Here is a 72,089-nt window from a genome sequence, read left to right on the forward strand (position 1 = left end):
ACCAGACGATGAATGTCCTCTCTTGAGGCCTCAGTTTGATGGGCCAATTGACTTTCAAGGGATGTCCTCCTGCCCATGCTCTAGGGAAGTTCCTTCTCCTACTGCAACCGGGTGAGTTTCAGCTACACCCAATTTGTATTTTGGCTTCCTCTCTCTTTTAGCAGTTGCACTAACAAGAGTACTAAGATTAGCTAACACGGTTCTTTTAGATCCTTCCACATGTTGAGGCTAATTTGCTAGAGTTGCCATCTCACTCCCATTCTAGTGTGATTCCCTTTTCTTGAACCTTAATGGATTATGCTTGAGAACCAATGGAAAGCAGGATGAAGGCTTACTCGTAGAAGAGGGCTTTACTAAGACTAAGCTTTACAGGGAGGCGATCTGAGTGGGAAAGTTTAAGCAGGAGGTTGGCTGCATCTTGAGGGGAAACTTGTTTGGCACTTGTGGGTTATGGGCTAGGGAACATGAGTGGGTTCGTAGAGCTCGGGTTAACTGGGACGCAGGTCTAGATGATCTAGTAGGGGAGAAAGAAGACACATCTGCTGCTATGGGATTTCGGGTTTTTGAGATCGGTTCGAACCCAAGAGGAGGGTCAAGGTGCATCACTTCCATCACTTGGCCAGTCTTAAGGTTCCGATCATTAACTGTTTGCATTCCATTCGCTTGTTTCTCAGTTTCCTCCGTCGATGGTGTTGTGATTTTGTCAATCGAGGGAGGAGTCTTCTGTGGAAAGTTTTTTTGTTCTGTTTCTTGGTGACCTTCACCTTAGTTCACCCATCCTCGTGTCTGAGGCCCAGGGCACGAGTTCACATCATGGTTAGTGGATCCACACAAAGGTACCTTTCATACTCTATTGGCTTGAGAATGAACACTCCTCAATTTTGTACCTTGATTGCTGGTTCTGATTGAAAGCTTAGAGGCACCCTAGTTTGATGCGAGCGAAGTGGGTGAGCAAGGTTCGAGTGAAAATGATCAACCTCCACCATGTACCCATCTAGATACTCAACGTCTCTGAAGAAATCAAGAGTCCACAACTCTTGGTGATATATCAGGAAACCTGATCCAGATAGGAACCCTATTCGACATCTCTAGTTTCACAGGGGTACCAGGGATCCATTGATTGGCCATGACGGTTCTTACCGCAACTCTCAGGGCCCCACGCTGAGTAATGAGTTGAAGGTCGTTGTCATTGGAAACCCTTATGAGGAATAGTCCAGAGTAAAACCTAGGTTTTACTTCCAACGACCATAGGGCTTTCAACGCATCAAAAACATACCTGAACTCCAATATTTTGTATCTCTTCCCTGCTGAGAGACATGCGATAGCACAAAAGCGGTAGGGATTGGTTATAGAATCATACCTTCAAGTCGGGATAAGCAAGTATTTGTGTTGCTCCTCAATTGTAATGAGATATGTTGGTCCATTCATCTCCTCTTCCACCACGACGTTTGCCCACAATCAGTGCAACGATGGTCCTGGTCCCAGGGATGAACTTCCATCGGAGGTAAGGACGTGGAAAGGGTCTGGCCGGACACCCGCCTGAGGGGATGAAGCAGAGAGATCCACCGTCATCGAAGCAGAGTTTTGGGGGCTAGGATTTTTCTCCAGAAAAGACTGGCATTTTTTTTTTAGGCTTAACCAGTTCGGATCTTCCAATATCGTCACTACTTTGGCTCACACTACTTCCTATCACAACCCCCAACTATTTCACCATCTCGCTTCCTTTCCCACCCACTACAAATCATTTAAATTCTTCAATCTCTGGATGGACTATGATCGATGTAGAGAAATAGTGGCTGAGGTATGGAAGATCAAGTTTAAGGGATGCACCCTAGAGAGGGTGATTCAAAAATTGAATGAGATTCAATTTCACTTGAAGCTTTGGAACCGCTTCTGTGTTGGGAATGTTGAGCGCAAAGTTCAGGAGATTCATGGTGGCATTGAAGAGAATCACCATGAGATCAATGTTGGCAACATAGAGGCGGCAGACCGGGAACATGAGTTGCGCCACCAACTCATAGGAGCACTTAAGGAAGAAGAATCTTATTGGAAACAGGAATCCAGAATTACCTGGCTGCGAGAAGGAGATGCTAATAGGTGGGTTTTTCATTCATACATGCGAGGGAGAAGGCATACCAATACCATAAACTTGTTGGAACATGAAGGAGAACTTCTTACCTCCTTTGATCAGATCCAAGAAGCAGTTACCAATATAACTTTAACGGTGTTTTGGTCATTCCAGGCAACTAATGTCAATATAACTAGTTTAAAATTAGATAAACCTATATATATAGGGAAAATATTGACTACACTCGGGTTCCAAACTTCCTAACTGAAATTCATAGGGGCAGGTTGTATTGATCAAATCTGACCCCATAGATGCCCTCAAAATGGTCCATTTAGTAGGAAGCAACCCTTGGATCATGTTTTTCTGACATAAAAACATGATCTTTTGAAGGGTAAAAATTTGGTACATTGTAGGCCGTTGATTTCCCTCCTAAAAAAAACCTGTGTACTCATCGGAAAATAATGATCCAAGGGTCAGTCCCTACTCACCCAATATTTTTTTTTAAAAAGAATGTCATTTTTCAATCATGGGTTTAGAAGCCATGAGTGTGGCCAATATGTTCCCGTTCTTACCTTTAGTTGCATATGCAACTGTTAGCTGTTTGCAACCAGATCTTCCTATTAGTATATTTTTTCCTTCATTTCAGCAGCATTTGAGTGGGGCGAAAGGGATGCAATGATCGTAGTCTTATAAAAATAAACATGCTAGTCCTATAGCAAACACACACTTAGAATTTAGAAACTTTTAGTGTGAATGGAAGTTTGGTAACTTGTTAATGCACACCATAAGCTGTGTTTACATATATAGAAGGACAAATATTTGGTTATAACGTTAGCACCAGTATCTAGTAGGCTCTCGGAATTGACATTTTTTTATTGTTTTGTGGATCAAACCCTACAGATATCTTCAAAGAAAACTTATCAAGAAAATGTCTTCGATTGAAACACATCTATGGGTCATTAAATCTTGCACTTACAATTTCAAACTAGATAGTGAAGTATAATGACATGACCAAATATTTTGCATGTGCATGCACTGGCACACAGACATACATATATCTGTTAAATTGTATATATATAGGTATATATACATAGTTATAGGAAAATGGGTCTGTGCTCAACCATTTTGGTGCTAAAGCGGCGTGCTACAGGCTTCTCAGGTGCTGTTTATGTGGTTCCTGCAGCATAAATGTGTTGGGCATGGTCGATTTACTAAGAATCCACACCTGGATCATGTGTTTTCCATGAAAAAAAATGATGTTTGGAGCCTCAAAATTTTACAAAGATTTTGGACCGTTGATTTTTTGAACTGTATAAAAACCTACCCATGTATTGGAATCAAATGTTTCAAGAGCTGATCCCTATAAAATCAAGTATACAGATCACATATGTACATATGTACGGTCAGAATGTAAAAGTAAAATGAAAAAACCTGAAAAACTTATTTAGCACGTGGTTTAGCATATGTAACACCCCAAAATCTAAACCCAAAAAAAACTTAGCAAAAACCTTTAATTAATTTTTCTTCTTCTAAACTTTAATCAGCGGAGAACGATATTTATCATGCAAGGGTTTAAACAACTTTGGAGTGGGTCATAGGTGTAAATCCAAATAAGATCAGAGTATCCATTTACAAAAAAAAACCAAAACTATTTATATTACGTACAAAAATTCTTTTCACAAAATGACAGATGAAAAACTTAACAAATGCTTAGGATCAAAATATATTAAATCCCAAGTCTGGCCCTGGATCCTCTAAAAGTGTTGGTCCCTGTCACTGTCACTGCATCTCGTCATCCACTGTCCAACGTGTCATTCACCTGTATTCCCTTTAAAGGGTCAAACTCATGAAAGCCTGGTAGGTACATACCACTCTACAAAAAATATAACATTAAAATATCTTGAAAGCATACAATTATTTGAAAACAGTAAAACATGTCATATAATTCATGCAATAAATAATGTTTACATCATGATCATTAAAACATATCTTAGTACTGAATCTGTAAGAGTAAAGAAAACTTTGTTTCACTTATTAGTATCCACGTGGGGGAAATCCGACACCGCTGGGGGTGTATTATTCAATGATTGTATTTTTACCCGGATGACTGACTGAAGCTGACCCAAAGTGGGTGGTCAGTGATCGAGAGAAATCCCTGCTAAGGCGTATAAAAAATGTAGGATGCATTCAAGACTATATGCAGTAGTTGGGGATCTATCACCTAGGACACAATTTGATAGCCCCGGTCTCCTAACCTATGAGTGATTGGAGACCAAGAGACACTATTGCTCTCGAAAAGTAACAACTATGGTCACTCGAGGTTGTACCCCTTACCCTCTCCAAGGTAAGTAAAACAATGAATGGGTTATCAAGTTTTTATTTAAGTTAAAGTTTATTCAACAATTCATTGATGCCTACCATACCTATGCATTCCAATGCTCGTTAGCCCAAGTACCCATTTGAGGTACGACAAATCACAAGTTTCTATAACCTATTCATTATGCTAGGGTGTCGAAACCGAACGAGCATCTTGCCTGTGAAGGCGATCTCAACATTAGTTATTGTTTCATGAACAAGAGTGCATTGTGCCTTCAACTGGGTTTTCAACGACCCCTTGCTCCTTCGGAGCAATGCATGCCAGTGCACATCTTATAGTACCAAAACACACATTTCGATACATAATACATAGTCAGTTCCTTGAACCATTGGCTCTAATTCGAGCCACAGGCATTTCATGCATATTATTCATTTGTTCAGTAAGTAACATCATTCATCATTTTCTACATGTAAACCCGTAAGTAAGCACATGTTGGTACATTTCCCAAGTATTGTTATGCCTGCAAGCTATTTTATGTAAAAATTTCATGTATAAGCATGTGTGCAAATTATCATATAGGAAACTAGCATTGAACCTAACATGCATGCGAGTTGTTAAACATGAAAGTATCATAATAAATGCACAAAAGTAGGCATATATGCTTATTTAAAGTATGAAGATTACTCATAAGCATATTTTAATATTAAAATCCTACATAGAGAGGTATAAGAATTTCCTACCTTGAAATCCATGCAATTTATGAGCAAAACCTTCTGAAAATACCCCTAGGTATTTTATTTTTGAGATGTGTTCGTTGGTTTGAACGTAGTAAGGATGATTCGTGACTCGAACCTAGTGCCACATATACAAATGGTAGTGAGCTTAGATGATCATGGCCTTGGTACTCATGTGATACTGGATTCTAATGGTAGAGGTGGCAGAGAGGGCGACGATAGTTGTGGTGAAGTTTTGTACTTTGCGCAACATAACAGTGATCATCCGGCTAAGGAGTCGTGTGAATATTTATGAAACATCTAGAATGAAAATTGCAATAAGTGAGATTTCTTTTATTTCTATCTTTCTGTAAATAGAGTCATAGGACACTAAAAGAACCTTACTAGTGCAAAAGAATCTAGTCAACATGGAGGGAAGAAAAATAATTAGAGTACTTTTTTTATGTTATAATTATCTCTGCACATTTTTGTTTCTGCCAGTTCTAATACAAAATAATATATATATATATATATATATATATATATATATATATATATATATATATATATATTTCTTGCTAAATTAAGAGAACCTTCACATATCATGATCAAGTTGATAAGATTTATGCATAACGGAAATCTAAGAGGAAATGTTGAAGTCACCTCATTAATAGATCAACAACATCATGGTTGATAGACTCAATGGTAAAGTATGAGTACAAAATAAATCATGGTGCCAATATTCACCAACAAGATCTCCAAGCAACCACATCTGTCACTCATTTTAACAATAAAAATGCAAAAGAAAAAGAGGAGAGGTATGGTAATGTTGCATAAAGTAGAGTAAAATATTCTCTTGGGTAGGGCTAACCATAGGCTAGGCTAATCTACTTCAAATACCCTAGAGTCAACCATATGTTAACAAGCTAGCAGCCTCTTTGTTAAAATAAAACCCTTTGTGACTGCTTCTCTTGCTGAAACAACACCCGTCTTTATCCATGAATATCTTTCAATTAAGGTTGGTTGGGGCAAAATTTAAGCATACCAGGCATCTAAACACGATAGTGTCATTTTGCTTTGCAAAATTCCATAAGGATTCACCATAGAAGCTATACGATGAGCTAGAAACAACTCCTTCAGACATGATATAAAGATTGCACGCTTCTAGAAGCATCTCAAATGAGGACCCACATCCTCGAGGCAGCCCATTCACATTGAGTTCAAACAAGCTAACTGACACGACCATTAACCCATAATCAAAATGTCAAATAAATAAATAAAACAGACATCCTTCAGTAACTTTCTGCAAACACATTCACCTATTTGGTTTGTCATCTAGTGAAAGGAATAACCATTCTCATAAACACTAATACCATCATGGTTCCTCTTGGGTTTGTTAACTCAGCCTCGTCACCGAGTCTCCCACCACACAGAACCCCTCTTTTGTTTTTGAAAACTGCAAAAACTAAACTTCACCCTAATAACTTGTCTTATAGAAAACACCAATGTCATTGACACTCTTTGAAAGAATGTGACAAACATTTGGTATGCATTGCCTATCTCACAATGACCACCAACTCCATAGCACCTTGACATAACCATGAATTTTAGCAACCATAATTTTCCAATACACCTAAACGAATGTCACAGATAATGACAATGGAAGGGAACAAAAGAACAAATCACAAAAGACAAACAAAAGGGTTTCATAGAGAGGAATACACAACATATACATAAATTTCCAACCCTTAATCATCAAAATGGAAACTCCTATGTATGGGAGAGAGATACAAACCTCAAAGAGTGTGTCTGTCCTAGATGTCGCCAAAGTGCAGAGTGAAGGGAAGGGTGCGCGCGCACACACACACACACACACACACAGAGAGAGAGAGAGAGGGTGGGGTGGGGTGGGGTGGGGGGGACCTCGTTAATGAAAAATAAAAGGGGAGGAGAGTGTGGTTTTGAATAATTTAAATGAGGGAGGGTGGTACATGAAGTAGGACAACGTAGGGTGGTGATGTTAAGGAGTAGGGGTGCGGCTGAGGGTGATGGGAGATGGGTTGGGTTGGGTTTGGATTCAATTAGATCCAAACCCAACTCATTATGAGTTATGGGATTTAGATTTGGTTTTGGGATTTGGTGAGACCCATTTGGGTCTCATCAAATCCAACCTATTATTTTATATATATATATATATATAATATGTACATTATATAATATATATATATATATATATATATATATATATATATATATATATATATATTATATGATCCAATTGGGTCCCAAATGAGCCCAAATCAATTTTACCTTATTAAGATCCATTTGGGTTTCAAATGGATCCAAATTCTTATTTATCTTAGTAGGATCCATTTGGGTCTCAAATGGATCCAAACTATTTTTAGTTTGGTGAGATTCATTTGGGTCTCCAAATGAATATGAAATCATGTTTACCTTTAAGAGATCTGTTTGGGTCTTCAATGGATCCAAATCTTTAAAAAGACCCATTTGGATCTCAAATGGATTTGAAACTCTCCCATATCAGGTTTAAACCCTAACATGGGTCTAACCTTACCCAAACCCATTTGGGTTGACCTGAATCATTCGAAAATCTAAACCTGGTTACGCAAGATTCAGTGATCCAATGTGCTTATTCAAACAATTCTACGTGTGTTTTTTAGGGTTGATCGTCTTGGATCTCGACTAAGGTCCAGATCCAAATACCTCATATCGAACCTCACAAATCTCAAATTAAATTTGTTAATTAACATTAATTAACTGTAAAGAAGAGTAACTCGTTAATTATTTGAAATTCACCAGTATGGACCAGAATTCAAACATGTAAAATTATCTATATCTAATTACAATATTCGATAAAATTTTCAGATATTACACATTACTCCATAGTTTTATACCTATATAGAGTGTATGCATTTATACATATAAATATGTATATATGTGTTTCTATATTAATGTAATAGGTTATACTCATTAAGAGTATTTTGGTTTTTTCTATTTAAGTAATAGGTTGTGCTCATGAGGGAAACTTTAGTCCTTTTTCTATATTTATTTTTTGTTTTTTGTTTTTGTAATATGGGCATAATGGTAAAATACCATTAGAGTTGTTGGGAGCATCCCAATGGCTCCTTGTGAGCCACTATGTTTATATAACGGGGCTTAAGTCGCTTGTTGTATTACACTTGTCTCAAGCATTTTATGTGAAATATATTTTTTATATGTTGATTCTTTTTCATTAATGGCATTGTGCTTGTGTTCTTGTACTAACCCATAAGTGGTTCTTGATTGTGCACATTCTCGTGTGGTTGTAAGTCCATAAGAGGCATCCACTTGTTCTTTTTCTATTTTATTAAATGGTATCAGAGTTGTGGTGCTCTTGAAGTGAAGAAGCATGGATAACAAGATTGCATGGAGGTGGATCAAGTAATCATGGCTCTCTTGCTTTGGAAAGCTCGCCATCAACCTTCTTCTTCTTCTTCCATCTTCTTCATTTTTCTTATTTTCTATGATGAATAAAGAAATTGTAATGGTTGTTACCATCAAGTTCGATGGGACTAACTACAATGTGTGGGTCACCGCTATAAAAAAATTTATTGGTTGGAAAGAATTTATGGTAATATGTTTAGTTTTTAAATGAAACCTAACATATTCTCACTAAATCTATTGTGGATGAAAATTAGAAGACCAAAGAAGAAACCTTTAAGGGTAATAATAGAGAGAAGACTTTCTTGAAATATAAGAAAACCTTCAAAGAGTGAGAAGTTGGGCACGCCAAAGTTTTATCAATTTTTATAAGAAGCATGTATGAAAAGCCATGAGAATATTCTTGAATTTGAAAGAGCCAATGAAGCATGTGTCATCTTCAGGCTAACTTATGCTAAGTGTTAAATTATATATATATACCCATTAGGGGTATTTTGGTCTTTTTTATGTATTAGGTTGGTCTCAATAGGAGCACTTTAATCTTTTTGTATATTTATTTTTTATTTATTTTTTCTGTCTTTTGTTTTTGTAATGCCATTAGAGTTGTTGGTTGGTTGCCCATTAATGGCATTATGCTTGTGTTCTTTGTATTGACTCATAAGTCCTTGGTTGTACATATTTTGTTTATTTGTAAGCCCATACGAGGCATGTCCTTTTTCTATTTTATTACAATATCTTGGCTCATCCAAATCCAGGAAAACTTTTTAAAACTCCAATTTTATAAGCTATTTCCAAAATATGGTGGTGCTAACTAAGACAAAGAATTACCAAGAAGTACTTTTATTTGATAGGGTCATGGAATTAGGGATGCACAGGAGCCGAGCTTAGGGCGGCTCAGCTCGGCTCGAATAAAAATATAGTTGTTCAAGAACGACTCAACTAGAGCCGAGCATTTTTTATTTAAAAAAAAAAAATTGAACTGCACTGAAAATAGGGGGTCTCCATCAAAGGCTTACCCGTTTGAGCAAAGCCTTTTGATGTGTTAAATTTACAAACATATGTTATAGTCTGGGCATTATATAACTATGCAAACCGAGTTTAATCAGGCTAATCGAATTCAACTGAGCTTGATTGCCTGATCAAACTCGGCTGGTTTATGTGTACCGAGCTTGAGCTTGTGCTCAAGTTGGGCTCGTTTATCTACCCAAACGAGTTTGAACCAAGCTTAAACTAGTCAAGCCCAAGCTATCTCGGCTAATTGTACATCCCTACATGGAATAGGACTCTAGGACAACACTGTAAGGTTTACCATTAAGTCTTGCAGATTAACATGTAAAATCATGGCCTTCAAATGTTTTTCAAGAGCTTCAAAAGTCAATTGTCCACAATGTATCAAACTTGATGACTTGAAAAAGCATGTTTTTGCTTCCAAAAAACAGGATCCAATGTATGATCAGTAGCAAACAGATACAATACATGCATAGGTTCAAATTGCCAGACGCATCTTACACCCACGATTTCCATGTAGTTGGGAGTAAACAGTGCACCCTATCATCATAATATATATGTACACATTTGTATATATTATATATAAATAAGTTTTGGCTTTTATTCGTGTGTTTATGCTTTTTATCATTTTGACTGTGAAGTAAGGATTGTTGCTCTTGCTTAAACTGCTAGAAACACCTAAAACGAGAGAACTGCGAGATTCTTGATCACATAATTTGCAATTTGTTTCCAAATCATAAAAATATTTTATTAATAGATTAGGCACTTCATCCAATTTGGATCTTATGAAAAATCTGATGCTGCCACAGAGCATGAACATAAGTTTGAAAATTCTACAGTGATACGGCTTGACCTTTGATGTGGATAATACACATATTGAGAACATGGTATTTAGTCTTAGCTAGTTATTAAAGAAAATAATGACTGATCACATATGCATAGTGTCTCAAATGTTGATTATCTAATGTTTTACACAAGCACAGAAAATAGATACAAGAAGAAACAGGAACCATACTCCCGTACCAATCAGCATTGTGACAAATCTCGCGAGAAAAAACGAATTTCTTGAGAAAATATTGCGAGAAATTCAGTGAATGATAAAAACTTAGTTTTTTCCGCGAGAAATAGCTAAATATCGCAATATTATCGCGATAAATATAAAATCTCGCGATAATATCGGTATTTTTTTGCGTTTTTTGTTCCAAACAAAAGATGCCACTCGGCCACCCTTCCCTTTCTGCCTCCTCCCTCACTCTGACGGGGAACCCTAGCCTGTTGCAGCTCAGAGGTGTCGGCATGAGGGGTGACTCGCAAGGCAGCAGTGAGTCTCTCTCTCTCTCTCTCTTCTGTTTCAACTTTTTTGGTGGTGGGCTGGAGCAAGGACTTGATTTGGAGCTACTAGTGGTGGAAGTCTGAGCGATGGTGGAGGATGTTTTTTCTTTTTGCTTTTTTGAGATCTAGACGGTGGAGCAAGAGTTGGTGCCTGGTGGTGGTGGTGGTGGTGGGTTTGGTGCAGGGGAAGGTGTTTGGAGTTGGGATTGGTGGAGATGGTGGTGGACTTTATGCCCTCACAAAGGATGCATATGGAACAAGAAGCATGTGAAATTTATGCCTCTGAAATCAATGATCTGTGTGAAGAATCACTATAAAAGAAGCCATTGTCCCAAGATGTATGTGCAACAGATTCAATCGGAATAAATTTTCTCCGCTTTCGGATTTGAGGACTCATGAAAAGCACTGTGGGCATCTCAAATGGCAATGTTCATGTCAGAACTTAAGGTCATGTTGATTTCACTTGGTTAGCACAGGTCGTCAAGGCTGAGACATAAACACCAAGTGATTCGGGGTCCGAATGAACGCCACGCACGTGGGGCTCATATCCCGTATGTAAGCATCACTTAGCGTCGGAGTCAGGTGTGGTTGCAAAGACTTAAGTACCATATCCCGTCATTCTTGTCACGAAACAACGGTTCAAGAAAAGTACAAAAATGTCCTCCGTCCAAAAAAAGAAGGATGATCTTAACTCTTCAAAAAGTCCTAACATTCTGTTTTCGCCCTAAGCAATAAACTCTTATGCTGCCAGCGGATCACCCTTTGACAACACACCATCTACTATAACAGGAGCTCTATTTGACAATACACCCTTTACCGTCGTCTGTTGTCGCTGGAGCACCCTTTGCCATCGTTTGTTATCGTGGGAACACTCTTTATCGTCGATCCCGCCTTGGTTTTTAGTTTGTGTTACAACACATTGCTGCCTTCTCGTTCCTGTCTTGTGTTACAAAATATTTTTGTGTTCGTTCCTACCTTGTGGAGATAACTATAAATTGATCGATTGGTTCGATCATTGATGGACGTCATAGGGGCATTTGTCGGTCATTTCTTTTTACAGTCTTATATGATTATTCGTTTTACAATAGAGATCAGATCAGAGAGTAACAATTTTATAACAGAGATCAAATCAAAGAGTAATAATTTACAGTAGTGATCAAATCAGAGAGTAACGATTTATAGTAGTGGTCAAATCAGAGAGTAGCAATTTACAGTAGAGATCAAATCAGAGAGTAGTGATTTACAGTAGAAATCTGATTAGAGAGTAGCAATTTACAGTAGAGATCAAATCAGAGAGTAGTGATTTACAGTAGAAATCTGATTAGAGAGTAGCGATTTACAGTAGAGATCAGATCTAATTTCTACTATAAATCGCTACCCTCTGATCTGATTTCTACTATAAATCGTTACTTTCTGATCTGATCTCTAATGTAAATCGCTACTCTCTAATCTGATTTCTATTGTAAATCGCTACTCTTTGACCTGAACTCTACTGTAAATTGCTACCCTCTTATCTCATTTCTGTTGTAAATTGCTGCTCTCTGATCTAATCTCTGTTGTAAATCGCTACTCTCTGATCTGATCTCTGTTGTAAATCGTTGCTATCTGTCTACTCAGTTCGATGTTGCCACCATTATCTCTGTTGTAAATCGCTATTATATGTCTACTTAGTTCGGCGCTTGTACTTTGGTATCATGATGAATAATAAATAGTATATCAATTTTTCTATAGTTCAACTATTTCTCATGAGCAGATGACGACAAAGGGTGCTCTGACAGCAATAGACGACGAAAAAGGGTACTTCGGCAGTAGCAGACGATGGCAAATGATGCTCCGACGATAGCATACGACGACAAATGGTGCGTCGTCAAAGAAAGCTCCTATTACAACAGATAGTGTGTTGTCAAAGGGTGATCCAGAACGTTTAGGGCAAAATATTGCGAGGAGCTCCTGTTACAGTAAAGGAGTTTACTTCTTAGGGCGAAAATAGAACATTTGGACTTTAAAGAGTTAAGATCACCCTTATTTTTCTGGATGAAAGACATTTTTGTTCTTTTCTAGAATCATCATTTTATGACAGGAATGACGAGAAAGGGTACTTAAGTCTATGCAATCGCACCGGACTCCGATGCTAACTGATGCCGATACACACGAAGATACGAGCCTCACATGCTTACATATGGGGCGCTCATTCGGACCCCCGAAGACGCACCTGTGTGTTCGAGAGGGGGGAACATATAACCTGCTTCGATAAAGAAATGTTAAATAAATAATAGCTGAGCATGGTCTCTTTTAATTTTTAAAGCATTAGAGCTGTAAGAAAATGGACAACCACAGTGACAAATATCGATGATGATTGATGCTTGATGGTTAATAGTTAATACTTCTAGATATGATTATTTGGAATTTAAGGTAGATTTTATATTTTTTATGTAAAATTTAATTTTATAATTTATTTGTATTTTAAATAATTGATATTTTTTGAGAAATTATTTGTTTTTATACATTTTCCTGATGTTTTTGCCGATAAGAACTCAAGAAAACTAAAAATTTTGAAAATCTCAAGAGAAACTCACAACAGACAAATTACCGTTTTTAACTTTTGTCACTATGCCGATCAGTTTCAATTCCCTTACTCATATGCAGCTGTAAAGCCTCGACTTAATCATAGGATCCTATACCTTATTTGTTCCCAAAAAGCTTGGTTTGATCTGATAATGTGCCTCATTAGGACTGTACAATAAGCTGAGAAACCACCTTATGCACACATCATGTTTAATAAGTGATTCCTGACAAAGAGCAGCTAGGACTGGGTACACTTATAAAGGTAAAACATATAATTTGTGTAGGATATATATCACTTAAAATACTGTACCGTTAATTTGAGGTATTTTCCAAAAAAGCTTACAATTTTTTATTTTCTCCCTATGTCTAAAATCGCAAATAACCAGCTTTAGAACATTCTTTCTACCCTTTGTATGCTCAAAACTCACGATGCAAAATATTGCTTCGTTCATCGGGTGCCGCAAACTCTCACTTAAAATGATGTCCGCACTTTTTTTTTACGGACTTCACAAAACTGGCGTAATAATATTTGTGAACATCTTGTCAAAACAAAAATGAAGAAAGGTTGCATATATTTTATGTGAACTTTGTCAAGTATGTATATATTTTTTGACCTCCTCAAGTCTGCGATATTTTATGTTAACTTTTATGACCTTCTCATGTTCACATACATTACATTTTATGTGGACTTCCTTAAGTTTGCATATATTTTATGGAGACTTTCTCTAGTTCACCTATATTGTCTGTTGTTTGCATGTTTAGGAGGAACAGTCTGGGTTGAAATGTCTTCGAGAAGATAGATTATTCGGTTGTTTCTATTATGCAGAAATGAAAACCCTAGAAAGGTTATCCGTTCTAACTTAAAATATGAAAGTTATAGGCCTATCTTTCAGCTTTCCGAAAAATTGCATATTTTTGATGTCGGGATCATAGAGATACAACTCTGAGATCAAAGACTATTCTACAAAAAACAATCAAGTTCACGTGTGAAGGGTAAAAAGGTCTTTTTAAATTTAGATATTTGTGATTTTGGATATTGAGAGAATATAAAAAATTGTACAATTTTTAGGAAAACTAATCAAATTAATCATACCACATGACAAAGTGTAGGAGTTGATTGTGACATGCAGCTTGTACCCAGGAGGTTGGAAGTTAATTTCTTCAACATTCCCTGGTATTAAGCGAAAACAATGAGCGTGAACTTTCAACTCATTTACCTCCCCTCATCAATGCTAAAGACTTCATGTTGGCCTAAAGCAATTGCAATTACAAAAGCTGTACTTAGTCAATATCTTCTATTCATTCACCGGATAAGTCCATCTTAGCAACAAAGCCTCCTAATGATTGAATATCAAATTGTTATGACACCCAAAGCCCAAATCATATGTAGAACAAGCCATGAATCAACCTTCACTTGGTAAGAGAAAATATTATGACTGGTCCATTTCTAACTTACTAGGAACTGGTCCCATAGCTCGCCAACATTAAAGAAGTCTAGATCTGTTGATGTACATGTTTTTTTTACGCTAAGCAGAAGTCAAGGAATCCCATATCTGAAAATATTCTAGGCGTACATAACCAAAGAACATGTTGTTTGCTCCACTGGCTTTCCTCCAACAACTGCACAAGTCGTGGAGGATTCCTCCAAGTTAAACTGAAAGAATCCATGTTCTTTGCTTACAGCAGAATAGGCAAGGCAAGAACCCATATCAACAGGTTGCTCAAATTTGAATATCAATTTCACTGTGTGCATGAACATCTCTGATGATCATGAAACGTCACTATGTGCAATTAAATGGAGGTTGTAAGACAAGTCCTAGTAACTCTTCAAATTTGCATGTAGAAGAATACTTGGATAATCAAAGGTACAGGAAGAGGGTTTATTGAGAAATATGTATTACTACAGATAAGGAAAATATCCATCAGATATCATTTAAAATAGCAACACATGAATGTTCAAGGAAAAAATTTCAAATTTCTATCAACATTATGCATATAATGATATACAACAAATTTTAAAAAAATTATCAATAAAATAGGTTGATTCCTATTAGAACTAATCACATCAGCTATGATGCTAAAAATAGATACATTTACAAAAATGAAAGGTAATGTTCTATATGAGGAAATTGTCAATCATATGGTTCACAACATCTGCTCCATCTGAATTTATCCAATAGCTCTTGACCTGCATAATTTATTAATTGAAAACAAGAGATAATAAGTAAATTCTGATTCATGTTTCCTTTTAGATAGCCAAGCTGCTACAGCACCAGTTCATGTTCAATCAAACCAAGTCTCCAAAAGCTAAGATAGAGTAATTCTAACAGCCAACCATCATATTTAATCCTGCCATCATGGTTGTCACATAATTTAACAGGAAAAATGGGTGCAAATATATTCAGAATCAACAGATAAGAATAAGTCTTAAAGTTTAAAATTCAACAAGATTTCTGATATAAATAGCTTACAGTAGAGCACTTCAAAATGCAATTAACATGTAAAAAAGCCGGCCAATATCTTAAACAAGATGTTTATAGTGTTTGATAATGCTAAAAAGATTCCTTGGACAAGCTCCAAGGTAAAATTCATAGGGCAAGTATAGCTGTGGGCTGCAAATCGTGAGGTGAACAATACTACTCTCGCTGTTTCCTTGAGTCACCAATAACTCAATGCCTCCAAACAAGGAATTCAATCACTACCACACTAACCACAACTTGCCTGGTACAAGGAAATAAGTTCCTACTATAGAAAAGATTATCAAACTTAGGTTTCCTTATCCTCTCATCTTATGCATCATCATTTTGCCGCCATCACAAAAAAAACAAATTTGAGCAACCACAACCAGGAATGCAAGGAGATCAATTCTAAGTGCCATCAGATTCATGACACCTACAAAGAAAATTAATATAGAACAAAAAAATTCATTTTCCTCACTGGGCACCCCAAGAATTAAGCTTCTAAAGAATCAAATGTAATGAACGAATTAACCCATCAATTACCAAACAAATAAATGAATGAAAAAAGAGAATGGAAGAAAGGAGAGAAAAGGAAGACCAAAGATTTTACATACAGCTTGATAAATTTTGGTTGTTTGTTAGCAGCAAAATCTAGTGATAATTGTGATATTTCATTGGTATTATATTGTTCAATCATTGAATGTGTATAAGCTCATTTAGATTCTCAACCTAGCATCAAGCTATATAACACTGGTGCTCCATTTTTACTCATGTACCTTACCCCCCCCCCCCCTTATACATTAGTTATGTCGGAGAACTTCACAACAATGTCTTGTCCCCATACATACAGACATATACAAGTGACATATATGAAGGGTTCCATGAGGCCACAAAGCACACAATCCTATACCTCAATTCTAACAGGTATGTTGAAGTTTGAATTAAGTGGATATATGACCATCAGAATCATCCTAATACAGATCCTGTTCCAAAGTTCATAGTTTCCCCCTTCCAGGATGCAACCTGTAAACCAGTACTCAATACATCGCCATACTCCACATGATACAACTTAAGAAGACTAATGTTTCTAAGCACCCGATGGTCTGCAACCTGTATGTCATGAGACATGAAACTATGATGAGTCACTTGCACAACCAAACCTCCCCCACTCCCCACCCCTATATCCCTTCCCCTTATGGTAAATAAATTGAGAACTGATAGAATACTAATAAAAGCTGACAGTATGAAATAACCAGGTAATAACGATTACAAATTGCAAAACCATTTTCTGATAAGGATGTGCTATATCAAAATGAAACAAGAACTTGATTAGTGACCAAAACGGTAAAGGACAAATTTGTCCATTTATCATAACAATGAAATGAGCAGAACACTGTATAAGCTTTGTTTACGAAAAAAACACATCATAAAATTCACCAAGCAGAGTCTTAACTCCAACTAAATTTGTGACCTTAGGTTGAATGTCTATAAATAACCAAAACAGGTTCATTCTACCACCTCTACTCATGCACACATGCAGACATAATTGGGCACAAGAAATTCTGTTCCGCAATTTTATTATGCATTGATCCATTGCTTGAGAACAGATTGGTTCATAGGCCGTGATTGGTATGGTGACTATGGTCTAATTTTCATTTCATATAGCCCATATGGAAATAAAGGATTATAAGTGGTTGATAAGATGATGTTGAAGAATGACAAAGACTGATACTCTAGATTGCAATAGTAAAGTTATTGTAATAAGGAATATTCTAACATGTTGATTGTTTGATCTAATTCACATCGAATAGTAAAAGAACCATGACAATCATATATCAGGCTTGGTGCATGATATTATCAGATTGACAAACAGGCATACACAGACACACATGGAGGTAGGAAGCTTATGAATGATGTCTTGCAACACAAAATCTTTAGAAAATGTTGAACAATAAAGACAACAGAACCTAGAGATCATCATTATGTCATACATAATTTTTCTTGTGAAACATACAGACAGTAGCAAACAGTAGTTACAGAATAAATTGGAAGAGAAGGAGAAAAAGGGTTTGCCTGGATTGTAACGTGTGCAATATATCTCTGTCTACTTCGGTGAAAACTTACATCCACGCGTTCCCAAGATACCTGTGTGAGGCCTCTAATCATCTCCTCTACATATTACAAATAAGAAAAAGGTTAATTACTTGCAAGTATGTCCTGAGTACCCAAGAAGCCAAAAGGGATAGATTTTTAGAAGTTATAAAGATCTTGTTTCTCACATAGAAAATCAGCAAAAAATTTTCTGCATACTAGTACATAAAAAAATTGTTCATATATTATATCATGTTAACACTAAAAGACTAAAGCACGCTTTGAACAACTTTCCATTATGCATAAGAGGCAAAAATTATTTAGTGGTCAGAAGACTTTATATCCACTGACTTTTCCATTGGACTTGTATATTCAGTTATTCACATGAGAAATGGTTATACCTGTGCAAAAGTTAAGACTTGGAATGACAAGTACCAATAATTAGATTCTTCTTCAAACATGTTGGCTCATTGCTTATATAAACATAATTATGCACAGTTATAATTTGTTAAGACAAAGTTGGTAAAGGAAGAAAATATTGTGGATCATGCACAATGATGAACAAGATTGTTGACAATTATTACACAAAGGGTCAACCCGTCATTCTACAACTAATTTAGCTCATTAAATGTCGAACTATTTATCCTTTTTACTATAAATGTTATGAGATAGTGTCATTTCTGTGCTATTTTTGTATTTTCTGTGTTTGACTGATAATGTACAGAAAAAACATATATTGATTGTAAAAAGGGTGCTTTTGTCTTTGTACCCATTCTTAAGAGTAACAGAAAAGCAAAGGGCCATGTCATGTCCCCTAATCCTCCTTTTTTATTTCTCATCTCTTCTTCTCTCTCTTCCCTCTTATTCTTTTCTTTCTTTTTTGATTTTTTTTTTCCTGAGATCTTAATGCATGAATGTAGTTGTGGGCCACAAACAAGAAGACCAGAAAGACAATGATAATTCACCCTACACAGTTAAGTGGAAAGTCGGTTGAGATGATTTCTGAAACTCACTTTATATTATTGAATGGACAGAGTACTTTGAGTTGCATTAATCTTTAACAAGGGAAAAACAGAAACAATGGACAGAGTTAGTCAAACAATTTCTGGATGATTGCACCATGACCATATCAGATCATGGTGCTATCATCTTGGAATGGCAATCAGGTTTACATCCATAGTCCTTTCTGCTTTTGAGGCATGGTGGTTGAGGGTACCTAGATTTAAGGAGAAAGTTAAAGCATGATGGAACCCACCTATGGAGGGAAAATGAGCAAGATTCTGCATTTGAAGGAAACTTTTAAGACTGAGGCAACACAGTTGAGTGGATTAGAAGTCAGGGGAAAACCAACTTAAGGACATTGCTCAATGGGAAATGAGTGACTGACTGAATTGCAAGTTAGTCACGAGCGGCTGGGAGATAATAAACACAACCAGCTCAAGGAGTATTAGAATATATTAGAATATGGGCTGGATATGGATCCATTCAATAAAGGATCCATATCCATTCCCGGGTTTTGTATTTTTAATGTAATATGTGTTACTAATACAGGGGCACTTTTGTCCATGTGTAAATTATTGTAACCCTATTAAGGCTAATGAAGTATTAGCGCAGCCTTTGAGAAGAATACTGGCTGCCGATTCCCAACAACATCAGAGCTCTCTCTCTCTCTCTCTCTCTCCCCGTCTTTGATTTCTGCAAGAGTTTTGACATGGTATCAGAGCAGCGGCAGGTCTAGGCATAAAAATCTCTTCATCAGGAACATGAAAAGCACGTCTTCATCTCTTCTTCAGTCAGCCGAGTCCTTCCCATTCAGAGGCTGAGATCCTTCAACCGAGTCCTCCTTATATATCCAAAGGCCGAGATTCTTCAACCGAGTCCTCTTCATCTATCCAAAGGCCGAGATCCTTCAGCGAGTCCTCTTCATCTTCTTCAGATGAACCCAACAGCCCAGTCTGAAGCCCTCATCTCTTCTAAACAGGTCGAGTTTCCTGTTTTCCATTTGTTTTGCTTCATCATCTTCTAATATCTATTTTTCTAGTTTCTGTCATGAAAAATTATTGGTCGAGTTTCTAGTTTTCCATTTTTTTTGCTTCATCATCTTCTAATATCTATTTTTCTAGTTTCTGTCGTGAAAATCTATTCTCTAGTTTCCTGTTACTTTATTATTTAACATTAGAAAAGTCATCTAATATTCTAATATTAGAAAAGTCGAGTTCCCTGGTTTTCCAACCAGGAATTTGCCTGTGGTATCCTCATTCATTTTCGTTCACTTTACCTTCGTTTCCTCATTCATTTTCTGTCAAACTTTCCATACACTCAAAAAAATATAGAGAGAGCTCTTATTTCTCTTGTCGTGACATTGTGCCGATTTATGTCAACTGTGTCAGTTTATGATAAAACAGTCCATTTTCAGCCACTAGTGTTGTTTTCAAAATATTTTTTTTTTTTGTAAAAGTTGTCAACAAGCTTACAAATGGATACTTCAGCCAATTCAGGTCTTTCTTCCAATTTCCTGGGGCAGTTAGTTTCGAAAAAGCTAACTACAAACAACTATCTGACTTGGAAAAGGCAAATTGCTCCTTTTATTCGAAGTCAAGACCTTTCAGGTCACTTGGATGGCTCCACTCCAATGCCCCCAAAATTTATCACAACCGAAGCCAAAGAGGATGGAGGATTGCCGAATATTGTTCGTAATCCTGCATTTGTTTCTTGCATGAAGCGCGATCAGGCCCTTGTTGCATACATCACTTTCACGTTATCACAAGAAGTATTGATTTCCATTCCTGATGATTGCACATCCAAAGTTTTGTGGGGAGGATTTTGCTCAGACCTACTCTCAGATATCGGAGGCCAAAGTGTTGTTTCTCAAACGCAAATTTCAGATGTTAAAAAAAGGGGCAATGAGCATCATTGAATTCTTAAATCAAGTCAAAAGTATTACAGATCAGTTAGCCATGGTTGGATATCCAGTGTCAGATAAAGAAAAGGTGCAGCAGACACTGAATGCTCTGGGATCAGAATATCATGTTCTTGTGATGTCTTTATTGTGCCAACCTACGCTACTCAGTTTTGAGGAATTACGTGTCAAACTCTTTCAGTATAAGATGACTCTGAAAAGCATGTCTGATGCTTCAGTAGGACAATCATTTACGCATGAGGTTCTTGCCACAGGGATAATAGCTGATCGTTCACGAGGAGGACGTGGTAGAAGCAGGGGAACTCCAATCCAGGGTGGACGTGGGTTACTACCTACACCAAATTTCAATGTTAGTTTTTCAAAGAATGTTCCCACATGCTACCAGTGTAACAAACGTGGTCACATCAAAGCCAACTGCTAGTTTAATCCACAAAATCGGAATAGAACGCAAAATAATAGAAATGTTGCTACATCAGGAACTGCAGGTACATTTCGAGTCAGTGATGATGCTAAGAATCTTCTCTTATCTGTGATGGCCAACTTGAATATGAAACAGATTGATGATGAAATATGGTATGTTGACTCTGGGGCAGCAGCTCATGTCACTGGCAATGCAGGTAAGTTCTCTACTTTGACTCCTTATCTTGGTAAATCTAATATTGTAACTGGAGATGGGACTCACCACCCTATTTCAAACACAGGCAATGTCCTCATTCCTTTGTCTGAGTCATCTATTCCTTTATCTGATGTTGTTCATGCACCAAATATAAAGAAAAATATTATCTCTATTTCTAAGCTTGTTGACTCTACCAATTCGTCTGTGGAATTTACTCCTACTTCTGTTTTTTTCAAGGATCTTCAAACGAAGGAGATGTTCGCTAAAGGAGAGCGATGTGGAAACATGTATGTCTTCAATGAAGATCCAGCCTCCAGTGTCCTGAAGCCCAAGTCTAATCATGTCTCCAAAAGCGTCTTAAGTATATCCAAATGTAATCAGCCAGATCTCTAGCATTCTCGTCTTGGTCATTGTAGTCAAGTCTTTATTGAAAAGTTTGTGTCCAATGGTTTTCTTTCAGAGTCTGTTTCACCTTCATTGAAGGATAAAATGTGTCCCAATTGTCAGGTCTGCAAAAGTCATGTACTTCTTTTTCATCAAATAAATAAAAGAGCCTCCATGCCCTTTGAGATAATATGTTCTGATGTTTGGGGCCCAACCCCCAATCCTTCATCTTCTGGAAGCAAATATTACGTATCTTTTATTGACAGTTTCTCTCGCTTTACCTGGATATTCTTTATGAAACACAAATCAGAGGTTTTTCTTATTTTCCGTTACTTTCATGCCTACGTTAAAACTCAATTCTCCAAAAATATTCAAATTCTCCAATGTGATGGAGGTAGTGAGTATTCCTCCAAAGAATTTTTAGACTTTCTCCAAGATAATGGGATACATCGTAGAGTTTCTTGCCCGTACACTCCACAACAAAATGGAATTGTTGAACATAAACACAGACATATTATGGAAAGTGCAATGAGTATGATGCATGGTTGTAACTTTCCCATTAGTCTTTGAATAGAAGCTTTTCACGCTGCCACTCATGTGATAAATCGTCTTCCTATGCCTATCCTTGAAAATCAGTCTCCCTATTATGTTCTCTTTGGTGTACATCCTGATTATGATGAGTTACGAGTTTTTGGATGCACATGTTATGTACACATTGACAAATCTATGAGAACTAAATTTCAGAACAAAGCCTCCATAAGCCAATTTGTTGGTTATGCAGATGAACATAAGGGTTACAGGTGCTATGACCCTGCCAATAAGAAAATCAGAATTTCCAAAAATGTTGTTTTTGATGAAAATTGTTTTCTGGAAAGTAAAGCAAATCACAATCGAGAACATGGTGACGCAGCTGGTAATTGGTATGATCCATGGCTTAGTGCTGAACTTATTTCACATACTGCCGAACATACTATTTTGACCCCTGAAGGCATACATGGTGAGACGGTTTCAGATGATGCATCACAAACAAAATGTCTGAGATACAAAGGTAATGTGTATACCAGGAGACCCAGAGAGCAAACAAATGTACCTGCTGAAGAACACGTTGCATTGTCTGGTAACAGAGAAGCACCAAGAAGATCTGGCAGGATAAGACATCCTATTGAAAAATGGGTTAGTTATGACAACTTTTCTATGGACTTTCAAAATTTTCTATCCAAGATTGAAAAACACGATGAACCACTTGGTTTTCATCAAGTTGTCCAATCCAACAAATGGATTGAAGCGATGAATGAGAAGATCAAGGCACTTCATGAGTGTCAAACATGGGAGATAGTTGGCCGTCCTCCAGATAAGAATGTTGTTGGTTTCAAATGAGTATATAAAATTAAATATAAACCGGATGGTAGCATTGAACGGTACAAAGCACGTCTTGTAGCCAAGGGTTTCACTCAAGAATATGGTCAGGATTACGATGAGACATTCAGCCCAGTGGTGAAAATGGAAACTATTCGCATCATACTTGGCTTGGCAATTGAACATGGTTGGATCCTTAGTCAGCTTGATGTTAAAAATGCATTCCTTCATAAAAATTTAAAGGAAAAGGTCTACATGGAGCAACATCAAGGTTATACAGAGGGAGACAAAAAAGAGTATGTATGCAAATTAACCAGAGCTTTGTATGGTTTGAAGCAAGCTTCCAGGTCATGGTTCGAAAGCTTCTCCTTAGAAATTCAGAAGCATGGTTTCTTTCGTTCCCAACTAGATCATTCTCTGTTTATATACAGGAATGATACCACCATGGTTTTCTTACTCATATATGTTGATGATATTGTGATCACTAGTAATGCTCCAGACCATATTCAACGAATTAAAGTTTTATTTAGTATGTAGTTCAAAATGAAAGACCTTGGGGAACTGAGATACTTTCTTGGTATAGAGGTGGACAGACAAGATAAAAAAATGTCATTAACTCAACACAAATACACTCTTGATCTCCTGGCTAAAGCATGAATGACAGATTGTAAACCTCTACCTACACCCAGTGTTGTCAACCAAAAGCTCAGTATTTGTGATTATGAGTTATATCCTGATGCAGTCAAGTATCGCAGTTTAGTGGGTATGTTGCAATATCTTACTTTTACTAGACCAGACATTGTATATTATGTTAATCAAGTATCTCAGTTCATGCATGAACCAAAGACTGGTCACATGGATCCTGTCAAATGCATCCTTCGCTATCTAAAATGAACGATAGGCGATGGACTCACATATATTCAATCTTCATGGAAGTCACCAAAACATAACATACTGGCCTATACAGATGCAGACTGGGCAGGGGATCCAGATGAGAGGAGGTCTGTTTCAGGATACTGTGTTTTCATTGGAAGAAATCTTGTCTTATGGAGTAGCAGAAAACGGAAGGCTGTGACAAGGTCTAGCACAGAGGCAAAGTATAGATCTATGGCAGCCACCACTGCAGAAGTGACCTGGATTAGGCATCTACTTACAGAGATGGGAGAGGATATCTCAAATTAGACACTTGTGTGTGATAATAAAAGTGCTATACAAATTGCATTCAATCCTATTCATCACAGTCGAACTAAGCATATCGAGATTGATCAACATTTCATCAGACAAAAGATAGCAGACAAAGATATTGAACCAGTTTATGTGCCTTCAGACGACCAAATTGTCGATATGTTTACAAAAGGTCTTACAAGTCACCATTTCTGGTATCTGAAGAACAAATTGCACATGGTTCACTCCCATGCACAACTTGAGGGAGGGTATTAGAATATATTAGAATATGGGCTGGATATGGATCCATTCAAAAAAGGATCTATATCCATTCCCGGGTTTTGTATTTTAATGTAATATTCAAAAGTATAGAGAAATTGATGGAGATGTAAATCATAGGATAAAGGTTGGGTGAATGAAATGGAAGAGTGCAACTGGAGTGTTGTGCGATCGTAGAATACCATTGCGGTTGAAGGGAAAGTTTTATAGGACAACGATTAGGCCCGCTTTACTATATGGTACGGAATGTTGGGCTGCCAAGAGACATCATATTCAAAATATGAGTGTAGCTGAGATGCGTATGCTGAGATGGATGTGTGGAAATACAATAAAAGATAAGATTCGGAACGAGGAGATACGTAAGAAGGTAGGCGTTGCACCCATTGAAAATAAGATGAGAGAGACTCGTTTACGGTGGTTTGGACATATTCGGCGAAGGCCTAATGATGCTCCAGTTAGAAGGATGGAGAAATGGGAAAATATATTAGTTAAAAGAGGTCGGGGTAGGCCTAGGAAGACATGGATGGAGGTGATAGGAAAGGATATGAATGTTTTGAACCTCACCGAGGACATGGCATTGGATAGAAATGATTGGAGGAGAAGGATTCATGTGTAAGACCCAGAATGATTTTCTTTTTTGGTTCATATCGCCGACCCCAATTGTTTTGGGATGAAGGCGTAGTTGTTGTTGTTGTTGTATGTGTTACTAATACAGGGGCACTTTTGTCCATGTGTAAATTATTGTAACCCTATTAAGGCTAATGAAGTATTAGCGCAGCCCTTGAGAAGAATATTGGCTGCCGATTCCCAACAATATCAGAGCTCTCTCTCTCTCTCTCTCTCTTCCCTCCCCCCCCCCCCGGTCTTTGATTTCGGCAGGAGTTTTGACAAGGAGGAGATGGAAGAGTTACACCTTGTTAAGGAAAATATAAGAGGCAAATTAGAAAATAGTTGAAATGGCAGCAGAGAACATGTTCTTCTGGCTGTGCAGGGGATCAGAATACCAGATTCTTCCATCACATCATACAACAAATAAGGAGAATCAACCTCATGCACTTCCAACTATTGGAGGACGTATCATTCAAGGTCCTGACATATTAGAAGAGGCAGCGATGTATTTCAAGTAACTCTTCAATTATAATCCAGCCAATAGGGCTACATGGACCGTGATCTCTTCAGCAAGTAAGCTGATTGCCAGAAAGCATCCTTCAAAACTGAATTTATCAAGGAAGAGGTACATAGGTACGTCCTCAAGGGTCCAGTACCCACGTGTACAGGCATGGGGCATGATTCAGGTACAAGTTAAGCCAGACCAATGTAAACCTAACCCCAAAATCCACTTCTTTTTTTGCTTTGACCTGGTCAAAAGAGCAAGCCATTTTGGTTTCATCCCTAACCTGAACCCACGAAACCACACCCCTTACTCCCAACCCCAAGTGCTCTCCCCTCACTCCAGTGGTCAGGAGACTCAGGACTGGTAAACAAGCCAAATGAAGCAAACATGCACCATTTGGTGCTCAACTCGTTTATAGCAAGCCTTTGCTCTGCCTCGGCTTGTGCAAATGGAGCTGAGCTCGAGCCAAATGAAACAACCTCCAGCCTCAGTTTAGCGGGAAAAAAGAAGAAAAGAAAGTCTCTGTTCTCCATGAGTACATGGCAAGAATCAATCCTGTGACCTCTTTGTTACATGCACACCCACATAATTAGTAGAGCTACCTTAATTTTCTTGATATATAGAAATACATAAATGTACAGAAACTATCTATACAGTCCTAGATGAGCCAAGCTGAGACGAACATCCACTTTTCGTAATTGGCTTGCTTAAACTACACGTCCAGTGGATTTGATAAGTCCGAACGAGCTTCATGCAAGTCAAACCAAGCTAAACCATGAGCAACTTGATTCATTTACCAGCTCTATTAGCAGCAATACAAATCTTTCCCTTATTGATTTGACAAAAGATTCCGACAACTAGGACGACTGGTGGGAGGTTCTTTGATGACTGTGACGACCACAAGCAAAGTATGTTTTTTTCTGTAATTTCATCTTTTTCCATAAAAAGGGGAAAACCCCAAAAAAAATAATTGTGAGCTTTTTCATACAAGGATTTTTTTATTCTTCTTGCTCCTTTTCTTTTTGTGGTGTTTTGTAATAAGAGTTTGACACCTTTATTCAATGCACCAGCACAGTTAGATCCTTCGGCTCCTAGTTTCGACGTAGAGATGTTCCCTGTGTGTAGGTTATCAAGTTACAACTTTCAAACGTCAAGTCCACAGGGTTTGGAAGTCTTATTCGATTGCTTGGCAGTTAAATTATAAAAGGGGTTTAGGGTTTTGCTTTGAACGTGTTTTTGTAGGGTTTAGGGTAAGGATTTTTATTATTTGCATATTTCATTATTATAATAGGTCTCTCTCTCTCTCTTAGTTTACTGGCTTGTGAAATGCCATTTTTTGTTAATATAAGAAGATAAGGTATCTAAAAATTAGTAAATAGTGTGAAAGTTTTTTATATTAGAAAATGTCTAGAAAAAGATAACATTTTTTGTAGTTGCAATTTTTATTTGTAATTTAAGGCTTCATGTCTACATAGCCATGATAATTAGATAGGGTTCAATATATGGTGTTGATGCTTGAACCCCTTTAACCTAAGTGGTTTAAGCCTACCTGCAAGATAATGTGATAATTATGATTAAACTTTGTAAATTTGCTAGATTTAGTTTGCTTCATTGTTTTCATTGGGCCTGTTGCTTGCTTCCTTCAACTTTTCTATTTAGTTTCTCCAAATTTCTTTTTTTATTTTTTCTGGCATGTAGTGTACATAATGCACTCCGCCACTCTCATAGTAGTTAATATATGAAAAAAAACTGCATTGCATTCTTTCTAGAAAGTAATGCTTGTCTTATCCTCTACAATATTCTCAACATCTTTGTTTAGGTTCATAATTTTTTTTTAGAAGAGCCTAGGTTCATAATTCAAACTTGCTTTTTCTTCCTACAAAAACAAGTCAACTAAACAAAGAACTAAATCAAACACAAGCCACATGGAAGAACTAGTTCAAACCTTCAAGGTCCACCACCTGGCCTTTCACTAGAGAAGATGTCTCGCGATGGTTATCTTCTACTTTTTCTACCTCAATGTGCACAATATGCGGATATTTTTCATTTTTCACATGGCGATCAAACTGTTACCAAAAGATAATTTGTAATCAACATAAAACATTGACAAGATGGAAGTCAAAGTGTTGAATAAAGGCTTAGAAAATGGCCTAATAACTACAATAAATAAATAAACAAACCTTCGGTAGCTCATGTTGGCGGCGGATTGAGGAAGTTCTCCACCCTACCATATCTTTTATGATGGTCAAAGAAGTAGAAAAGTGTTATTTTTCTTTTCCTTTTCAGTAAGGGAAGAGGTGGGGTTGGGGGCTTAATTGCTGTTTTCTTTTGCACTTGATAACAAGATTAAGTGCAGTTGTAGGATACGGTCAAAAGTTGCATTGGCATAAGCTACACGACGCTTGAAAGAGCGAAGAGCGGATCTGCATAAATTGCATTGTTAAGAGATGATATGAAAAATATTAATACATTTAAAACCCAAAATTATACTTCTCAACTCTTACATGAATTTAAGATTGCCAAAATCATTCACCATCCTTAAAAGAAGTGCACGCATTCCATCCTCATTATCAGTGAGGAAAAGATGTTTCCCAGTCCTTCCAACTATCCAGTGGGCTGTTTGAGATGCCCTTTTCTCCAGAAAAGGAAAACCACAAAGAATTGGAAGCTACAAATCCATAATAAACATAAAAAATGAATAATTGTTTACTTTTTTGACAAACACAATCAAGCTGTTTATTTTTCATACCTCCCCACTCCACACACACACACACACACACACACACATATAGATAGATAGATAGATAGATAGATAGAGTCACTAGAATAAGAGAACTAATGTGTGAACCACAATTTTCATGGATTTTTGTTCTTTTCTCTTGAATCTAACCGTACGGATATGATCTACATGTTTGGTTTTATAAAAACCCACTCTTGAATCATCCGATTTTTATGCATAAATGAGATTTTTTTAATGCTTTAAAATCAGTGGCTCATAATGATCATAAATATTCAAGCATTCAAAAATCACATTTTTTCATCGAAAATACATGATCCAACAGTTGATTCCTAGCAAATTCACCATGCCAAGCACATCCACATAATTGGATTTAAAAAAAATTGTTGGAAATACCCATATCTCTAGTTCTCATATTCTAGTGATTCTATATCTCTCTCTCTCTCTATATATATATATATATAGAGAGAGAGAGAGTCATGATTATTCTGGCACAGCCTTCGGTTTGCATGGATCTAATCACCAAAGCTACATGTAACCCTTGTGATAACTTTCTCAGGGCAAGATGACTATTTTTATGAACTGAGGCTGGTATATTGCAGCCAGTACTACATCACACCACATATAAGAAGTCATCATAGCCCTTACATTGGCATAAGAGGAATCTGCTATCAACTCACATGATAAATTACATTGCTTCAGGCACAGAGTAACTTTGTTTATATGGTAGTAACAGGTTCAAGAAACAAATGTTGTCCAGATTCATAATTGACACCTATAATATGTTGTAATTTGCTGTTTTTAAGCAATTTGTATGCTTCCATGTTTGATAAGGAAATTTGTTATTATTTCTTGTTACGCCATAATATCAAAGAACTTTTCAAGAATATACAAAACCTAGCAGTAGAGCAACAACTATCAGGACATCTCCCAAAAACTGAACCACTAGATATATCCCGGCATGTAACAACCACTAGAAGAAAACACCACCAAAATGGTGCCTTATTTATCCAACCAAGAACTATAATGAAAGTGAAAAAACACAATATGCATCAGAAATGTTTATGTCTATTGGACTGAACATTGGAGTAATATACCTGACTTTAGAAACAGTCACAAGGGCAAGGGTCCATTGTATAATCTACAGTTAGGATAGATAATTCATCATATGACATGAATCTCTTGAATCTATCAATCAACCAGGATGAAATCAGAGAGACCTGTAAGAGCAGTACTACTAGGAAAGGAAGAAGACAATTTTGTAATAGATAACTGGAAAGAAGTTGATGAATTTCTTCAAGCAGCTAAGTGTGGACAAGACTTAATATCAGAGGATGCTACTACACAATGAAGATTTCTTATGATCAATGGGCATACTTTTCATGCACCGGACCATCACCAATAGAGGGAGTTTTCTTCACACTAGGATAGGTATACTTATATGTCCCAACTCCTTACAGTTATTGCATCTTGTTGTGCTCATGTCAATATGTGGACAGCTAGTATGCAGCTGATGAGAGCTACCCCTTCTAAATGCAGACCAAGTTGCAATAAGCACTGCATCATCAGTAGACCTGCTTCCCAAGGACTTGATCTTCATCTTTTCCACCGTGAATTTATAGTCGAAAGCTTGCTCTATGCAGCATGTTTGCACATTAGCTTAAGTGCAAAATCAAAAGATGCTCAATCACATGACTCTTCTTGCTTCTTGCTCTCCTTCGTTGAGAAGTCTTATAATGTTTGCTGTTGTGTCCTGTGACCATTGGATTCACACGTGACTCCTCTTGCTTATTGCTCTCCTCTGCGAAACAAGTCTTGCACTTTACATTTTGCACACCTAGATACCAACCCCCCATGTGCTTTTGATTCCCATAACTGTGGCATTTCAATATAGAGACCCTGAATGGACTTGTTTTTCTGTTTTAATTCAAGACATCTTTAAGATTCTCAAAGTTTGACAGATAAATGTCTAGTCCCTACATGACAAACCCAATAAGCCAAGAATCAACTCTTGCATTATTTATCTTCCAATCCTTAATTTAGGTCTCAGTCTGCATCACCAGCAATGGTCTAGATTATAGTTTCATCCAAACTCCTCCAAGTACTTTAGCTTCCACAATAGTTTTAACAAATTTGGCCCAGAATATTAGTTGGTTCCATCCAACTTCATAGGAATCAACAATATATTTTTCCCATTTCCATTACCATATACATTGCACAAGCAGACCAAAATACCAATAACCACAGCCAATTGCACACAGAAGTTGCCCAAACACAACTACCACTCCCTTCATGACTATCAGAAAATATGATAAGGTTAACTAACTGAGATGTACTTGCCCAAAAACGACAGTTCTTGCAAGTCTCTATATGAACAATACACAAATCTGACCAACAACAGGATGGATGCTCAGATTAAAACTTTTATTCAAATTCATTTTTTGGTCCTCAACTCCTTTGATTTTAATCCTCCATCTCAAAACAATTCTTTCCTTGTTGTATTCAATAAATATGACACCATATAAAAGCAAATAAAATGACAAAAAGAGGAAAACACAATAGGCAAATCTAGACACCATAGACAATCAAGAGATATCATCTTCACATGATCCTACTTTTAATATCAGAAAGTTTAAATTCCTGAAGCAAACTGACCAAACATTCTGTGACTTTCAAAAGAAGTGCGCAATGCAATTGAAAGAGAAATAGTTGTATAACAGTTATAAACTCAGAAAAGCTTCATGCCACATCTTTTCAATGGTAAAGTATATCAATAACACAAGAATACCAACTATATGGCAGGTTTTAATCACCCAAGAAATGAGAAAAGAGATCCTGTTGAAGCAAATTTTACATGCCAACATTGGCAGGCAACGTAACCATGAAACTTATGAAACGGTTGCATAGCATGGACAAGAAACAAATTATGAGAAAATACTTTGTCAAGAAAGTAACGTGATAGGAAAAAATATTAAAAATTGCAACAATGAAATTCATACAAAAGGAAGAGGTCAGGAGACTCAGGACTCAAGACACAACTGTACTGTTTTTATGTATGTATTTGGTGCTATGGGAAAATACTAGGCATCAGAAATGACATATTACAACACTTGACTGTTATGTAAAAGATGGTGAACATACTTGCTTATTCCCCCTTGATCCCAGATGAGGTGTTGCCAAAGTTATAAAATTCATTGGCTCCAACCCTGCAACTGTACCCCGGTGCTTCTGCAGAGGTTGCAGAGAGAGATTGTCTTCTGAACAATTCCCATTTACAGCTGGAGAATTCTCCTCAAGAAGTGGTGCATAAAGCCTTCCAATAGCATACCGTGCTATCAGACCTCCAAGTGAGTGAGCTATAAATGAGATCTTCTGCACCCCAGGACTACGTTTAGCAACCGAGTTTACCTGCCAATAAGAAAGAACCAGAAGCTAAACAAACGATTTCTGACATGTTAAGAGCTGTTATACTTCCCTCAGATACATTTTGTCCATTATCCATTGTGAAGTAAAAATGTAGACTGCAAGAAAATTATGCGATCACCTTGGTTGACAGATCAAAATGAAGTTATGCCTTAGTAAATACCATACCTCTTCAGCTAACCTCTCACCCATCTTGTCAACACCATCAAAGGTCAATCTTGAATAATTGCATTTACTACCTACCAAAACATCAGAAGTACTTGATCATTAGGTTGAAAATATACCATCAATGCAAATATCTTGTACCTCACAATGACACCTCCTTACATCTTCCCACAAAATACATAATAGATATGCACCACAAAGAAAGTGACCAGAATAAATAAGCCAAAAAACAAGAGCAACAAATTACAAGTTCATAGCATGGCTAAGAAATTAAAAATAACAAATAATAAGAAACAAATAGATAAGAATAGACATAAAAGCTGCAGGAGGCAAGTGTAGATGCCCACAAACAAAAGGATTAATGTGCATCAGAGATAGTGCACAGAAAAATGCAGGAAGAATAAGAGGATGAATGTGAGTAGCAGTTATTTAGCTTTTGGTGCCCGATGTAGAAGTGAAGAAGTTGTTATGAAGATTTTCAATATTTCTAAATCATGAAAATTTTCAAAGTTTCCAACTTTCTAGTGTGCTGAACAGCTTGTACAAGTCAAAATATTGAGATCTATTAGGAAAATAGGAACTAATGTTCTTTGGGGGCAGAAAGAAAGCTTTGAAGAAGGCAATGTCAAAAAATTTGGTTTATTTTTTGGGGAGGATGGGGAGGTCATTTTATTAAAAAAACACCAAGGGTATCAACCTCAAAAATCTTTTGGAGGGTGTCAAGTAACATTCAAACTTTAGGGAAAAGAAAGAAAAAAAAACGAGAAAGGGTCAAAAAGCTGATGAATAGGGTTGTGGAGGTTTTAGGAGCAGATAGTGTGCATGGTTCAAGGTGATCTGATGTATTTCTAGCAAGCAGGAAGGTTCCCAATGCAAAAGGGAAAGCAAGGATCATAGTCCATAGCAACAATGGTGGACTCCAGCGTGGCGATGGGTGTCGTATGCAGGAGCAAAACTCGGGTTTCAATGGAGAAAGGATTTTTAGGAGAAATTGCATGACAAAAGAGTTCAAAGAAATAAGGAACAGGTCTTTAGGGAAAAGGATTCGGACTCTTTTCCCCATGTATTCTTGTTCTCCTCCTCTGCCTCTTCATCCTTATTGCCTTTTCCTGGTTACATATTTAGCCTCTAGGAAGGAGGATTGCCATTCCCCCTTATCTCAAATAAAACATAAGAATATAACAATGAGCAGTTGCACAAAATGGACAAGGAGGGATGTGAGCTTTAACAACAAACACAAGAGAGTGCTCATGATAATGAAAGGCCAGAGATGGAAAACAGTAGTTCCTCTCATAGTTTGAAAACTCGTTGACTCAGTTGACTCGGCTCGGATCATCCAGTTACTGGGTCAAAAACGAGTACAAACTCGTTTTGTAGAAAACTCGGCCGAGTCACCGAGTCATGGGTGAATCATGCATGTATATATAATATATTTTATATATAATTACATATATTATATGAAATATAATATAAATATTATGTATATTGTATATAAAAATATGGTTATACATGTATTAATAAAATTATACATTAAATATATTATAAAAATATCACATAATGCATATTATATATAATATATTGGTAAAATACTATAAAATATACATAGTATATACATATATTTATATCTTTTATATAAAATATAAACTTAACATGACCCAGCCGAGTCACGAGTCACTCAAGGACGAACCGAACGACGAGTCACTGGGTTTTAAAACCATGGTTCCTCTAGCAAGAATCATAAAAAAAATATCAATTTAAGATCAAAAGCACACAGAAATAGGACGATAAAGCATGATCTGTTTCAAATCCAACTCAAATGAATGCTCAAAAAAGATGAAAAACTATCTGGATGACACAAGAGAACTACAGGCACACAAGAGCTCTATGAGGACTAAAGTTTTGTCCTACCTCATTAGGACACTTGAAAACTAATGTGCTTGTCTACTTTTTTATATGTTATAGGTCAAAATCTACAAAATACTAATTGGAGAACGTGGGAAACCACACACTACAACATTTTACAACATACTAACCTAAATTCCTAGGTCTGTGTGTTATTCTAACACAGGAATTCTTAGGAAAAAGAAAGGAAAGAAAAGAAAATTTGGTATATAAAAGTGTCCAGTGACAAATTAGACAACTCGAGAAAGCTCAGTAATGAGGCAATCATGTCAAGGAGATTGAAATCATTTTCTCCATCAACAATCAAACATGTCTAAGGAACCTATAGGTTATGGTCCATAGATCAGGATCTAGTTCCTGTCACCATTTATCAAAAAGGAATGATACACCATAAGCATCCGTTCAACTTTTCTGTATATTAACCAATGCAAATAGAAACTCAAGTGGCGACTCCATCCCCATAAAGTTACATTATTGTTTCTAACACTGTCATCTGTCTTGCAATAATAATCTGAACCCCAAACCCACAACATCCTTAAACATCCAACAGGCTTATCCAAACCTATAGAGAAGGCAAGGAAAGATGCAGCAAGGGCTGGAGACACATTTTCATCTCTCTCAAAAATAATGCATACTGAATAATACCTTTGAAACGACTTTTCTTAAATGGCAATCAAGAATATGATTTCAATCCCTTTCAAATGTGCTCTTGCTTATCACATACCCAAAAACAGACATACGATTCTCATAGAAAAGTAATGATTTCTTCAGTTAAATAAGGATGGACACTCACAATGTACAATTACTTTATCTGGAAGTTTCTTGACAAACTGATCAGCAGCGAACCTCCAATCTTCAGCACTAGATCATGATGGAAAATAGTCTATAATAAGCACAAAAATTTCACTGCAGTTGAAAAGAGCATAAAGAAGGCCATACTTGGACAATGCCAAAATTCATGGGCTTCATTTAGACTATAAACTTGCTCTTGTTAAATGATGCAAATGCTATCATCAGCACATGGAGTCCACAAACTTTTCTTTCATCTAAACCCCAAAATTTTTCTTATGCAAATCAAGAAACTGATATAAAATAAATAAATAACTATACATGCTTATGCAATAAGCCAAGTGACAATGAAAATGTAGTAGCATGCAGGAAAATTTCCCATTTTCTTAATCCAAAATATTCATAAAAAAAAATGGAAGATGCAGATTATAAATGCATAAAAATAAGCAGTCCCATTTCAAATTTCAAATAAGGAAAGATGAATTCAACATACAAAATGCTGACTGACAGGAAAGATGGCACCAGGTATACTAGATATGCAATGGTGGTTACCTTTCTGTTTGTTTGAACATTGACAAACTTGAGCAAGCTTATGAATGACATACTTTTACAATGACCATTTAAAAAGTTTCCAAATATATATAGATGGATTACTCATTAAAAGAAACTGACAAAGAAGAGGCACAAAATGAGAAACATGTATGGCATTATACTGTGTGAGCTCACCAACTTCCGTCGCTAGCACACCAATCATAATAAGTCAGCTAATATTGACTAAAGGACAAAACTGAATATAATTGTTGGAGATTCTCAACAGCTATATTGACTAAAAGACAAAACTAAATATAGTTGTTGGAGATTCTCAATAGCTATATTGACTAAAAGACAAAAAGGTCAGTTTTGCCCCTAAACGGAAGAGCCAATTACGTGTACAGAATTATGATTCTGCCCCTAATGGGCAGAGCCTATTACATGTACATAATTACCTACAGGATAGACCCGATTACATTATGAAATTACCAAAATACCCCTAGTGGGTATTTCCTATTACAAGATAGAAAAAATATTATATATATATATATGTGTGTGTGTGTGTGTGTGTGAATACACACACATATATATACATGAACATAAAAATATGTACATATATATATATATATATATATATATATATATATATATATATATACATGAACATATTTTAACACTAACTGCACTTTAAGAAGAAAACAAGTTTTTCAATGAAAGCTTAATGTTTCCTTTTAAAGAAAAAAAAATAAAGAAAGAAAAATGTATTAAATGGATATGGTAATTACACCACTCTGGGGGCAGACAATCACCCCAATAGCCTAATCACACTTGAGGCTTCCTTTCAAAGAAAATATGAGGAAACAGGGGAAGAAGGAGAGAATAGGGGAAGGGAAAAGAACACCTTTGCAACCTAGATTCTTTGTATTGAGCATTCTTCTCAAATAACATTTGCTCTACAGGAAACTGTGAGAGTAAAGTTTGGTAGCATTTGCCTAGTTGATATTTAATGGCTGCTGAGCATAAACAATCATATTGCCATTTTCAAAGATGCCCATGTTTCTGGGAAAGATAAGTTAAACTGCATATAGATTTCTAGGTCTAGATGATGGAGATTAAAGCTTAATGTGGGAGCTTCATAATTGTATCATGAAACCATTGACAGGTAACCCACTTCTCTTGCTAGAAAAAGTGTTAATGAAATAGCGAGTTGAGAATGTGATTCTATAAAAGAAGTTTATCACAAAGAAAGTAAATTCAATGGGGAGAATTACAAGCAAGGTTCATTGTCTTCACGGGAAAATCATAAATATAAACAAAAGAGCAAGTCATAAAGGAATTAAATAGAAGAAGAAGGGGCTGCGGCTGTCACGATTTCAATAATGAAATTGTGACCTAAAGACTATTAATATGTTTAAGTGTACATTGTGGGTTCGGGTCTGGTATAATATCCAGACCCAGAATGAAAAAGAAGTATACAAAGCTATACATAAATGGACTCGGGTCTGGTATAAGATCCAGACCCGAAACGCACACACTTTTTCACCCCCTCTCAAGTTGATCATGGTTCTGAACCATGAACAACTTGCCTTTAAGCATCCAAAAGCGATCTTTTGTCAAGCCCTTGGTAAAAATGTCTGCAACTTGTCTTTCGATGTTAACAAATTCAGGTTCAATCTCTTTTTCTTCAACCTTTTGTCTCACAAAATGTTGGTCGATCGCAATATACTTAGCGCGACTGTGATGTACTAGATTGAATGACATATTGAGAGCACTTTGATTGTCACACAGCAAGGTAGACGGAGAGATCGTTTCTCCCACTTCAGTTAGTAAATGTCCGACCCATGTGACTTTAGCAGTAGCGGCAACCATGGATCTATACTCAACTTCAGTGCTTGATCTAGCAATAGCCTTTTGTTTTCTACTGCTCCAAAAGACTAAGTTTCTCCCAATAAAAACACAATATCCCGACGTAGACCTTCGCTCATCAGGATCTCCTGCCCAGTCTGCATCACAATATACAGTAAGTTCACGCATATTCTTACCAGATGACTGTGGAGAATATATCAAGCCATCTCCAATGGTCCCCTTCAGATATCTGAGTATCCTCTTAACTGCCTCCATATGTCCAGTACGTGGTGCATGCATAAATTGAGACACTTGATTGACTGAACAAACAATATCAGGTCGAGTAAATGTGAGATATTGCAACATTCCTATTAGACGGTGGTACCCGGTGGGATCCTCATACAGGTCTCCATCATGAGTACTTAGTTTTTGGTGGAGCACACTAGGAGTTGCTAAAGGTTTGCAGTCTTTCATACCTGCCTTGCTGAGAACATCTATCGTATACTTGTGTTGAGTGAGGGTCAAGCCACGAGCCTGGCTATCGACTTCTACGCCAAGAACATAGCACAAGGCTCCGAGATCTTTCATTTTGAACCTCTGTCCTAATAGGTCTTTTACTTCTTTGATGTTATCTTCAGAGTTTCCTGTGATAACTATATCATCAACATAAATTAACAATAGAGTTATCACATTCTGACTTCTAAAAATAAATGAGTGATCCAGTAGGGAGCGTGAGAATCCATGCTTCTGAATCTCAAGTGAGATGCTGTCAAACCAAGAGCAAAATGCTTGTTTTAGGCCATAGATAGCTCTTTTTAGCCTGCACACATGTGTTTTACAATTTTGCTCTTGATATCCAGGGGGTTGTTCCATGTAGACTTCCTCCTTTAAATCCCCATGCAAAAAGGCATTCTTAACATCAAGCTGACTCAGCTTTCATCCATGTTCAACGGCCAGTGAAAGAATAATTCGAATTGTTCCCATTCTCACCACTGGACTGAATGTCTCGTCATAGTCTTGTCCTGCTTCTTGAGTGAATCATTTTGCAACCAGTCTCGCCTTATATCGTTCAATGGTTTCATCTAGTTTATACTTTATTTTGTAGACCCATTTACATCCAACAACATTTTTGTCAGGTGGTCTGGGGACGATTTCCCAAGTTCCACATTCATGTAAGGCTTGCATTTCATCATTCATGGCTTCTACCCATTTGGTAGAAGTAGTTGTCTGATAGTACATGATAGCTTCATCCTCCTTATTCAGAGCAGTTAAGAAGAGTTGAAAGTCCAAGGAGAAATTGTTATAACTGACCCACCTATCAATATGATGTCGCATGCGATTGGCTCTTCTGACCTCAAGAGTATGAGAGCAAGTAGGTGCAGCTGCTGAGATGTGATTTGAAAGATTTGGCATTATCGTTCTCTGTCTAGTATAGCAAATGCCCTTGTATCTGCCCGGTACGGATGGTATTTCTTCCCCATTCTGTAATCCCAATATGCCAGTAGTCTCAGACATTTCTTCTTCCTGCTGCCCACAATCTGGAGAGCAGACTTCATTGGAACTAGCAAAAAAGTTTTGAATTCAGCCAAGGATGATAAACTTCGGTGGTGGTAGAGGGTGTAATAAAGAGGGGCGGAAGCACCAATAAAGCAATAACACTCTTTAAGAGTGATTACAAGAGCCAAGAACACAACACTAAAAATGTATACAAAAAACTCACAAGAGGATAAAATGACTTAAAGTCATAAGTTGGATATTATTGAAGAAAGAAAGAAGAGGGTGAAAACCCCATACATTTACAAGAGAGAACCTCCTCTATTTATAGCGGAGGAGAACTAAAGGAGGGACCATAAAGGGGGCTCCCTTCTAGTCGTTGGGAGCCCCAACGGTCATAAATATGATCGTTGGGGCCCCAACGACTAGATGGGTGGGGCCCCTTATGGTCCTTCAAAAAAGGAAAAATAAGAAATAAAAAAGAAAAAGAAAAAAGGGAAAAAAGAAAGAAAAAGAAAAATACAAAAGTGAAAAAGTACATGGTAATTTACCAAAACACCCCTATCGGGTTTTTGGTTGTATAAAAAAAGAAATACATTATGTATATATACATATATGTATATATATACTTATATATATACGTATGTATATATATATATGTATATATATATATTTATATATACATAATTTAACATGCCCCCTCAAACTTTACGGGGAGAAGACCGAAAGTTTGCTAAGAAGAAACATAAATCGTGGAGTTGGGAGCGCTTTGGTGAAGAAGTCAGCCAGTTGATATTCTGAAGTGACGTATGGTAATGTGATAGTTCTTCTGAGGTATTCATCTCGAACATAATGACAATCCATTTCGATATGCTTGGTCCGCTCGTGAAAAGTATGATTGCTTGCAATGTATATGGCACTTTTGTTATCACAGCAGAGCTTGGTGGGGGAGGAAATGAGGACGCCCATGTCACCAAGGAGACTTCTGAGCCATACAATTTCCATAGTTGTCATTGCCATGGCCCGATATTCAGCTTCAGTGGATGATAGTGAGACATTCTGCTGCTTCTTGCATCTCCACGAAATGAGAGATTCACCTAAAAAAATACAAAGACCAGTAGTTGAGATACGATCATTGGGATTTCCTCCCCAGTCAGCATCAGTAAAAGCAGTTAACTCAAGAGATGAGGAGGAGGATAAGAAGAGTCCCTTGGAGATGGTATTTTTGATGTATCACACAATTCTCATTACGGTTGCCATATGAACTGAAGTAGGTGCATGCTGAAACTGGCTTGCTGCATGAACCGCATGAGCTATATCTGGACGGGTGATGGATAGATAGGTGAGGGATCCAATTAATTGATGGTAGGGGGTTGGATCCTCAAGAAGAACACCATCATCAAGTCTCAGTTTTGCATTGATAACTTCGGGAGTCTCAACTTTCTTTTCATCAGATATTCCAGATTTGGTACAAATGTCTGCTGCCAATTTCATCTGAGATAAAATGTATCATCGCGGAGAGTAAGCTACTTCAATTCCTAAAAAATATCTCAAGAATCCAAGGTCAGACATATCAAAAGTTTCTTTTAACATAGATTTCACATCATTTACCCCCTTTTTCGTCATCCCCAGTGATGATCATATCATCAACATAAAACAGAAGAATAACAATGAAATTACCTGTTTTCTTAACAAAAAGAGCAGTGTCAGTATAGCAAGAAGTAAATCCTAAATTGATTAATACATTACTAAACTTATCATACCAGGCTTTAGGAGCTTGCTTAAGTCCATATAAGGCCTTTTTTAATTTCAAAATTTTACCATTTAAATTCATACCAGGAGGTGGTTCCATGTAAACTTCTTCATTTAAATTTCCATTTAAAAAGGCATTTTTGACATCTAGTTGAAAAATTGGCCATTTTTTAGCAGAGGCTATTGCAATAAGAGCCCGAACACTAGTCATTCGAGCAACTGGGGCAAAGGTTTCATCATAATCTACCCCGTACTCTTGGGCATATTCCTTGACCACTAACCTGGCCTTATATCTTTCTAAAGATCCATCGCACTTAGTTTTAACTTTAAAAACCCATCGACATCCAATGGGTTTCTTGCCATTGGGTGGATCAACGATTTCCCAAGTTTAAACCCTCTTAAGTGCATCAAGTTCCAGTTTCATTGCTTCATTCCAATGAGCATATTGTCTAGCATCATTATAATGAGTTGGTTCATGAATTGAGTGAAGAGCAAGTAGACATGCCCAAAAATTTGGAGAAAAAGAATCATAAGATACAAATCTATTTGGCATTTTTGAAATACGATTTGATCTTCTTTGAGAGGTTTCTTCAGTTGACTCATTGTGAGAAAATTTTTCAAGGGCACAAGGAGGATTACTTTCATTTCTTCTAGAGTAGACTTGTATTTGCCTTTAAACATTTTCTTGTAAATTTTGGTCATCATTTGGAGGTTTAAAAAAATCGTCTATGAGCGATTCACTAGATTCAACATTATCATCAATGACCTCTTCTTGAGGCAATAAGTCAAATAAAAAGGAATAATCAATATCTTCATTTGGTTTATGCGAAAAACCATTTTCTTCTTCTAAGAATGTGACATCTTTTGAGATATAAAGTTTATTATTTGATATGTCAAAGCATCGATAACCTTTTTGTTTTTCGCCATATCCTAAGAAAATGCATTCAATAGCTCTAGAAGAGAGTTTATCATTTTTGCGAGTTAAAACAAAGCATTTACATCCGAAAATTCTTAGTCTTTTATAATCGGGAGACATATTGTAAAGTTTCTCAAATGGAGAAAGATTTTTTAAAGAAGATGAAGGAGTTCTATTGATAAGATACGTTGAGGTTAGAACCGCTTCGGCCCAAAAAGATTTTGGAATATTTTTTGAGATCAATAAGGTTCTTGTGGTTTCTATTATGTGCCTATGCTTTCTTTCCGCAAGATCATTTTGTTGCGGAGTGTTTGGACAAGAACGTTGATGGCAAATTCCATTTTCTTTTCAATAGTTTTGAAACTCATTGGACATGTATTCACCTCCCGAGTCGGACCTAAGAATTAATAGATTTCCCAAAAATTGATTTTTAACCATCGCATGGAATTCTTTAAAGAAGAAGAAAACTTCAGATTTGCGACTTAAGAAGTAAATCCATGTAAATCGAGTGAAGTCATCAATAAAGACCACATAGTACGAAAATCCTCCTTTGGACAAAATAGAGGAAGGTCCCCATACATCGGAATGAACAAGTTCAAAAGGCCGAGTGGTGAAATAATTTCTTTGAGGAAATGGAGTAGCTTTAGATTTCCCAAAAATGCAATCTTTACAAGTCATGTGATTGTCTTTACAAGTATTGTTCAAAAAAGGAAAAAGAGACATTTTACAAAATTTGGATGACCAAGTCTCTCATGCCAAATTCCAATACTTTTGTCCTTTACAAGATTGCAAGATGACTTAGATGGAAGAGTCAAAAAAATCATAAAATAGAGATCACCCCTTCTATGGCCTTGCCCAATCAGCTTCCCTGACTGGAGATCCTGCACGGTGCAATCTTTAGGTGAGAAGGAAACTTGGCATCCATGATCGGTGATTTGGGAAACGGAAAAAAGATTTAGATTAATTTTTGAAACGACTCTTACTTTAGGAACAAAGAAGGTTTGAGAAGTTTTAAAATCAAGTGTTCCAATACTTTCAATTTTCAAAGATGTCCCATCGGCCGTTGAAACATAAGAAGGTATAGGTTCGGAAAGAACATTAGAAAGCGAGTTTTTATGAGATGTCATGTGAAAAGAAGCACCAGAGTCTAGTATCCATGTACCTGGAGGTGATGAAGTGTAGGCGATGGCGGCTTCGGATGTTGAAGATGAAGAAGTCTTGAGAAGATGTTGGAGAACTTCGGAGATATGATTAAGTGTTTCTTTGATATCTCTCTCTTTGACACTTTCTTCTTCCTTCTTTGGAGAATTTTCTCCAATCGCGGCCACTTTTCCCTTAAGCTTTGGGCAAACCGGTTTAATGTGACCCGGTTTATTACAATAGTGGCAAATCACTCCATTTCTATATCCATTATTTTTGTTAAAGTGGGGAGGTCTATATGCTTTTACATTTGATCCGGGCCTAGAAACGGCCAAAACTTCATCACTCTTGATACTTAGGCCAAGTCGAGTTTCTTCTTGGCATACTTCGGCAAGGACGTCTTCAATGGGTAAGGCTTTACTTCTATGGAGAAGGGATGCCCTAACTTGCTCATATTCCGGTCGTAGACCATGAAGAAATTGGAAAAAATGCTCCTTTTCAATTTGATCTTTTCTTAACTCAATATCTTCCGGAGCCACCCATTTAGGCTCAAGAAGAACAAGCTCATCCCAAAGAGGGGTTAAAGAGTTAAAGTAGTCACGGACACTCATATCCGCTTGTTTAGTGGAACGAATTTTCTCTTGACAAAAAAATTGTCTAGCAAGATCCTTTTGGGTATACATACCCTTAAGGAAGAACCATGCCTCAATGGCTCTTCTAAATTTAGCAATATTTGCACAATTTTTGAGGTCCACATTGTTCATAAACCATGCCAAAATTTTGGTATGATTACTTTCCCAATCCTCAATTTTGGATTGATGATCATTTATAGCTTTGATGCGTTCATCGTCATCTAAAGCTTTTTCAATTTTAGTGAGAACAAAAGAGGGTTCGGGAGTAGTTCCCATAACAAAACCCCAAAGTTTCTTACCTCTAAGATGATTTTCCATAGTGGAGGCCCACATAAGATAATTGGATCCATTGAGCTTGAAATAAAGCTCAACTTTAGAATCATGTTCCATAGGAGCCGGAATGTCTTCTTTCTTTCTTCAAAAGCTTGAAAGGCACGCGTCCCAAGGCACCAAAAGAGGTAGAAGTCGGATCACCAACCTTGCTCTGATACCATGTAATAAAGAAGGGCGGAAGCACCAATAAAGCAATAACACTCTTTAAGAGTGATTACAAGAGCCAAGAACACAACACTAAAAATGTATAAAAAAACTCACAAGAGGATAAAATGACTTAAAGTCATAAGTTGGATATTATTGAAGAAAGAAAGAAGAGGGTGAAAACCCCATACATTTACAAGAGAGAACCTCCTCTATTTATAGCGGAGGAGAACTAAAGGAGGGACCATAAAGGGGGCTCCCTTCTAGTTGTTGGGAGCCCCAACGGTCATAAATATGATCGTTGGGGCTCCAACGACTAGATGGGTGGGGCCCCTTATGGTCCTTCAAAAAGGAAAAATAAGAAATAAAAAAGAAAAAGAAAAAAGGGAAAAAAGAAAGAAAAAGAAAAATACAAAAGTGAAAAAGTACATGGTAATTTACCAAAACACCCCTATCGGGTTTTTGGTTGTACAGAAAAAGAAATACATTATGTATATATACATATATGTATATATATACTTATATATACGTATGTATATATATATATATATGTATATATATATTTATATATATATAATTTAACATGCCCCCTCAAACTTTATGGGGAGAAGACTGAAAGTTTGTTAAGAAGAAACATAAATCGTGGAGTTGGGAGCGCTTTATATATATACATATATGTATATATATACTTATGTATATATATATGTATATATATAAGTATATGTATATATATATATTTATATATACATAATTTAACAGAGAACATATCCGTTGTGCCAGCTTTGTGATCAAAATTGTGTTCATCAAAGATGACATTTCTTGATATTCTGATACGTCTGTTGACGGGATCATAACACCTATATCCTTTTTAGTCTTTGGCATATCTCACAAATCTACACTTTTGAGCCTTATCCTGAAACTTGTTTCTTAGGGATCGATCAATATGCACATAACAAATACATTCAAAAGCACGCAAATCATGATAACTAGGATGAGCTCCAAAAAGACAATAATAGGGAGACTTATTTTCTAGAACAACCATAAGCAGTCTATTTATCACATGTATGGCGGAATGAAAAGCTTTTGTCCACAAATTAATGGGAAGATTACTATCATAGAGCATACTCATGGCACTTTCAACGATATGCTTGTGTTTTCGCTCAGCAATTCCATTTTGTTGAGGGGTGTGTGGGCAGGACACCCTTCTTCCTATCCCATTATTTTGAAGAAAAGAAATAAAGTCACAAGATGAGAACTCCCCACCTCCATCACATTGGAAGAATTGGATGGACTTAGAGAATTGATTTTTTACTAAGGAAAGAAAGTTTTAGAACAAAAGGAAAACTTTCGACTTATTTTTATGAAATATATCCAAGTGTATCGAGAGTAACTATCAATAAAAATTAGGTAGTATCTAGTCCCAGATCCAGAGGCAGCTGGGGCAGGTCCCCATACATCAGAACATATTACCTCAAAAGGCTTTGAAGCTCTATTATTAATAGAATGGAAAGGCAATACATGACTTTTGCATAAAAGACAACTGAAACACTTCTGACTTTTCTCATCCACATTGAGACTTTCTTTTGGAATGAGATTATTAGAAACAAGTTTTTCAATAAAATGACTCTCACAATGTCCTAATCGACTATGCCATAAGGAAGGCTTATTACATTCAGAAATACTAAAAACATTTGCTGAAGAGAAGGAACACGACTCTAATGAAGGTTTTGAATCCAGATGAATAGGGCGGACGGGATGACATGGAGCTTCTTCAAAGACATACATATTACCTTATCTCTTTCCTTCAGCGAATGTTTCCCTCGTGCGAAGGTCCTTGACCTACACAGAGAAGGGAGTGAATTCGACTGAAGCATGATTATCATCAAGCTTAGAAACAGAGACAATATTTTTCTTGATATTTGGAGCATGAAGGACATCAGTAAGTTCAATAGTAGAATGTGACATGGGAATGACAGATTTTCCAACATGAGAAACAAGATGATAGGATCCATCTCCAGTGACAATTTTACTTTTGCCAAAATAAGAGATAGGTTTAGAAAGTTTACCTGCATCACCAGTCACGAAAGTTGCTGCCCCTGAATCAATGAACCATGTGCCTTGATCATTCTGCTTTAATTTCAATTCTGACAGGGCAGATATTAACAGATCTCTAATCTCTCCATTGCCTCTGATATTAGTGGGCCATCTTTTTTATTTTGTCTATAGTCTTTCCTTTATTTTGAGGGTTGTGCCAACAATTCGCCTTGATATGCCCCCTTTTGTTGCAAAGGAAGCAAGTAGGGATTGACCTTTGTCCCTGAGTGTGAGTCAAGATATTTGGAGTGGGAAGCAATCCACGTCCTCCGTGTCCATTTCGCCCTTGTCCCCCTCGCCCTCGTCATCGACCATAAGTCACTCCTGTGGCAAAAACTTCTTGGGAATTTGCATGATCATGTGTTTCTTCATAAAATCCCTTCAAAGTCATTTCATACTGAATCAATTTAGCTCGCAACTCATCAAAAGTAGGAAGAGTAGGCAGACACAATAGTGAAGTGACGATCATATTATAGTCGGGACCCAATCCATTGAGAGTTTGTTGCACCATATCAATGTCACTCACGACACATCCTATAACTGCAAGTTGGTCTGTGATAGTCTTTATCTTGTTGAGATATTCCATGATGGTCATGGAATCTTTTCTCAGCTGCTAAAATTCCCTCTTGAGAAAAACCATCTTCGCCTGTGAAACTTATGAATACGTCTAAACCAACCGCTCCCAAAGTTGCAGGGATGTACAATTGTCGGAGATTGCAACAAGAACCTCTTGAGACAAGGTAAAAGTGATGTATGCAACTACTAATTGATCTTTCCTTTCTCAATTGAGATATTCTGCATTTTTGACATACACAATTGAACTCGCCCCTTTATCATCTTTCTCTTCTCACGTTCATGAAAAGTATGATTGCTCGCAATATAGATGGCACTCTTATTGTCGCAACACAGCTTTGAGGCTTCAGTAATATCAACTCCCATATCTTTAAGCAAACTGCGAAGCCATACAAGTTCCATTGTTGTGGTTGCCATCGCCCGGTACTCTGCTTCAGTGGATGATAGTGAAACTTTCTGCTGCTTCTTGCATTGCCAGGCAATCAATGAGTCCCCTAAAAAGACACAGAAACCAGTAGTTGAGACTCGATCATTGGGATTACCTCCCCAATCTGCATCAGTATAAGCAAGAAGATTCAAAGGGGAAGATGAGGATAGAAATAGCCCTTTATTGATGGTATTCCGAATGTAGCGGATGATTCGGAGAACCGCACTCATATGCACTGTTGTAGGAGCATGCTGAAATTGACTGACTGAGTGAACCGCATGAGTGATATCTGGTCTGGTGATGGTCAAATATGTAAGAGACCCAATGAGTTGTCTGTACGGTGTAGGATCTTCCAGAAGAACCCCATCCTCTAACCGCAATTTGGCATTAATAACCTCGGGAGTCTCTACCTTCTTATCATCAGAAATCCCAGACTTAGAACATATATCTGCAGCAAGCTTCATCTGTGACAAAATATATCCTCTAGGAGAATATGCAACCTCAATTCCAAGAAAATATCTGAGAAAACCTAAATCAGACATATCAAAATTATCTTTCAACATATTTTTAACATTAATAATACTACTTTGATCATTTCCAGTGATAATCATATCATCAACATAAAGCAACAAAATTACGATACTAGAACCTGCATTTTTAACAAAAAGAGCAGTGTCAGTATAACAAGAATGAAATCCTAATTTTATCATGATATCACTAAAACGATCATACCAAGCCTTAGGGGCTTGTTTAAGACCATATAAGGCCTTTAAAAGCCGAAGAGTTTGACCTTGCTTAATATTTATTCCGGGTGGTGGATCCATATAAACTTCTTCACTTAAACTTCCATTTAAAAAAGCATTTTTTACGTCAAGTTGATAAATAGGCCATTTTTTGGTTGATGCGACAGCTATTAAGGTTCTGACACTAGTCATACGAGCTACGGGGGCGAATGTTTCTTCGTAATCAATACCATATTCTTGGGAGTATCCCTTAGCAACCAATCTGGCTTTATATCGTTCTAAAGAGCCATCGCTTTTAGTTTTAACTTTGAAGACCCACCGACAACCAATAGGTTTTTTGTGTGAGGGTAGATCAACTACTTCCCAGGTATTGGCCTTTTTTAAAGCATTTAGTTCAACTTGCATTGCTTCAACCCAATGAGGTATAGATTTAGCTTGATTATAGTGAGCCGGTTCAAAATAAGAATATAGAGTTATCAAACATGCCCGATAGTTGGGAGATAAAGAATCATAGGATACAAACCTATTTGGGGGTATTGATATTCTAGAAGAATGCCTAACTTGTGGTTCCTCAATGGATTCGGAAATTTGAGAGTATTTTTCGAGGGCACTAATAGGTTTTCTTGATTTCTTCTTGAGTAAACATTTATATTGGCATCACTATCATGAACATTTGTATTTGAATTACTATCATTTGAGAGTGTTATGTCAAGAGGGGATACCTCGTGAGTGTCATCTATGTTTTCAAGAGAATCTTCTTGTATGTCATCAATAAGATCATATAAGAATATATAATCGATTTCATTTGTCTCTTCTATTTTATCAAAACCGTTTTCTTCTTCGAGAAATGTTACATCTTTTGAAACATATAGTTTATCATTCTTAAAATCATAACATCTATACCCTTTTTGATTTTCACCATATCCAAAAAATACACATTCAATTGCTTTTGGAGATAACTTATCCCTTTTATGTAGTAGGACAAAACATTTGCAACCAAAGATACGAAGTCGATTAAAATCGGGTGAAAACTTAAAGAGTTTCTCATAGGGAGAAGCATTTTTTAACTTGGAAGAGGGCATTCTATTGATTAGATAGGTTGAGGTAAGAACGGCTTCCGCCCAAATTTTTTTTGGAATATTTCTAGACACAAGTAATGTTCTAGCGGTTTCTATAATGTGCCTATGTTTCCTTTCCGCTAGGCCATTTTGTTGAGGAGTCCTAGGACATGACTTTTGATGACAAATGCCATTTTGACTTAAATAGTTTTGGAATTCGTGAGATAAGTATTCACCACCGGAATCGGATCTTAAAATAGATATGTTACTTTGAAATTGATTTTGAACCTTTTTATGAAAATCTTTAAAGAAAGTAAATACTTCCGACTTATGGCTAAGGAAATAAATCCAAACATACCGAGTAAAGTCATCAATAAACGTAACATAATATGAATAGCCCCCTTTAGACATAACCGGAGAAGGACCCCAAACATCCGAATGCACCAATTCAAAAGGCCTTGATGAGAAAAAAGATCTAGTTGGAAAAGGAATAGACTTCATTTTTCCAAAAATGCAATCTTTGCAATTAATTTCTTTTTCCTTACAAAATTTGTTTCCAAAAGGAAAGAGATACATTTTGGAATAACTTGGATGACCAAGTCTTTTATGCCAAGTTTCCATATTTTTTTCTTGGACATAAGAACAAAAAAAGTTTGTAGGGAGATCAAGATGGTCCATATAATAGAGGTCTCCCTTTCTATGGCCTTGCCCAATCCGCTTCCCGGACCGGAGATCCTGCACAAAGCAACCATTAGATGAGAAAGATATTTCACATCCATGGTCGGCAATTTGAGAAACCGAAAAAAGGTTTAAATTTAATTTGGGAACAACTCTTACTTTTGGAACACAAAAATTTTGTGAATCTTTAAAAGAGCCAATACTTGAAATTTTCAAAAAAGTTCCATCGGCCGTTGAGACACAAGAGTACTTTGAATTGATGCAAACATCACTAAGTGCATTTTCATGAGGGGTCATATGAAAAGAAGCTCCGGAATCAAGCATCCAAGAATACGTACCGGGTGATGATGTTGAAGCAATGGCCGCACCCGATGTGGAGGAAGAAACTTTTAGCATTTGTTGGAGAGCCATAGATATTTGTCCAAGAGTTTCTTTAATGTCATTGTTTTTGCCTTCATCTTCTTTGGTGGTGGTTTCTTCAAGAGAGGCTACTTTAGGCTTGAAGGTTCCCATAAGCTTTGGACAAGCGGGTCTAATGTGACCCGGCTCATTGCAATAATGACAAACAATCATTTTTCTTCCTCCATTGTAGTTCCCTTGTTTCCCAAAATGAGGAGGCTTATAGGTTTTAACATTGTTACCCGGTTTGGATACGGCAAGGACTTCATCAACATGCTTACTCATGCCAAGCCTTGTCTCCTCTTGAGTGATTTCGGCAATAGCATCCTCAATAGGAGGAAAAATAGATATATGGAGAAGTGAGGATCTCACTTGCTCAAATTCGGGACGTAGCCCAAAAAGAAATTGAAACAATCGCTCTTGTTCCATTTGTTTTTGTCTTAAATCAACATCTTCCATAGAAACCCACTTTGGCTCTAAGAGAGCCAATTCATCCCATAGTGGGTTTAGGGCACTATAGTAGTCTTGAATGCTAGAATCACCTTGCTTGGTGGTTCTAACCTTTTCTTGCAAGAAGTATGCTCTTGCAAGATCCTTTTGGGTATACATACCCCTCATAAAGGACCAAGCCTCATTGGCTCTACGAAATTTAGCTATATTAGCACATACCTTAAGCTCCACATTGTTCATAAACCACGCAAGGATTTTTGCGTGATTGTTTTCCCAATCTTCCACTTCCTTTTGATGATTTTCAATGGCCTTGAGACGAGCATCTCCCTCAAGAGCCTTTTCTTGATCTTCTTCCATCTTCGTGAGCATAAGCTTAGGTTCCGGAACGGTCCCCATGACATAACCCCAAAGCTTCTTTCCTTTGAGATTATTCTCCATTGCCGATGCCCACATCATATAGTTCTTTCCATTGAGCTTGAAAGAAAGATCAATCTTTGTCTCCATGATGTTGCCAAGAAGTGAGAAGATGTCCACTAAAATATGAGATACACGAACCACACCTTTCCTTCAAGAATCGAGTGGCTCTGATACCATGTAATGAGATATTGCGGAAATATAAAGAGTGCATACAAGCACATACAACAATGAATAAAAGAGAAAATATCACAAGTCCACGAAGGGACAATACAAGCACAAGCCTTTAAGAAGGCAACAATATACAAAGCCTCTTATTGAAAAGAGAGAGAAGCTCTCCAAGATGAGAATACACAAGGGGGTCACCCCTATTTATACAAGAGGAAGAGGAGGAAAAAGGAGGGCCAAAGGGCCTCAAAAGGAGAGCCAAAAGGGGGCTCCCATAGAGTCGTTGGGAGCCCCCAACGGTCACATTTGTGACCGTTGGGGGCTCCAACGACTTCTATGTTGGAGCCCCTTTAGGTCCTCAAAAAGAATAAAAAAAGAATTGAAAAAATAAAAATAAAATTTACATTTATTCAAAAAAGAAAAATAGTTGTTTTCTAAAACAACTATGTGAAATTACAAAAATACCCCTATCGGGTATTGATGTAATATACAGAATTTATATATACATATATATAATAGGTACATTTTAACAGTTCCATCCAGGTGACCTAAGAGACCTTGGCTCCTTATAAAAGGTATGATTTGTCTCTTCCAAATCAAAAAGTTTGAGGTGGTTAACTTTTCGGAAATAAGTTGATTGAGGAAACTTGAAGAAAGACTTGATTGAGAAGAATGAGAATCCATGGAGGAAAAGGAATTGAACAAGGATATTTGGGTGTTCACGGAGTGCCCAGTCTATTGTCAAAAAGGTTAGCTCGTCACACCATTTTTTTTAGCTGAGCAACCTTCGAGAAATTGGCGATTAGAGACTGTCAGATTCAAAAAGAGATCAGATCTGAATTTTCCCTTCCCTTTTTTTATAAAATTGAGATTGACGCAATAGGAATTTCTCACACGTTGAACAAAAGTTGAAACTAATTGTGTTTTCAGGTCTGGACAAAAACAGATGAAGATAATGTTGACAGACAACTGTTAATTGAGTACTAGTTGTGACAGCGAGAAGAAAATAGGCTGAAAGGAGGAGACACTTGGTAGAAATGAAAGCAAATTAAAAAAAAATCTGCTGTCAAATATCAGATCTGAACAGCAAAAGTTTGATTCCAGTCCAGGTGGCAGAAGGATGCGCAGGGAGAAATGCTCCAGATCTGGTGCAAAAGCAATCATATCTGAATATGCTAGACGAATAAGAAAATGGGTTGACTTTAGGGTTTCACGCGAAACAATAGATTCACGTGAGACAAATTTTTTTTTTTGAGATTCACGATTCAGGTATTCACGCGAAACAATAGATTCTCGTGAGACGAGTTTTTTTTTTTTGAGATTCACGATTCATGTGATGACTTAGAGATTCACGTTAGGGATTCACGTGAGATGTGAATCCTTCAGGAAAGAAACGAAAAGAGAGATGAGGAAGATCGAAAGTGAAGAAAATGAGAGAAATGGAGAGATCTCAAACCTTGGTCGCACCTTTTGGAAGCCCCCCTTCAAGCCCTAAGTGGATCTTTGCTCTGATACCATGTTAGAATCGCCTCTTGAGCCTGTGTTGAGAAAAGATAAAGGAATAGAAGAAGAAAGGGCGGCGGCTGTCATGATTTCAATAATGAAATCGTGACCTAAAGACTGTATTAATATGTTTGAGTGTACATTGTGGGTTCGGGTCTGGTATAATATCCAGACCCGGAATGAAAAAGAAGTATACAAAGCTATACATAAATGGACTCGGGTCTGGTATAAGATCTCCCGAAACACACACACTTTTTCAATTACTTATTGTCCTATACCAAAAGGACATCAATTCCAAGTTTCAATATTACAACCTTGAAACATCAATTCAGGCCCTTAGCTCAGATTGTGAAGATTAGAATACTTGAGCTAGATTCTTAGAAACAAGCTGTTATAATTCATAGAACTAGTTATCCCTCCTGCAGCGATGGAAAAAAAGGGCACCGGGCAGTTATGCAGACAATGAATTCCAATTTATCCATTTCCCTTGGTAGGGATATCTGTTTAGAGGCATTTTCTTCTTGGCATGTGTCCTTTTGTTTGTTGTCATACTGCTCTTCTTAGGGTCATGCCTATTATTTGCACGCCTCTCTCGAGAACCACCAAATCTTACAGATTGTAGTAAGAATTGGTTTCTCCACCATTCTGTAAGCACTAAGCAGCATCAAAGACAAAGGGTTGATTCCAGAGCTGTTTGCATGGAGCACTCAAGTCTTTGTTGTTCAAAGTAGTATCCACTCACTTCACCCACATAATCTGGTAGATTTCCCATTTGTGCCAATATTATTTTTCGATGTACGGGAAAAGAATAACCTATATGTGTAGCGCATGAGTACTTATGTTTTGACTTTTGACTTGTCTTGTGGTGCTTGGGTGTTCATTTGTAAGTAGATAAGTATTCTTATCTTTTTCTTACCATAGGTGATGTTATATGAATAAACTTTCTCTATTAGCTAAGCGAACACAAGGAATCAGTACCCAACATAACAAATAAAAGAAATATCCTACATGTGATGATTGTGCATGTGACTAACAAACTAAAAATAGGTCTCAAGAAAGTTGTCTAGGTTTTTTTGTGAATAATAGAACATAACATAAAAAACAGAACAATAGCTCAAAACTTTAAAACTGTGATTGGTTGAATCAACCCATTAGGCCATAATGTACAGGCAAAGGATGCAGTCAAATTGAAGTAAAAAGAACAGGTTGAAGAATGCAGGCTGTTCGAATAAGAAACGCCAAGAACAATATCAAAAACAACAATGTCAACAACGGCAACAGACATCCCTAAAGAGAAAAAGAGTAGTGAGAGAATAAAAGTGACACGAGATATACGTGGTTCGGATATGATTATCCTACATCCACGGTAAGAGAGAAAAAGATCTTCGTTAATTTGATGGAGGAGCATACATATGCTTAAATAGAGGAGAACAAAAAAACGTCAAGGCTAAGAAGGAGTCCATGAACCGGTCTTCACATGTGGTAACCGACTCCTGGTTCCGAGGAACCGATTCCTCCACTTTTGTTTTGATGATGTCGATAACCATTATTTTAGGGTTTTCGATCATACATGAAATCTTTGCATGAGGCTCATCCACTTCAGCAGCCATTTGCATGTCCTTGATGATAAACGACCCCTTCATATGTGGAACTAACTCCTTCATATGTGGAACAAATCCCTTTATTTGTGGAACTGGTTTTTTGTGCTGAGATTTATCAATTATTGATAGGCTCTCATTGTCGATAATCATTTTAGATTCACTCTCATTATCGATAATCACTTCAGATTTAACCAACTTTTTGGTTAATGGAGATTTCATATCCACTGAAGTAGCCACGAATGTAGCTTCATCTCTTCCTCTATCCAACGTTGTGTTAGACTCCTTATTATCGTGAATTCTTTTAGTCTCCCTCAAACTAAGCCGACTGCATATACCAAGTTTGCTCCTCAAAGCTCCAAATGGAGATTTCCCTAATGCCTTAGTAAAAATGTCTCCAAGCAGTCTATCTAATTTCACAAACTTTGTAATGAGATTTTCATGGGAAACCATCTCCCTCACGTAGTGAAAAATGATCTGAATGTGTTTAGACCTGTTATGGAAAAACAGGGTTAATAGACATGTGAAGAGCATTGATGTTGTCACAATAGGGAGTAGGCGACTTTACAACAGGAATCCCAATATCACGTAATATGGAAAGCAACCAGGTGAGCTCAGCTACAGTAGACGCCATGGCGTAATATTCTGCCTCAGAGCTTGATCTGGCAACGGTGTTCTACTTCTTTGCACTCTATGAGATACAATTGCTTTCGAGAAAGGTACAAAACCCGGTAGTAGACCGTCTTGTGATAGGACAACCAGCCCAATCTGCGCCGCAAAAAGCATATAACTACAGGGTACTGTGAGACAAAAATTTTATCCCAAAAATCGATGGTGCCTTTAACATACCGGAGGATTCGTTTCACTGCTTGAAAATGTCCAACTTTTGAGGCATGCATGAACTGACTAACATAATTAACTCCAAAAGAAAGTTCTGGTCTCGTGATGGTGAGGTATTGCAGGGAACCAATGATGCTTTTGTATAGGGTAGGGTCTTCAAAATCTTGATCACTTTCCCTGTTCACCTGTCCCTTAGATATTATGGGTTTGTTCATGGGCTTACAATCAAGTATTTTTGCCCATTCCAGAATTTCTTTAGCATATTTTGTTTGACAAAGAAACATACCATCATCAGTATAGACCACTTTGATGTCAAGAAAATAATGGAGGTTGCCAAGGTCTTTAACAGGAAACTCCTTTTGTAATTTACCAAAAAAAATCATTGAGGGTATTATTGTTGCCTGTCAAGACCATATCATCGACATAAATTAACAAAATCATGATATCCTACTTAGAATGGAAAGTGAACATAGAAGGATCTGACACATAGCTTAAGAAATCATAGGTAAAAAGAAAGTTTCTCAATCTTTCAAACCATGCACGAGAAGCTTGATGCAAACCATATAAGGCCTTATTGAGTTCACAAACATGGTTGGGATAGTTTTCATCTTCAAAACCGAGTGGTTGTTTCATGTAAACAACTTTATTCAGGGCACCATGAAGGAAAACATTTTTGACATCTAACTGTTTGATAATCCAATGTTTGACAGTAGCTACTATGAAAACAACTCTAATACTGGCAGGACGTATAACGGGAGAAAAAGTATCTTGAAAATCAATTCCTTTGATTTAATTAAAGCCTCGGGCAACCAGTCGTGCCTTAAGTCTATCCAAACTTCCGCCAGCTTTTAGTTTGGTTTTAAAAACCCATTTTGAACTGACTACGTTCATAGACAGTTCTCATTGGATCAAATCCCAAATGTAGTTAGCAGCTAAGGCCGCAATTTCTTCATCCATGGCAAGTTTTCATCCCGGATGAGTCAAAGCTTCTTTGATGGAATTCGGTTCGTGAGAAATAGAGTTATACAAAACATGAAGATTAAGGTATTTTGGATTAGGCTTGATGATACCTGTCATGCTTCAGGTCACCATATGATGTGAAGGTCGAGGTTGTTCTGGGGTAGGCAAAGTAAGAGTCGTACGATCGGCTGGGTCATCCTCACTAACATGGATCAACAAATTCGTATCAATCAGCAATTCATCAATAGTAGGGAGGTTGGTTCCATGGAAGTCGATCTCCGCTATGGAGCCATCAGGAGCAGGGCTATCACGATCCTACATATTCTCAGAAAGTGGATCATAACAAGTAACATTGTGGGGGTCAATAACTAGCAAATCTTCAATATTCTCAAGATATTTGAAATTACTATCGGTCTTCCAGTTTTCAAAAGAACCTTCTGGATTCCATTTGTCACTAACAGAAAAATCTTTGAAAATGTTTTCATCTTTATATAATGAGGCTGGGTCCTGATAAGGCATATTATACTCATCAAAGACAACATGTCTTGACATGTATATGCGCCTGGCGGCAGGATAGAGACACCTGTATCCTTTATGTTGGACACTATATCTAAGAAAGGTGATTGATGAGAAAAACAGCCGTAGAAAATGTTTTAACTCAATATCATTTTGGCACAGAACTATGAAAGAGCATAGTAAGTCCCAATTCAGTGATGTTGCGATGTTTTCTTTTCGTAATGCCACTTTGTTGAAGAGTCATGGGATACGATATTTGACGTTTTATGCCCATATCATCAAGATACTTAACAAACTTATGACTGGTAAACTCACCACCGCCATCGGATTGGAAAACTTTAATTTTTTTCTCAAACTAGTTTTCAACATATTTATGGAAATGAACAAAGCTCTCATAAAAATGGGACTTTTGCTTCAAGGGATATAACCACATGAATCTGATATAATCATTGATGAAGATTACATAATAGCGATAATTATCCCGAGACAAGACATGAGTGGTCCCCATATGTCAAAATGCACATTTTCAAATGGTTCAAGAGTTCTATTATCTGAATCCAAAAATGGTAGGTGGCAAGCCTTACCAAGTTCACAACTAGCACATATGGTGCTTTTATTACATGCAATAAAATCAATGAGTTTTATTTTATTCAAGAATCTCATGGTACTCATTTGAGGATGTCCAAGCCGTTCATGCCATTTTCCTTCTGAAACCTTTCTAAATCGGGTTGAGAAAAACGCCTCTGAACTTCCACCAAGAGTATAGAGATCACATTTTTTACACCCCTTGGCTACTATTTTCTCTGTTTTCATGTTCTTTATAACACATTCAGATGAAGAAAATTCAAAAACATATAGCAAGTCCCTCGTTAGCTGGCTAACAGACACAAGATCTTTCTTGAGAGAAGGAACATATAAAACATCTTGTAAATTGATGAAAACGGAATCAACATTTATAGTGACACTTTCGGTGTGAGTAATAGGCATTTTTTCACCATTCCCTACCATCACAAGATCATTGCCAGTATAAGGTTTCATGTTAAGCAATTTACCTGAGTTTTCAGACATATATGTTGTGGCCCCAGTTTCAGTAAACCATTCAGCATTCTGACTTTTGTTTATGGTCATAGTAGCTAAAGCTTGAGTCGCATCTTTAGGTTAGAAAGTATGATTGAAGCGATTGAAGAACCTCAAGGCGGAGTGATTTTTCTTATTGTAAATTTGACAAACGATACCTGTTTCTTTTCCTCTCTTTTTGACAAACGATAATCACCAGTTTTCTTGGAATCATGAGAATTTTTGTTTTGAAAAAAAATGCCCCTTTAAGTTAAATTTGGAATTGTTATTTCCATGCCCTTTTCCTTTATTTGATGCATGTTGCCCGTAGAAAGCCATTTGTGGCTGATTTGACTCATGCATCTTGTTTTGATCTTCGAAACTTTGCAAGAAAGGAATGATTTTCTTATATGAAGAAACTCGCGGCTTCAACATGGTTGTTACAAATGACTCATATTCAAGACCAAGTCCTTGCAACAACCAAAACACCTTTTTTGTCATCTTCGACAGGTTTGCCAATGGCAACGAGATCATCGCAAATGAACTTGAACTTTTGAATGTAAGAATCGATCATGTCAGTACCTTTTTTTATAATAGTCATCATGTGCATAAGATGAAACTCCCTTTCTTGAGATTTCTGAGCGAAGGTGTCGACGAGGGCTACCCATATTTCTTTCGATGTCTCCAATCTGACAACAGGTCTGAAAACACTTTTGGACAAGGTTCCAGTGATCCAGTCTTTCAAAAGACGGACTGATTATTTTCAAGCCAAGTATTGGGGATTCAGAATCTCCTTCAATTCGGAATTGGCATCAGTGCCAATATGAATCATAATAGGCGGCATAGGTGTCTCATCAAAAAGAAAACCCTGCATATCTTGGCTTTCGATCAAAGCCATGATTTGGGTTCTCCACAAAAGAAAATTGGAATGAGATAGCTTTACGAAAATGAAATTTGACATATTTAGTGTCGCATGATATGGGTAGATCAATGTCTAGGGTGCAGAGGAAGTCATAGAAATCGAGATGCACAAATCACTTTGATGGCTCTGATACCATAAAGAGAAAAAGAGTAAAGAGAGAATAAAAGTGACATGAGATATAGGTGGTTCGGATATGATTATCCTACGTCCACGGTAAGAGAGAAAAAGATCTTCGTTAATTTGATGGAGGAGCATACATATGCTTAAATAGAGGAGAACAAAAAAACGTCAAGGCTAAGAAGGAGTCCATGAACCGGTCTTCACATGTGGTAACCGACTCCTGGTTCCGAGGAACCGATTCCTCCACTTTTGTTTTGATGATGTCGATAACCATTATTTTAGGATTTTCAATTATACATAAAATCTTTGCATGAGGCTCATCCACATCAGCAGCCATTTGCACATCCTTGATGATAAACGACCCCTTCATATGTGAAACTAAATCCTTCATATGTGCAACTGATCCCTTTATTTGTGGGACTGGTTTCTTGTGCTGAGATTTATCAATCATCGATAGGCTCTCATTATCGATAATCACTTTAGATTCACTCTCATTATCGATAATCACTTCAGATTTAACTAACTTTTTGGTTAATGGAGATTTCAACGTTAACTGAGATTTCATATCCACAGAAGTAGCCACGAATGTAGCTTCATCTCTTCCTCTATCCAACGTTGCGTTAGACTCCTTATTATCGTGAATTCTTTTAATCCCAACAATCACTTCCTAATTGAACTTCATGCACACAATAAAGGGATGTTTGCACATACCCAACTTATTCGGAAAAGCCGGTAAAGTTGGGACATTGCATCGCAATCCGGCAACGCAATCTTCCAACAGATCCCACAGTTCTGTATAAGTTGCTGCATTAAAACACCAATAACTATCCAATTACTCAAACGAGCTGTGTGTGTGTGTGTGTGAGAGAGAGAGAGAGAGATTAACCCACGAAAACATTAGCTCACTAACCCAAAGCCACCATAAAAGGAAGAATTTATCAGGGTAGTCCTCGTTTAATTAACACACAAACACGTATCAAATCAAACGAAATGCACATGATTTTACCCAACACACCTTCCGACGAGGCCATTGACCATGACGACGAGGTGTTCCGGGTACGTCCGCTCGGCCGCCGACGATGCCGAAGCCGAAGCGGAAGCGGAATTCGCGTCCCACACGTCCTCTCCGCCATCAGCTGCCTCGACGACGAGATCGCGCCCTTTCTCCCGCTTCTCCTTCTGATCCTTGAAGCAATTCATCTGCAGCAGACCCGAACCTAAGCAGGCCATGCTCCTCCTCCCCCACGTAGTTGCGATATGAAGAACAAGAATAAGAGCATCTGATGGGCCTCTTATAACACTTGGGGAGAGGGTGGTGTATGTTCCCCTGATGATTCACTGAATCTAAGTCTGTGTTATGAGTAGCACGTATACAAGCACTTGGGGCTTGTATTCCCATGTATGTTGACATAACTTTGCATCGGACTTTGGTGTTGTACTCAAGTATCTTTTCTTGCTATTCTTCTCATAAAGTGATGGTTTGAGAAAATAACAGAAATGCCTTTTATTCAAAAAAAAAAAAACAAACAGTTCAAAAAAAAGACAAGCATGTCCTTCATTCAAAAAGTCGAGGATGATGTTGACTATTCAAAGTCTTCTTCTTCTTTCTCCATTCAAAAAAAAGACAAACATGTCCTCCGTCCAGAAAGTCGAGGATGATGTTGACTCTTCAAAGGTTTCTTTTTCTTTCTCTGTTCAAAAAAAGAACAAACATGTCCTCCGTCCAGAAAGTCGAGGATGATGTTGACTCTTCAAAGTCTTCTTCTTCTTTCTCCGTTCAAAAAAATGACAAACATGTCATCCATCCAGAAATTCGAGGATGACGTTGACTCTTCAAAGTCTTCTTCTTCTTTCTCCGTAAAACACTGTAAAACCCTCTCTCTCTAGAGAAGAAATCAAGGGAGACAAAGAGTTCTCCCTGGAGAAGGCCATGAACATCAACCCTCTCACTCTCTCTCTCTTCTCTCTCTACTTCTGTGCACATCCAACAGACGATCCTACATTGCTCCATCAAACACCGACTGACCTGCACACTGACTGTAGCATCATTCAACTTGAAGAGTTGTGGAGTCTGATTCAGAGTTTTTACCCTTACAGAAGGGGGGGGGGTCTGAGGGCTCCTCCCAGCGTGGGTAGCATCATTCAACTTGATGAGTTGTGGAGCCTGATTTAGAGTTTTTGCCCTTACAGGAGGGGGGTTCGGGGGCTCCCCCCCGGCGCGGATCCCGCTGCGCGGTCAGCGGGCGGGGGTCCAGGGGGGGCCGCCCCTGGAGGGGGCTCGGGGGGCAGCGCCCTCCAGACCAAATTTTTTTGGGGCCTTCCAACAACGATTTGTAGTGTTATCGGGCTTTCCTACAGCGATTTGTAGTATTTTTGGGTCTCCAACGAGCCCCACAACGATTTATAGTGTTATTCGGCTTTTCAACAGCGATTTGTAGTGTCTTCCGCAAATCGCTATAGTGATTTATAGTGTTTTTGGATCTCACTATAGTGATTTGTAGTGTCTTCCGCAAATCGCTATAGCGATTTATAGTGTTTTTGAATCTCACTATAGCGATTTGTAGTGTCTTCCGCAAATCGCTATAGCGATTTATAATGTTTTTGAATCTCACTATAGCGATTTGTAGTGTCTTCCGCAAATCGCTATAGTGATTTATAGTGTTATTCAGTAAGCAAATCGCTGTAAATCGCTACCCGAATTAGGACCAACTTGTCAGAGTCATATCTCCTTAACCGGAGGTTATATTCCAAATCCGTAAAAAATGGTGCCTTCGATATTGAGTCTAGTTTATTTCTGTAAATTTTAAGCAATTTCTATTGTCATTTTATTCTCAATTTTAACTAAAAATTAGACCCTTATTATTTTGTGTTATTTGAGTTGCACAACATCATTCTTGCTTGACATCCACATTTTGATTCTAGCATGCTCCCTATTGGATTTTCCATTGATTTCTTCCAACCTTGCTTGGAACAAACATATGTCTTTCTCACCACGACACCCTATGCATTTTTTGACCACGACACCCGAGACTCGTGCTGGGGGAGCCCCCGGACCTCCCTCCTGTAAGGGCAAAAACTCTAAATCAGGCTCCACAATGAATCAAGTTGAACGATGCTACCCACGCTGGGAGGAGCCCCCAAACCCTTCTCCTGTAAGGGCAAAAACTCTGAATCAGGCTCCACAACGAATCAAGTTGAACGATGTTATCCACGTTAGGAGGAGCCCCCAAACCCTCCTCCTATAAGGGTAAAAACTCTGAATCAGACTTCACAACTCATCAAGTTGAATGATGCTACCCACGCTGGGAGGAGCCCTCAGACCCCCCTTCTGTAAGGGTAAAAACTTTGAATCAGACTCCACAACTCTTCAAGTTGAATGATGCTACCCACGTTGGGAGAAGCCCCCAGACCCCTCTCTTGTAAGGGTAAAAACTCTGAATCAGGATCTACAACTCATTTAGTTGAATGATGCTACTCACGCTGGGATGAGCCCCCAAACCCTCCTTCTGTAAGGGTAAAAACTCTGAATCAGGCTCCACAACAGTCAATGTGCAGGTCAGTCGGGGCTTGATGGAGAAATGTAAGATCTTCTATTGGATGTGCATAGAAGCAGAAATAGAAGGGAGAGAGAGTGTGAGAGGGTTGATGTTCATGGCCACCTCCAGGGGAGATTTCTTTCTCAGATAATCCTGCAGTGCAGAGACTGGGTCTTAAATAATCATCTTCGGGGCACTTAAGTCTTTACAACCATTCTTTTTCAAGAATCGTCATTTTTTTTGGCACCAATGGAGGAGAGGGTACTTAAGTCTTTGCAATCGCATCAAACTCCAACGCTAATTAATGTTGACAAACATGGGGATACGAGACGCACATGCTTACATACGTGGTGCTCTTTGGGACCCCCAAACATGAGATGTAGCTAACTGCCCTGTTCTGGGGGGGGGGGGGGGAGAACATATAACCTGCTTTGATGATATGTAGAGTTGGTGGTCTTCTTCCCCTTTCCCTCGCTACAGAACGTGTTGTTACTGTGGTGTGGTGCCCGCTTTAGAGAGGGGTTGGAAAAAATATATTTCTTCTTGCGTTTCTGACCATACTTGCCGTTGGTACTGTGTTACGATGTTATAGCCGGTCTGAGCCGGTTCCTCAATGGGTCTTATTAGGGATGTCAATGAATCGGATTTTATCAGAACAATATCTTATTATAATCTGATATGATTTTGATCTTTTTACTATCAGATCCGAGAAATATCTGAATTTGAAAGATATCCTAACCCTTTTACTTGTAAAAGAGCAAATCTGGTATGAGTTTGTGACTATCCAAATCTAAATTGGGATCCATTTAACCAACATCCAATTAATAGTTGGCCTTCTCTGAATGGAACTAGGATCGTTTACATCCCTAGGTCTTATCTAAGACCTGATACATCCGACCCTTAATTGTTGGGCTAGGGTATAGCATGTGGACCCAAGTGGATCTAGGAGCAAGCTACTTCAATCATGAGGAAGTACTTCAAAGTTTCAAGATCTTTTATATCAAAGACTTTGTCATTCATGTTGTGTCCAAGTCTGGTTGAAACTGTTAAAAATTTTGTTTGAGCCTACATATGTAATTCATCACATATTATAAATTATCTAAGGAAAGGCCCATATAAAGTAATTTTATATAGTTGGGTCATATGACATCTTATAGAGTATGGTTATAATAATGTGTAGATGCCTTATGCGCCCTCATATGTTAATTTTTTATTTTATGATATGCTGAATTAGAAAGAAGACTATAGGGTGATTATAATTAGGTTATAATTTCTAAAATCATATATTGTGGTTATTCTCTTTTGACTCCTCATCAAGAAAGAAAATTATCTTTCTCTCATTAGGTTTAGAGAAAAAGGAAAGTTCACCTATAGAGGTTTTGGAAGATCTAACCCATCAAGATATGTCGGTGCAACAATAGATTCGGGTACGCTTTCACATTATGTTTTATTTATTTATTTTTTATCTTTTCAATGATTTACCATGAACAAATTTAGGGATCGAGAAATATGATTTTCCTAATTCGGAATCCAACAGTTGGTATCAGAGCCTCTTGTTCTTTTTAAATCATTGAAATATTTGATTTTGTCATTGTTTTATTTTTTGGGTCACCAAAATTCCATTAGATTCGTTTTCTTCTTTGATCGTCAGCATTAGGGGTCGTTAATAAAAAAAAAGACAAAAAAAATGTAAGAATTTTTTTTTGGGGTTCAGGCCATCAAGTATGTATTTTAGGTCCCTCTAAAGGGTTGACTTCAAATAAATTTTTTACCCTATTTGGATTATGACTTTGTTTCCTTTTTGCTTATATGTATTTTGGGTTCTTTTAAAGGGTTGATTTCAGATAAATTTGTTATCCTATTTGGATTATGGCTTTTTTTTCTTTTTTTTCATATACATGTAATCACATAATAAATTTGAACTATGGTATTCTTTTCAGAATAAGAGTCTAATATTCTAAAATGAGTTGATTAAACAGCATGTTATCAAAGTAACCTCTCTTATGAAGATTGACTTGTTTAGAATATTAAGATGTTTGTATGTTTGAGATTCATGCCAATAATGATCGGCCCAAAAATAATTATTATTTGGCTGAGCTCAAATATACTTTCAGTAATAAATATGGGATGATTATCAAGTTTTCCATATAAACAATGAGTCGGTTCAAAGAAAGGGTTGTTGTTTGATAGGATTAATTGTCTATGTTTGATTACTGTAATAAGAGTATCATTTACAAGTTGACATTTCTGTCCAAAGACTAAATGTTAATGTTGTGCTGAGTATCTTATGATGGGGTTTACTACAGTTTAAATATGTTAATTAATGTTAAGGCATGCAAATATGAATAATAATTGTGAGTATGTTTTGATTTTTTTGTTCTTTATTCAGTTAATTCTTATGCTTCTACAATATCTACAAATATCAATTCAATCCATATTTTGAATGGCTCAAACTTTAAAAATTGAAAAGAAAACGTTATGATTGTTCTTGGGTGTATGGATTTGGATCTTACACTTTGAGAGGATCAGCTCATTGCTCTCACAGATAGAAGTTTCACTGAGGATAAAAGAAACTATGAGAAGTGGGATCGATCTAATCACATGAGTCTTATAATCATGAAACATGCAATTCTGAAAACCTTCAGGGGCGCTATGTTTGAAGAGGTTAATGCCAAAAAGTTCTTTGAAGAAATTGAAAAATGTTTTGCTAAAAACAAAAAGGCTAAGACGAACACTCTCCTTTCAAGTCATGTTTCAATGCGGTATAAAGGTAAAGGGAACATAAGAGAGTACATTATGAAAATGTCTCACCTTGCTTCAAAACTAAAGGCACTAAGGTTAGAGTTATCTAAAGACTTACTCATGCATTTAGTTTTGATATATCTTCATGCACAATAAAGTCAATTTAAGGAAAATTATAACTGCCAAAATGATAAATGAACTTTAAATGAGCTCATTTCATATTGTGTGCAAGAACAGAGAATGATAAAACAAGAAAATGTAGAAAGTGTTCACTTGACAGTTACCTCTAAAAACAAATTTAAGAAAAGAAAAAATGATAAGGAAGTTGCATTTGACCCTCCATCGCAGAAGAAACATCAAAATACAAAGTTCAATTATTTTTTTTGCAAGAGTGAAGGTCACATGAAGAAGGATTGTACAAAATATCATGCTTAGCGTGAAAAGAAATATACCCTTCTTACTTTGGTTTGTTCTGAGGTTAATTTAACTTTTGTACCCAAGCACACTTGGTGGATAAATTATTGTGTTATCACTCACATAAGTGTGTCTATGTAGGATTGCCTAAGTTGTCGCACACTAATTGATGTTGAAAGATTCATCTATTTGGGCGAAGGCAAATCAATTAAGTTGAGGCAATAAAGACTTTTAAGTTATTATTAAAAATTGGTTGTTATTTAGATTTAAAAGAAGAATACATTGTACCATCATTTAAATGGAATTTGGTTTCTATTTCCGCATTAGACAAATTTGATTATTCTTGTTTATTTAGAAAAAGTCAGTTTAAGTTGTTTCTTAATTCAAATCTTATTGAGACGGATTCTTTATCTGTGATCGATAACCTATATTTATTTAATATTGTTGCCTCATATTATGAAACCTTGTATTTAAGTTCACGTGGTACAAAACAAAAATTAGCCAATAAAAATTCTGTTTTAATATGACACGAGCGCTTAAGTCACATTTCTAAATAAAGAATCAAAATGCTTATAACAAGTGAAATTCTTGATTCTTTTGATTACATCGACTTTTAGGTTTGTATTGAGTGCATAAAAGAAAAATAAGCAAATATAAAAAAAATAAGTATCGGCAGAAGAACAGACGTCTTAGAACTTATTCATACTGATATTTGTAGGTCATTTCCTATGGCTTCTTGGAATGATCAACAATATTTTATTACATTCATAGACGATTATTCTTATTATGGGTACCTATATTTGATTCATAAAAAGTCTCAGTCACTGGATGTGTTCAAATAATTTAAAGCTAAAGTTGAAACTCAACTTGGCAAAATGATTAAAGCCATCAGATCTGACTGTGGTGGTGAGTACTATGGTAGATATGATAGATCAGGTGAACAATGTCTAGAGTCGTTTGCTAAATTCCTAGAAGAGTTATCGTCCCTCAGTAAACCATGACAGGCACTTCTAGAATGAATAGCGTTGCTAAGAAATGAAACAAGACCTTGAAGGATATTATAAGGAGTATGATTTGTCATTCTACTTTAATAGAATCTATCTGGAGAAAGGCATTAAACATTGTAGCTTATGTACTGAACAAAGTATCAACTAAAGCAGTAACCAAAACCCCATATGAAATGTGGACAAGCAAAAAGCCTAGTATAAAGTATTTTCATATTTGGGGATGTTCATATGAGGCAAGGGCATATAGGCCACATGAAAAGAAACTGGAGTCAAGAACAATTAACTGCTATTTTGTTGGATATTCTGAAAGATCTAGGAGTTATAAATTTTAAGACCCTGTGAATAAGTTATTTTTTAAGATGAAAAACACTTATTTCTTTGAGGATGTCGAGTTTGAGGAAGGTGACAATATAAAAGACATTGTTTTTGAAGAAGAATATGTTTCTCTTCCTATAATTATTTTTGACAATGATCATATTACAATTTCTAATATTATTCAAACAAATACAAAACAAGGCAATGTTCAAGATCTCCCAATCCAAAATCAAGTCTTTTCTCTTGGAGTACAAACTCAACAACCTCAAGAAATACCTCAAGTAACTCAAGAACAAGTGTCATTGAGAAAATCCACTAGAGAGGGGAGAAGGACAATTCTACATAATTATATTGTTTTTCTCCAAGAATATGAGAAGGATATTGGCTTAAAGGAAGATAATCTAATCAACTTCCATTAAGCTATACAGAGTTCTAACTGTCAAAAGTGGATAGATGCCATGCATGAAGAGTTTAAATCTATGAAAGACAATGACGTATGGGATTTTATCTCATTACCTGAAGGTGTAAAACACAATGGCTGAAAATGGATATTTAAAACTAAGAGGGATTCAAAGGGTGATGTGTAAAGATATAAGGCACGTCTTGTTGCAAAAGAGTTTACTCAAAGGGAAGACATTGACTATATAGAGATTTTCTCTCCAGTTTCTACAAACGATTACTTATGAATAATGATGGCACTTGTGACTCATTTTGATTTAGAACTATATCAAATGGATATAAAGACTGCATTCCTTAATGGTGGCATTGATGAGACAATGTATATGGTGCAACTAGAATATTTTGTCTTAGGCGATGTAAATAAAATGGTTTGCAAATTAAAGAAATCCATCTATAGACTTAAGTAAGCTTTCTGTCAATGGTATCATAAATTTTATCAAGTTGTCCTCTCATTTGGTTTTGAGATGAATGTCATTGATAAATGCATATACCATGAATTCAGTGGGGGTAAATACATTTTTCTGGTTTTATATGTCGATGACATACTACTTGACAATAATGATATAGGCTTATAGTATGAAACCAAGAAATTTATAACAAAAAAAATTAAAATAAAAGATCTTGGTGACATCTATTTTTTATTAAGAATTCAGATACATTGAGATCGTTCTCGAGGTATTCTTAAATTATCACAAAAGAGCTATATCGAAAGGATTCTAGACAGATTTAACATAAAGAATTATAAACCAGGTGACACCCCTGTTACTAAGGGAGACAAGTTTAGTCTCACTTAGTGCCCCAAATACTAGTTTAAAGTTAAGGATATGAAAAAGTTTATCTATGCATATACTATAGGGAGTCTTATGTATGCTCAAGTGTGTACACGTCCGGATATAGCATACATTGTTGGGATGTTAGGCAGATATCTGAGTAACCTAGGAATAGATCATTAAAAATTAGCAAAACGAGTTATACGGTACTTACAAAGAACAAAGGATTACATGCTCACGTACAGAAATTTGAATCAGTTAGAGATCATTTGATATTTTGATTTTGACTTTGCTGGATGCCAAGATAGTCGCAGAACCACACTAGGTTATGTTTATTTGTTGGTCGGAGGAGCTATCTCTTGAATGAGTGTTGAGCAGACACTCATTGCATCTTTCATTGTGGTGGCAAAGTTCGTAGCATGTTATGAGGCATCCATTCATAGAATATGGTTACACAATTTTGTCACTCAACTGCGGATTTTAGATAATATTAAAAGACCATTAAAGTTATTTTGTGACAATAATTCAGTAGGACTATATTTCAACAACAACAGGAGTTCATCAAAATCAAAACATATAGACATTAAGTTCCTTGTTGTTAAAGAAAGAGTGTAGAATGCTTAGATATCTATTGAACATATTTGCACAAACTCCATCATTGAGGATCTACTTACCAAAGGCTTACCACCCAAGGTCTTTCACGAGCATATTGCTCGAATGAGTGTTATATCATTTAATGATATATTGGTTTAATGGGAGTTTGTATTCGGGTGTTCTAAGATAAAATAAAGTTTCATTACTTCAGTATAAAACTCAGGTTCTAGTTTCATTCTATACTCATTTATTGTGATCTCACTAAAGAATAAGGCAAGACCAATTGAAAATAGGCATGTTTGGATCACGTTACATGCAATTTGCATGCTTCACATCCATACTTGATCTATGTCGTTGGTTATGTCAATATACATGATCATTGATATGTCTAATTACGATGATTGTAATGAAGATGGCTTTGGTTCTATATTGACATTATCAATGAACCAAATTGTTGGAGATGTCATCTAGTAAGACGGTGTTTTTTGAGCTCATAAGGATATTGTATAATGCATGAGTGTATGATAACATATGTGGCCCAAGTGGGAGATTGTTAGAAATTTTGTGTCGGCTTACGTATCAAATTGATCACACATTATAAACTGTCTAAGAAAAGGCCCATATAAAGTGATCTTATATGGTTGGGCCATATGACATCTTATAGAGTATGGTTTTAATAATGTGTAGATACTTTATGTACTTTCTTATGTCAATTTTTGATTTTATGATGGACTGAATTAAAAAGAAGACTACAGGGTGATTACAATTAGATTATGGTCCCCAAAATCATATATAGTGGTTGTTCTCTTTTGACTTTTCATCAAAAAAAAATTTATCCCTCTCTCATTAGGTTTAGAGAAAAAGAAAATGCCACCTATAGAGGTTTTGGAAGATCTAACCTATCAAGATTTACTGGTACAACAATGAATTCGGGTACACTTCTGCATTATGTTTTATTTGTTTATTTTTGATCTTTTCAATGATTTAGCATGAACAAATTTAGGGGTCAAGAAATATGATTTTCCTAATTTGGAATCCAATAGAAACCTTTCCCACGTGGTCAAGAGGGTGGTTGTGAGGGTGTGGAGCTGAAGGCATAGGATCAAACCCACTCTCATACGGGTGTGTGGGTAGCTTTAAGGGTTGGGCCATGTATGTAAAACCTGTAAAATTTCGATAATTATCAAACTAAATAAAGGATAAAATCATTTGAAATAAATACGATAAAATGATATAGAGTTGATTCAAATGGATCTTAAAATTCAAACTAGATCAACTGGATCCAGTATTTGGATTCGGGTACGATGAATGAATTCGAATCCTGGATGGATCCAAAACCCAATTAGAATCCAATTGGATCTAAAGGGAGCCAAATAGGGTCGAACCACAATTAAGATCCAGAAATGTAGTTAGAAAGTTCATAAGATTTAAAATATAATTATTATCCAACTCATATTTGAGATTCATTGAGAATCAATACGTATATAAGAGAATTTTAGTTGCAAGAATGAGCAACTAAAGAGGAGTTGGTGTATTAGTCAAGATGATGTACTCACAGGGAAGAGAACCTTGGTTCAAATCCCTCTGTGCGTCGAGCCATTTTGACAAAAAAATTTTTATTACTTTTGCTGAAATTCGAAAAGACCTTAGAACTTCTAATTTAAGAGGGCTTAAATGAGGAATGACATTTTCAAGAGGGTGGTGGCTGACTAATTTTCCAAGTTGGAAACCTAATAAAGGACATTGAAGAGGGTGAGAAAAATGTTTTGGGAAGAGCATGCCCACGATTTTAGAATTGGGAGAAGGAGTCTTAAATGAGATTGGCGGTTCCAAGAAAAGAAATAAATACCATCAGACGTCTATAAGTGGTTAAATAAAATTTTGTTGCAAAGATATGCAACGAAATTGAGTGTGGCGCACTGGTGGGGCTCGTTACCCCTTGCAGAAGAGGTCCCTTGTGCGCCAGGGAGCCTTTTTGCTAAAAAACGACTTTGAAAAAAATTTGTGCCTTTTGAAATTCAAAAGGGAAATAAATGGAGACTTAAATAGGGGGGGGGGGGGGGGGGGGCGACTTTCCAAAACAAGAGGGACTGAACGATTGGGCCACCTTGGAAGCCCAACCGTCCAGCATGGTAAAGAGTCTCCCTTCCATATTCTGGAAATGGAAGGGAGTTTCAAAAAATGAAAATGAGCAGCCGTTTTGAGTGCTGCAATAAAAGCAAGAAAAAAAAATGAAACTAGTATTGAAGGCGTTTTTTTTTAGAGACTTTACAAAAAATTGAGGAGCCTTGAGAACTCCTCTTCTTTCCTCTCCCACGCTATGCTCTCACAGCCCAACCGTGTGACCTTCCTCCTTCATCCTTCATGTTTTCCCCTTTTACCCAATCGAGGTTATCTAGTTCGTTCTAGCCTCACCTCCATTACCTCCGGTGAAGAGCTTATACAAGGCTATTAGACGCACGCAAGGAGAAGCGAGTTCACCTTCGGATTCGTATCTTCAATGGAGTAAGAGCATATTCTCTTTATGTGTATGCACAACGCCATGGAGTACACGTATCCAGTCTACTTATAAAAAAAAAAGTAGTAAAGTATGAGGTTATGCAGCCATGGTTTTTCTAAGGTCCGAAATTTTATTGTTGCTTGAATGTCTAGAAGTTTTATTTCAACCATCATGTTATTGGACGTTAGGTTGTTAAATCAGTGGTTGTTGAAAGTTTTTATAGTAAGGGCATAGTCTCTTTACGTGTGTGCACAGAGTCATGGGGTATCTATAGGTGTTCGATTTCTAGAATACCCATCAACACTAAGTTACAAACCCGATTTTATCTTTCCTTGCTCATGTTTCCATGCGTGTAATGGATATTTCATCTTTTCGTTTGAAATATATATATATATATATATATATATATATATATCGTGTAATGGTATAGAAAATAAATATTGTACCCATCCTATTACATGTGCGTACAAACATTTGAATTAGAGATGCGGTTGTTCCCATAGTTGGTACATTGTTGGTGTAACAAAATAGAATACATAACGGATCAGCGAGTTTCTTATACATACAACCATCATAAACAAGTTACGTGTTTCGTAAGAATAATCACATCATACAATTTCTGTTACGTGTAAGAAGGCACGAACAATAAAATTCTTGTATATGCCTTGAAAATGTATGCATAAACCTTGCACTTCATCCGAATTTGGTGGGGTTGATTTCAGCTATATGTACATATAGAATTATAAAATTCTGTACATGGTCATCTGATAAGGTATGGGTACCTTCCAACATGCATATTATATCTCTCAAGTCGTGAGGCATGTTGTGAATCTGTCAAATAAAGGATCACATAGATATGGAGTTTCCTCATGTGTAATTCATGTTACAGATTAATCATTTATGTTTTTATATATATTTCTTTTTGTGATGTATGCAACCTGTTGTACATAAATAACCCATCATTATGCTTCTTCATGTTGTGATCAAATGTCCCACCAGAACCAAGCAGCATGCTCCCCAATCATGTTAATGTATATCAGCATATATATATATAAAAAAAAATTTGCTGGTTACTTTTGGGTCACGTGAAACATCTTATGAAATCACTAGAATGCAGAACACCTTAGTAAAGACCCTTAAACTAAACCTAGGAATACATGGGTCTGATATCTACGTTGCATATCCCCCATATTTATAAACTATTATAGAAGGTTTCAGCATATGGTTACCAAAGCAAATAAATATTACATATTATCTATTATAGCTAATTGACATGAGGCCTTAGGAAGTTTAAAATATGCATTGGCAGACATCATGTTTTCAACATCCTGAGTAATGGTCTCATCCCTAACTATTCGTAAATATGCTCCTGCTCCCATTCCACTATAAATCGTGAAGGGCCACGGGTGCGGATCAATGATGAATATCAACGTGTGCTTGATCAAGGTAGGTGAAAGGGCGGTTGGAATCACATTCCAGTCATTTCACATGCCAAGGCCACGCGGCAGCCTACACGAAATTGTCATGAGGATGTTAGCTATCAAAAAAAAAATCTTGCCTTTGGGAAAAATTTGACTGACATCCCAACGGATGTTCAATAAAA

At 36.9% G+C, this 72,089-nt stretch overlaps 1 protein-coding gene across 4 annotated transcripts; it reads right to left on the reverse strand.

The window, feature by feature from the left end:
• Positions 1-15,399: 15,399 nt before the first annotated feature.
• Positions 15,400-59,499, reverse strand: LOC149835559 (alpha/beta-Hydrolases superfamily protein). Of its 4 annotated transcripts, none has more exons than XR_016432336.1 (10): positions 59,165-59,449; positions 34,848-34,915; positions 32,156-32,226; positions 31,706-31,972; positions 28,332-28,495; positions 28,195-28,250; positions 28,008-28,060; positions 27,789-27,893; positions 17,977-18,074; positions 15,400-15,793 (listed from the first exon to the last, which is right to left on the reverse strand). XR_016432336.1 is itself a non-coding variant. In XM_090008589.1 (10 exons), exons 1-10 carry the CDS (start codon positions 59,377-59,379, stop codon positions 15,561-15,563), a joined length of 1,185 nt encoding a protein of 394 aa, XP_089864715.1. In that variant the 5' UTR covers positions 59,380-59,499; the 3' UTR covers positions 15,400-15,560. The 4 variants fall into 4 exon arrangements, 2 of the variants coding, with proteins under 2 accessions (XP_089864715.1, XP_089864716.1); XM_090008589.1 differs by having other exon boundaries at positions 15,400-15,632; positions 27,773-27,893; positions 59,165-59,499; XM_090008590.1 differs by having other exon boundaries at positions 27,773-27,893.
• Positions 59,500-72,089: the final 12,590 nt, after the last annotated feature.

Source organism: Nuphar pumila, chromosome 6, assembly GCF_984573655.1.
Source record: "Nuphar pumila chromosome 6, dmNupPumi1.hap1.1, whole genome shotgun sequence".
Taxonomy (NCBI): domain Eukaryota; kingdom Viridiplantae; phylum Streptophyta; class Magnoliopsida; order Nymphaeales; family Nymphaeaceae; genus Nuphar; species Nuphar pumila.

What these genes read in the sequence shown, in the direction of transcription:
- LOC149835559 (XM_090008589.1), bottom strand. Translation starts at nt 59,379, where the DNA reads ATGGCCTGCTTAGGTTCGGGTCTGCTGCAGATGAATTGCTTCAAGGAT. An exon ending in TTTGGCAATCTTAAATTCAT is followed by an intron (nt 28,251 to 28,331) that starts GTAAGAGTTGAG and finishes CAATTTATGCAG; the next exon opens with ATCCGCTCTTCGCTCTTTCA. An exon ending in GCCAACATGAGCTACCGAAG is followed by an intron (nt 27,894 to 28,007) that starts GTTTGTTTATTT and finishes TTTTGGTAACAG; the next exon opens with TTTGATCGCCATGTGAAAAA.